This window comes from Heteronotia binoei, chromosome 12, assembly GCF_032191835.1.
Source record: "Heteronotia binoei isolate CCM8104 ecotype False Entrance Well chromosome 12, APGP_CSIRO_Hbin_v1, whole genome shotgun sequence".
NCBI lineage: Eukaryota > Metazoa > Chordata > Lepidosauria > Squamata > Gekkonidae > Heteronotia > Heteronotia binoei.
Window position 1 is genome coordinate 49724156 of NC_083234.1, and position 70893 is coordinate 49795048.

The 70893-nt window shown below is 46.4% G+C and overlaps 2 protein-coding genes across 2 annotated transcripts; both read right to left on the reverse strand.

The window, feature by feature from the left end:
• Positions 1-14740: 14740 nt before the first annotated feature.
• Positions 14741-30531, reverse strand: LOC132580176 (PH and SEC7 domain-containing protein 4-like). The gene is made up of 12 exons (XM_060250864.1): positions 30171-30531; positions 27831-27911; positions 26473-26585; positions 25152-25210; positions 24687-24776; positions 24279-24322; positions 21266-21426; positions 19542-19612; positions 18650-18795; positions 17118-17262; positions 16431-16574; positions 14741-15459 (listed from the first exon to the last, which is right to left on the reverse strand). Exons 1-12 carry the CDS (start codon positions 30524-30526, stop codon positions 15208-15210), a joined length of 1662 nt encoding a protein of 553 aa, XP_060106847.1. The 5' UTR covers positions 30527-30531; the 3' UTR covers positions 14741-15207.
• A 2141-nt stretch (positions 30532-32672) lies between these two features.
• LOC132580177 (PH and SEC7 domain-containing protein 4-like) lies at positions 32673-36411 on the reverse strand. The gene is made up of 3 exons (XM_060250865.1): positions 35309-36411; positions 33785-33845; positions 32673-33258 (listed from the first exon to the last, which is right to left on the reverse strand). Exons 1-3 carry the CDS (start codon positions 36320-36322, stop codon positions 32804-32806), a joined length of 1530 nt encoding a protein of 509 aa, XP_060106848.1. The 5' UTR covers positions 36323-36411; the 3' UTR covers positions 32673-32803.
• Positions 36412-70893: the final 34482 nt, after the last annotated feature.

Sequence of the window (70893 nt, forward strand, 5' to 3'; positions counted from 1 at the left end):
CAGCTACCATATAGGGGAGCCAGACCATCTGTATAATTACGATATGTCAGCGAGGAAGTCAAATAATTAAAAGGGTTTTGTTCCAATTCATCAGTATGTCCAACTCTCTGGCTCAGATGCAAACAGTAAAAAGTGATTGAGTAACTGATTTATAGTGCAGTCCTATGCAATGTTATTCCAACTTGTGCCCATGGAAACCAATCAGTTTAGCCTGGAATAACACTTCATTAGAGGTTCACATTTATATATGTTTGTGAGCTGTTTAAAGTTTAAACCCCTGCTTTCTGCTCCATGAGAAAGTGGCAGGGAGCAGATTGCAAGGTTTAAATGGCTCCCAGCCATTTAACCCTCTAGTTTCCTCCCCGCTCCCGCTTCAAAGCAAGGGGGGAGCAAAACCGAGACATTTAACTCTGGTTATTCATGAAAGTTCATCGTGGTTCTTCAATTCACAAACTTTGGTTCAAGAACCCAAACAGCCCAAAATCTGTGACAAACTAGTTCATCAGCCGGTTCATGCCCATCCCTGCTCTTCATTGACTCTTTAAAATTCATACCCTAAAAATCTTGTTGGCTTCTAAGATGCTACTAGACTTAGATCCTGTTCTTTGATACCGTTTAAATAACTTTCATGCAGAACAATACCATTCTTTTGCCTGTAATATAACTCTGTAAAATCAATATAGCTACTTAATGGCTGGATCCAAACTGGCAGCTGGGAGCGCATGGGAGGCATCCCAAATTGGGCCGGCTCAAAATGGAGTGGCAGAAGCCTGTTCACATGCTCCCCCACAAAACACCCATATCCCACCGAGGATGTGCTTTGACATGGTCAGATGGCTGTCCTGGGCCATCCCCATAGCTTGGTTTGGGTTTCTTCTCCCCCCCCCCCCATTCATTTATTGATCATGTGCATATGCGCCCAGGCACTTGGAATCAGTGGTGTTGTTTTTTTTAAAGCCAGAAGCGATTTTGGGGGTCTGGCAGGTTCAGATGCCTGCTGAGGCAGATGCTGTGTGGCACAAAAATTTGCTACCACTTCTGAAGTAGTGGCTTTTGAACCACAACTGGGATGCCTACAGATGGGGTGAGTACGGGAGCAGGACGGCAAGCAAATGTGTGTGTTTGGGTGTGCTTTTTGATCCACCTGGGTCCCATCCCTGTGCCGGCTTAAACTGCTGGTCTGGACCCAGCCAATCTGAGGGGAAATTTGTTACCACAGTTTTAAACTGTTTGTTTTTCATTCAGAAGCCTGAAAGAGGCATTACGGGACAAAGAAATATATGAGCTCAGTAGGTGTCAGTTTGATCAGCTCTCCAGATCCCTAGCCCATTTTCCATGTTTTAAAGTAACACAAAGCAAGGTAGTTTTTTAGCTATATGTAAAAGCCAAAGGTATTTCCTCATCTCTGGATAATTAAGACTAGCAACCATTCCAGACCAGATGAAGGGTAGCTGGTTTCAGAAAAGTGAGTTTTCAGTTTCCTTTCCTTTCAGAAAGTAATTTTTTTTTCAGAAGTTCTACTAACAAAAACATTGAACACTTTTAATTTGTGAGCTTGATTGTAAATCCTGTATTCAATAGGATTCACTCTCAAACAAGTGTAAAGGATGGCAGAGTGAAAGAAGTCTGGGTTTCTTTAAGCAAGGAAGCTTATAGGAAGCGGGGCAGGGAAATTTCAGCCCTTAAGACCACATTAAGTTCGAGTTGAGTTGTATAACTTATACAAGTAATATAACTTATCTCCTATGACCCTTCTATAACATAAGTTATAGAAGTTCCCTTGCTCTTATAAGGGAAAAGGTTGAAGGACAACCCTAAAAGAGAAGACTTTCATAGTGCTTTTGCTTTAAAAAATTTATTATGAGATGCATTCCCCTTCTAATGAAAGAAAATAGTTGCTTCCTTCTGAGTGTTAATGGGAAAGTAACACTTTTGTTGTTCAGTCACAGTCGAGTCCAGCTCTTTGAGACCTCATGGCAAAGTCACACCAGGCCCTCCTGTCTTCCACCATCCTCCAAAGTCTGCTCAAATTTGTGTTAGTTACATCAGTAATGCTCTCCAGCCATCTCATCTTTTGCCGCCCCCTTCTTCTTTTGCCTTCTGTCTTTCCTAACATCAGGATCTTCTCCAGGGAGTGCTCCCTTCTCATTTTGTGGCCAAAGTATTTGAGCTTCAGCTTCAGCATCTGACCTTCCAGGGAACAGTCAGGGTTGATTTCCCTTAGAACTGACTGATTTGATCTTCTTACAGTCCAAGGGACTCTCAAGATTCTTCTCCAGCATCACAGCTCGAAAGCACCTATTCTTCTGCAATTTACCTTCCTTATGGTCCAATTCTCACAGCCATATATTATTACTGGGAATACCATCACTTTGACTATATAGACTTTTGTTGGCAGGATGATGTCTCTACTTTTTATTATATTGCCTAGGTTCACCATAGCTGTCCTCCCAAGGAACAAACGTCTTTTAGTTTCATGGCTACAGTCACCAACTGCAGTGATCTTGGATCCCAGAAATGTGAAGTCTGTCACTACTTCCATGTCTTCCCTTTCTATTTGCCAAGGCATGATGGGGCCGGATGCCATAATCTTAGTTTTTTTGATGTTGAGTTTCAAGCCTACTTTTGCGCTCACCTCTTTCACCCTCTACAAGAGGTTATATAGTTCCTCTTCACTTTCTGCTATCAGAGTGGTATCATCTGTATATGAGGTTGTTGATGTTTTTCCCAGCAATCTTAATTCCGGTTTGTGCTTCCTCCAGGCCAGATTTCCACATGACGTACTCTGCATATAAATTAAATAAGCAGGGTGACAATAGACATCCTTGTCGAACTCCTTTTCCTATTCTAAACCAATCAGTTGTTCCATATCCCGTTCTGACAGTTGCTTCTTGACCCTTATACAGATTTCTCAGGAGACATGTGAGGTGGTCTGGTACTCTCATCTCTTTAAAGACTTGCCAGTTTAGGCCTGAATTTGAGGGGGGGAGGCTTTAAAGAGACAGACAAGTTCATTGGGGCTTTGGTAGCCATAGCAGTTCTCCATCTGAGAGAGTCTTTTGACTGGTCCATTTTTCTTCCCTTCATTGCTCCCTGGGAAAGATTGACAGGCTTGGTCAAGGGAGTCTTATGGTTTCTACTTATCAATCAGAGGGAGACATATGGAGGTATTCCTGGAAAAATGAGCTAATATACTGTTATGGATCAGGCCTACAGTTACCAGGTCTGGGTACACCTGGAGATTTTGGAGCTGGAGCCTGGGGAGGGGAAGGACCTCAGCAAGGTATTGTGCCATACAGGCTACCCTCCAAAGCAGCCATTTTCTCCAGGGGAACTGATCTTGGTTGTCTGGAGATCAATCATAATAGCATAATAGCAGATCTCCAGGTTCCACCTGGAGGTTGGTAATAGTAGGGGCCTGGAGAGAAGCCATTGCCTATGTCTATAGAAAGGCCTTCCTTGTTTGCTGAGTAAAATAGCTTGACATCCCCAGACTATCTGCTGAGGAGGCAGGCAGGAAGGGACTGAGGGACGGCCTAAACTGCTGACTCCAATGGACCAGCCTCCACTAAATTTACATTTTAAAGATGTTCAGCTGACTCTGACATAGTGACTTGCCCATGATCTCTGCAGTGGGGAAGGGGATAACAGGTGGACTCTGGATTCTGAAATGTCAACTTGGGTTCACTGGAAGATCTCCCTGTCAAGGATTTTCAGCTTCCTTTTTAGCTCAATAAATACTCTGTTTGGTTATTTTTAATAGGATGAGAGGCAGAAAGACTGAGCAGCTGCTATGGCACTTCTGGCTGTGCAGCTGAGGCTTCTAGATGCTGTGTTAGAAAGCCTTAATTCCATCTGCCTTCAGTTCAGTTTCCAAATGCTTGCCTAGAGACCCTCAGAGGTGCAACACTGCGTGGTTCTGGGAGCTCAATTTTAGGCATTTAAGGCTGAGTGTACTCCAAAGAGGAGAGCTAATTGAGATCCCAGATCTGTTAGAAAACACTTTAGCAAGTACAAGTTAGATTCTGCCCTTGATGAAGCACTCCTGTTCAAAATGCCGAGTGCGCTTAATTCCCTAATAAACCATTGGCAATATATGCATCTCCCCACAGCACACATGCTATTCTTGCTACTGCAGGAACAGCCCCCTCCTGTGATCTGCAGAATATGCTGTGAACTGCAAAGACACAAAGTTAAAGTACTTGTATGACCCCCACCCCACCATCTAAAGGACAACCTCCTAGCAAAACATAGAATTTTGTCACTAGGTTCCAACTAAAGCAATGCATATCTAAGTTGCTGCATCTTCCAAAGTGTCAACATACATATCATTTTAAGTATAGAGGAGATGACAACTTAAAAAAAAATACTCCTAGGGATCAAACATTTGAGACCTGTAAACCAGTGCCTCCCCCCATGGCATATTAAAGGCCATACAATAGCAGAAGCCAAAACCCATGCCATTAGCTAGTTTATTTTTCCGAGACCTGTAGCTGGGAGATCCCCAGGTTCTACGTGGAGGATGACATTCATAGGTCCAGGAAGGGCCATGCCACTGTCTTCAATATGCACTTTCCTGAATCTGCTTTCCAAGCACATTAGCATGCACCTGGAACAAATGGTGTACATTTTCTTGCCTTGTAAATGTCCCACCCATTATCAGTGCAGCTTCCCAGTCAGTCCCTTATGGACACCATTTTCACGGGAATTTTTTCCTGTCATGCCTCTGCAAGGTTTTTTGAGGGTTATAGCAGTGCGCCTCACGGTCTCACTGGATCGCTTCTATATGCGGCTTATGGCTACCCCAGCCCCTCTTCAGCCTCAATTCTTCCTCTTTAATTTTACCTCACGGCTATGGAACTCGAGGGGTGGGTGTAACATGGATTTCTCAATACTAGTCTCTTCGGGAGTTTTGTTTTGCTTTCAGATGGATATAAACTCAGTTTGTAGGGAGGGGACCACAGCAGCTTTGATAGCTTTCCCAATATACTGGCACCAGAGAACTTTAAAGTAAACCACAGAAATGTATTAATACGCACACCGTCTTCAACTGGGGAATGGGAAATATATACATGGGCTATATTGTATCTCAAGCAGTTAACAGTTTCTTTGTAGTTCAGCTTTATAATATCAATTCACTTAGGTCTCTCAGGTTTCACAGATCATACAGCTTTAACTCTCCAACACTATTCTGGGTTGGCCTCTTGGGTTTAATGTGCCAAGTCCCTTAAGTCGACTGGTGTCTCTTCTCCCAGCCCTTCAAACTTCTAGACCCACATCTTTCCCTCAACCACCTCTTTAGTTCTTAAGAGAAGTGTCTCTGTGTCTGTGACCTCTCAGGTCTTTTACTGTGACTCTCCCTTTAGTCACACAGCCCCTTGGCTGTCTTTATAGAGTGAACAGTGAGCTTTGTTTCTCTCGAAGACTCTCCTCAGCTCCTGTCTCAGCTCCTTCTCAGACCAACTGTTCTCTTCAGCAGTCTCCCTCAGACTCTGTCAGACACTAACTGCCCTCAGCCGTTAGCTATCAATCACCTCTGAGAGTTCCGAGCACTCTGGCCCCCACCCTCAGGTCATCTGACGCAGGCTCTATGCATCCTAGTTTCCTTGTTAACCCATTTTTACCCATCACAAGGGTAAAAAAAAAGTAATTTCCACAGCTATTTCCATTCTATATTTTAATTAAGCCAGTCGTGTTTTATTGCATGCACTTCAGGTGGAGTCACCACAGCAGCCACAATTACCACATCTGCCAGAACCAACATGGAGTCCCCTACACAGCATATGTGGAAACAATAAGTTAGGGAAAAGACAGTGTGCAGAAAACTCCCGTGTGGAATCTCAGTCATCAACACACATGCCTTTGCACTGGCAGATATAAAAGCAATAGGGAAATCCTCCCCATGTAGGAATGGCTTCAGAGTCAAAATCTGGGTCAAAGGTAGGCAAGCTGTTCAGCCTGACGGCCATATCCGAACCTTGGCTCATCTTCATTGGTGGATGCTGGCACCAGTTTGAGCTGACTGGGTGCAAGGGAGAGGATGCTGCCTTGAGATGAAGTCCACATGAGGCTTGGTGCCAGGGCTGGCAGCAGAATACCCTGAGGTGGGGCACCTGCCAAGGCCCAGGTCTTTCAGTGGGGTCCCACTGCCCACCTGTTTGCTTGCCAGCTCTCCCACCATCAGCACTGCTGACTACACACACTGAGCTGTATTGCTGGGGCAAGGGCATGTAGGTGAATGGTAGTGATTCCTCAGGAGCGATGCTTCCAGCTGTTCACACTGAACTGCCAGCACAGTCTGCAAAGGATATGCAAGCACTGGCAGGGCTGAAAGATGAGTGGGTGAGCTGGGAGCAAGGGGCAGGCTGAGGAGGGAGCCCCTGGCATGTTCTGCTCAGGACTTGCCAAAACCTGGAGCCAGGTGCTTTAAAAGGAGAAGGGATAACAAAATCTATAAGGTAATGACAGGACATGTGAGGTAGGCATTTTGAGTAGAAAAAAGAGGGCCCTCTTTGAGGTCCAAATGAGAAAGGAGGGGAAGTTGGATTCACAGTCTCTAGGCAATTAAGGGATAGCAGCAGAACAGTCAAGAGGGAAGGCATCCGTAATGATTTGACCAATCTGCCTCCCTGGTTCTGCTGACCTCCCTTATATGTGCAGTGCAGAGATATTGCATTGTCCTTTACTTCCAGCACTTGGTTCCTTTTTCCAGTGCTGATGCAGGAAATCAGCCTCCAACTCAGAGGCTTGTGAAGCTGGCAGAGACCCAGAGATGGCCCTTTCTTTCCCTTTGCTGCACTTAAAGGCTCTCAAACAAGCTTTGGAAGCATCACTCTACTAGCCACTGCCCCAATATGGGAAACTAATTGTTATGCAGCCTGAACAATGAATACATAGCTTTTGTGGGCTAAACCTGCCCTCCTGAGCCATAATTTCCCTACTTGCTTCTGCTGTTGGTCTTAGCCAAAGCACAGCCCTGTTAGAGCAGCGGTGGGCCAGGGGTCAATTGCGGCAACCCACCCCAGAGACAGTGCCCTCTGCCACTACAAGTCACCCGACAGAAAATTCTCCCCTTCCTGTGACTCCAGGAATCCACATATCTAATTAAGCAGACATGGCTCTGTTACGTGCTTCATTTTTCTATGCTGTGTGGGTGATCAAATGCTAGAGAATGTCCGGCAGATTCCAACTCATAAATAAGGAAATAAGCTGATTTAAAATTTATACTCTAAGTTAGGAAGAAAAGGCATAAAATTAGTTACACTTCAGGAGCTGCCTGTTTCTGCCTTTTTCCTCTTACTCAGACATTTTCCTGCTCCACTACCATTTTATGTTCAAAACTCTTGATCCCAAACCTCAGTCTCAGGTCAAATCTCTTTAGTAAAAGGCACTTGAAAACACCCCCATCAAAACGCTGCTTTCCAGACTCCCAAAATGAGTCCCCAAATGCAGTGTTACATAATTACAAATGAATATATGGAGATTTCCCTGTAATTAATTTTATCTGAAATTGGGGCTAGCTAATAAGAAGGCAGAAAGCAGTGATAGTTGGACTGATCCACATTACCAAAAAAGGCTTTTAATTTCAAAAGTTAAAGTAGAATAACAGCTCCGTTAGGGTCAAGTTTTCAAATTAATCAGAACTCAGATTTAGAATGGGTTTTAAAAAATTAAATGGAAGGGAGATGTTGTTGGGCAAAATGGAAAGCCCAAGTGGTAAAGTAGGTGAAGAGGTGCCCTAGGCAGAAGGGTCAATAGAAGAACAGTGGCACCTTTAAAAATGGCACATTATTCTGAAAGAAGCTCTTGTGAGACAGAAGCCACACACTCTGTTGTTTTGGCTGCAATAGAATCACAGAGTTGGAAGGGACCTCCAGGATCATCTAGTCAATGCAGGAAATTCACAACTACCTCCCCCACCCCCAGTGACCCCTGCTCCATGCCCAGAAGATGCCCTCCCCCCCAAAAAACCTCTCCAAGATCCCTGGCCAAACTGGCCTGGAGAAAATGCTTCTGGACCCCAAAGTGACAATCAGCATTTCACTGGGTGCATAAGAAAGGGCCATGAGAACTAAGTGCTAATGCAACCCTTCCTGTCCTCTCTCTTATAATCTGCTCAAGTTCACAGAATTAGCATTGCTGTCAGATGGCCATCTAGCCTCTGTTTAACAGCCTCCAAGGAAGGAGAGCCCACCACCTCCTGAGGAAGTCTGTTCTACTGAAGAACTGCTCTGTCAGGAAATTCTTCCTAATGTTTAGCCAAAAACTCTTAATTTCCACCTGTTGGTTCTGGTCTGACCTTCTGGGGCAACAGAAAACAACTCTGCTGCACCATCCTCTACATGACAGCCCTTGAAGATGGTGATCATGTCACCTCTCAGTCATGGTGTACTACAAACTCTCTGGGAAATGAGGATATGCTTCTTAGTACTTCTGTCATAAGCAAGATCTCATCATCAAGGCAGGAGGCCATTGCCCTACATTTCTGGGGTCCCCCTCCCAGATGGCTAAATTTCATATTCTGAGAAGTAGACAAAAATTGCATGGGGACAAAAAAAAGAAAAGAAAAGGTAAAAGCAACCATGAGTAATATTTTAACAGGGAAAAGGAAAGGTCCCCTGTGCAAGCACCAGTCGTTTCCGACTCTGGGGTGACGTTGCTTTCACGTTTTAACGGCAGACTTTTTACGGGATGGTTTGCCATTGCCTTCCCCAGTCATCTACGCTTTCCCCCCAGCAAGCTGGGTACTCATTTTACCAACCTCGGAAGGATGGAAGGCTGAGTCAACCAGGAGCTGGCTACCTGAACCACCCTGCGCTGGGATCAAACTCAGGTCATGAGCAGAGCTTAGGACTGCAGTATTGCAGCTTTAACACTCTGTGCCATGGGACTCTTACAGACCCAACTGCAATATCACAATATAGGAAGCAACTTTACCAGAACTCTTTACTTGTATTCTCTACTGTAGAGGGGATTGGTGTGTTCCAAACACTGCTGGAGACGGATCCAAACTACTGATGGAGTTTATAGTTTCAATGTGCAACCAACACACCTGACACAGTAACCTTTGCTACAACTCATTTTTTGGCTAAACTAATTGACAGTGCCATCCTAAGCAGTTATCCCCTTCTAAGCTTTTGGACTTCAGTGGATTTAGGTTATGTTTAGGATTGCACAGTAAGTCTTCATCTTCAAGAGCATTGCAAAGTGCAGATATGATCTTTCCATTATGCTGATCACTGTATTTTCAACTGCACTCAAATTTTTATATATTTATGTTTAACATCTACTCTGAAGAAAAGTTCTAGGGAACTTGGAAGCTACTTTGCTATTTTGTGATGTCTGAGGTTGTCATAGAAGAGGACTGACTCTACTTTTGCTTTTGGAACTCTTACAAAGAGCAGGGGTCACGGGGAAGTGAGGGGAGAGGTGAATTGTGCAGGGGGTTGGGCTAGATGGCCCCTGGAGTCCCTTCCAGCTCTACATTTCTATGTTTAAAGACACCAACCCTTGCGCCATTTGGCTTGTACCACTGCACCACATTCTGCCTCTCTTCCTCCACTGAGTAGAGCCCCACTGGTCTACAAGGAGGGAATCAAATGCGTTGCTTGGTTTCTTCCTACAAGGCGTACCCTCACCTTACATGTGAGGCTGCGGGTGGAAAGTTTTTACCTCCAGAACTTTGCCAGCATGGTGCAGTGGTTAAGAGTGGCAAACTTTGCTTTTCCACTCCTCCACCACATGAAGCCTGCTGGATGGCCTTGGGCCAGTCACAATTCTCAGGACTCTCTCAGCTCTACCTGCCTCACAAGGCGCCAGCTGTGGGGAGAGGAAGGAAAGGAGATTGTAAGTCACTTTGAGACTCCTTAAGGTAGTGGAAAGTGATTTATAAAAAACGACTCTTCTTGTACAGGCTCAGTGTCTTCTGTAGGTTTGATCTACATATACAGGATTTAGACAGTCAAATGGACTGCACTATGACTACTGGACATAAAAATTATCCAAAAATAAAAATGAATTAGAGAGGGAGCAGAAGCTCTTTTCTCCTGTTGAGCATATATTCTGTTTGCATGGGGGGTTTTTTATAATAGGAAGAAGCAATCAAAACCAGAACACCCTCCCTGCTGCAGTGGTACCCAGCCCACTTTCCTGTTTCAACATTTTTCTACCTCTCTTTCTCCGGTACTCCAACCCAGAACCATAACTAGTTACTTTTGCACCAGAGGCAAGGGAATACAATTGCACAGCCCCAATATTTTCATAGTATTTTGCTGAAAAGGAAAATCCATAAATTACAAGATTAATAACACGCTTATTTTAGTCATGATACTTCTTCTGTGCCTCAGCTCTGGGTGCCCGAGGTTATAGCTCTGCTGCCACCTGTCCAAAGCAGCTGGGCCTACTTAGTTCAGGATCTCTGGTGTGCAAACTGAAGACACTAAGCTGCTTTGCTAGGGCAGGCTGCAGCAGCAGCACAGTTGCAACCTGCACTCCTGTTGGGGCCACAGCAGGTTTGTGGGTCTCACTGGTTCCCTCTGACTCCTACAAAGATGGCCACAAGGGCTTCTGGCTGGGTACCCGAGAAAGCTTCCTCCTGCCTACAAAGAACTGTTGTTCCTGGGGCTCTGGGGGAGAAAGGACCTCTCCCTCTGTCTCCTGCTGCTCAGCTGGATATGTATGTACTAAGACTTTAATGCCCACACTTGTATCCCACTTTTGTTAGGGTTGCCAAGTCCCCTAAGCCACTGGCAGGGGATGGGGTTAGGTTGCCAGACCTGGTTGGGAAACTCCTGGAGATTTGGGGTTGCAGCTTAGGGAGGAAAGGGAACTCAGCTGGGTACTTGACACTAGAGTCCATCCTCCGAAGTCCTTGTGTTCTTTAGTCTGGAGAGGAGCTGTAAATCTGGGGGCATCCCCAGGTCCCAACTGGAGGCTGGCAGCGGCACCTCTACTTGTCGGGTGGGGATCTTTGAACTGGGGAGTGGGTGGCTAGCCCCAGCCCACCCTCTCGAGGTCTGGCTCCCTCCCCGGATCAGATGAGGGAGGGGAGCCTCGGCTGGCGTTTGCCCCAACCTCTTAGCCGCTTGCAACCACGCGACGGCAGCGTCTCCCCGAGCGGCCGATAGATGTGCCTCGTCCGGGCGCCCCTTCCAGCTCCCACTCAGGCTCCCCCCCCCCCCCCCGCGTCTTTTGGCGGTTCGGATCCCAACGATGCGAGGAGGGCGGCGGAGGCGAGGTGAATAAATAACAGGAAATAAAACTTCATGAAGCAGAAAATAAAAGGCAGATTATACAGATGTGGCAATTTGAAGGATCATTGCCTCTGTCCTCTTTTTAACTGCTGCATCTGGAGTTTCCAAGCTGCAGCCAAATAAGTGCGGCGGGGGAGGGAGGGAGGGGATGCGAGGAGGCGCCCCCTGGGCCCTCGGCAGCGGCAGCCAAGCAAGACTCCTTCGCGCCCCAAGCCGCTTCCCTGCAGTGCCTTTGCCGCCGGGGCTCCTCCCGGCACCGTCCCGGGCGCTTCTTCGCCAGACAGGGCCCGCCCCGACCGCCGAGCTCCAGCAGAGACCGGGAGGGGGGCTAGTACCTCCCTCTCCTTGCCGGCTTCTTAGGCAGAGGCGAGTGCAGAGCTCTCGGCCGCCAGGCGGCCCCGGGGCTCCCCAAGTCCCTACCGCGTGCCTTTGCGCCAATTTTAGTCCCTCCTGCAACAGCCGCGACAAGAAGGCTGCAGCACTGCTTCCGCGCGCGCATTTCTCCAACCTCTCGCGAGGCCACGCTGCCTCCCCAAGGCACGTGTGAATTCGCATCAATGCGGGCGAGGAGGTGGCGATGCTGCTGGCTGTCCTGTGTGGAGTCTGGGCGCAGGAAGCCCATTCGCCCAAGGGGAACGTGCCTAGAAGGTTGGTGATGCCTCAAACCTCATCGTGGCCTGAGAGGACATCTTTCTCAGGGGAGGCTAGAAGGGCTCTTGTACCGCCTCTCTCTGCTGTGCCCTCTTATTTCTCCTTGCAGTCTCTTTGAGAGGTGCGTGCCGATGTCCCAACAGAGGGTTGCCAGAGAGTGACAGAAATTAAGAAATATCTGTGGACTTTGGGGGCGGAGCCAAAAGACTCTAGGGGTGGAGGCAGGAGCAACTTGCAAGGGTGTGACAAGCATGACTGAGCTCGGAAGGCAGTTCTGGCAATCACGTTTAAAAGGACTGCATGCCTGCCCTCCATTTGGAGACAATGAAGGCTAGGGGCACCTTCTTCTGGGGCTCATAGAACTGGGCCCCCTGGTCCAATCTTTTTGAAACTTGGCAGGTGTTTTGAGGAAGCACCAGATGCTGTGAAAATTTGGTGCCTCTACTTCAAATAAACAGCTCCCCAGATACCTATGGATCAATTCTCCATTATACCCTAAGGGAATCGATCTCCATAGGAGATAACAGAGTGCCCAGCAGACATCCCCCGCCACTTTCTGATGACCCTGAAGTGGGGAGGGCCTCCAAGCTGGGGGATCCCCTGCCCCCAATTGGGGATTGGCAACCGTATCCCAACCTAATACTCCTGGGTGACTATAGCAGAGAATAGGGCAGATAGTGTGTACTTATACAGATGTGTGCATCTCTGTTGCTCAAGCATAACGTTCAGTCTCAAGGCATTTTGCATAAACCTGCTTTCAGATCCCCTTGAGCTGGGGTTCTGTTCCTTCCTGGTGCACCAGTGTGCCAGTTGCACATGTGCAAACAGTGGCTCCTGTCAATGAGATTTGCTCGATTCTTTTGCTTCCCCTCCAAAGTCTGAGCAGCATCCATTGTGTAGATCCTTCCAGCAGTCTCAACTGTAAGCGCCGCCCACTCCATCCAATGCACTCTTGGCGGTGCTTCCATTTATGTGCAACACCAGTGGGACACATCTATGGGGCTCCTCTGTACCTCCTCATCAATCAGAAGGGCCCTCTGTACCTCCTCATCAATCAAAGAAGCTTGTCTGGTTGGGTACACCAGAGTGAGCCTTTTCAGTGGCAGCCCCACAATTATGGAACAGTCTCCCCAGAGTGGCGTGCCTGGCCCCCTCACTTTTGATCTTTAGGAGGCAGCCAAAGATGGTTTTATTTAGGACTGCATTTGGATAGCCCCTTTTTGCTGTAGCCTCCTATCTCTCCTTCCAGGCTCGAGAGGTGTGTCAGCAAAGAGTAGAGACTCCTGGCGGTGCTTCCATTTAAGAGCAACACCAGTGGGACACATCTATGGGGCTGTTCTTCACTAGATCACAGAAAGGCCCTCTACCTCCCCATCAATCAAAGAAGCTTGTGAAGGCATCACCAAGCCTTCTAGGCATGCAGTAAGTTTACTAGCAGTCCTGAACTGCAATCTGGTGCGTTTTTATATTTTTTATACTTTATATTGTAAGCTCCCTTGACTTCCATAAAGGTGGCTAGTAAATGTTTTAAATAAATAATGCAACCACGTGCAGCTCAAAGTGTTGGGCTTAGCATGGGCTCGATGCCTTGCTTCAACCTGTGTAAAGGCTGCAGCCCAGTTTAAAGCAGATGCTGAGCCAATGAAAAGTTTCACAGGGAAATTCCAGCACCAGGGTTAAATCAGACCTTGGTTTATTTCTCAACCGGAGTGAACTGCTTGTGATAAAAGCCTCCCTGATCAAACGTTAACTGGAAATCTTAAAAGATCCAGGGGGAAAGCCCCTGACAGCAGCCAGAAAGCAGAAGGATCCTTCTCCTTCCTACCCTACCCCTCCCCCGCAACACCCCTGCGCTTCCCCATTCTCAGCCACCACCCCAGGAAGTCTTCTGCAAGTGAAGCAGAATCTGTGGGGCTTTTGCAGGGCTCAGGCCTCCTCTCCAGTTTTATCATTCCCTCGAGACTAGTTGCAGCTTTTTCTCAAGGCTTTGGCAGCACAAATGCCCAACTTTGGCAGCTGTCAAGTTTCAGACACAGAGGAAGGGAGAGAACCAGAACTCAGGAAGCACCCAGGCAAGGCTATCCTTTGCTCTAACCAGTAGCCTGCTGGTTGTCTTCTGCTGAGCCACAGCAGCTCCTCCAAAGAAGGTTCTTGGAGCACAGAGCTGGTTTGCAGAACACACCCAGACCTGACACAGGCCCCAAAGGCATAACAGTGCTTGGACTAGACCAGGATAACCGTCTCTCTCTGCCTTCGGTCCCTATTGGACTCTGCTTGGCTGCAAATAAAATACATATAAGGCCAGAGTAGGGATGCAACAGTGGGGCTGAAACCCAAGGAGAAAGGGAGATGAACTTGACTCCATCCTTAACTCTGCATCTTCTGTCGCTGTTCAGGTGCTGCTGCTCTCAGAAGCCCCAGTTCTCCATGTCCCAGGACAGCAATTTTTCTCCAAGCCAGTTTGGCAAGGAATCCTGGAGGTTTCTGCCATCTTCTGGGCACAAAGCTAGTCACTGGAGATGTATGTGTGTGGGGGGAGGTATCTGTGAATTTCCTGCATTGTGCAGGGGGTTGGACTAGATTACCCTGGAGGTCTCTTTCAACTCTATGATTCTATTATTCCTCCTTGCCTCCTGCTCCAGGTGAATCATAAGAGAAGCTAGAACCACCCCCACCCCCAGCATGTGTAGTAGAAGTGCTACCCAAGCTGACAGCCTCAGAAAAAGCCTATTCTGCCCGAGTAGTTCCAGCTCTGGAGGGCAGAGGAAACCAGGTTGTTTGGAGCCCAGCTCAGTCCCAACTGGGTTCTGTTAGCCCTCAACATCTAATCCAGACACTTGCCTGTTTTCATTTATTGCACCAAGGTCCCATCTGCCCCTACAGCAACTGAGAAACAAAGAACTGATACAACATCTGGGGTGGGGGATAAAGAATGCAGAGAGGGGCTTCTCTCTCTCCGCACAAGCGGGGGCATTTTCCCTGAGTATAGAATGCCTACAGCCCCCTGGGCCAGGAAGGGCAGATGCTTTAACCTGATCAGAGACAACCTTTACACTGTACTGGGGGAGGGGGGGGGGGAGCCTGCCACCCCACCAGTCTTTTTTGAGTCTCTGCCAGAGCCAGTTTCCTGTGGTGCAGCACCCTCTGGTGGCCAAGTACTGCAAGTGCTGATTTGCCTTGGTTTGAAAAAGCAGCGGTTACATTATGTACCATTTGACGTTTCTGCCCCAACAGGACCCCTGCCCAGGAGTCTCTGTGTGTGAGAAGCAAGTGTTCAGGCAGGGCAAAGTCTTTAGGAGGAGGGTCACAGCAAATGCTTGTTGCGCCTGGGGATGATTTTCCGCACTGTCCTGCGCTCGGAGATATTTCTCTTCACCTTGACAGTGGGTGACCCGTCTGCGTTCAGGGAAGGGCTGGAGTGTGACTTTTTCAGGCTGGGGTTCTCTTCGTCAGGCCCGCGGATCTCTTGCAGCTGTGCCTCCCACTGGTCAAGATCGTCAGTGTCACTGCTCAGCTTCACCTCCAGCAACCTCACGTAAGTCTCGTACCGTCGTTTCTGTGTGAGGCAAAAGAGGAAGCTTTAATGGAAATGGTGGTAGCCAGAATCCGTCAGACACCCAAGAGGGAAGAAAGATTTTCCCAGCACTGAGATTCATAGACTCTCGCAGCCAGCTGCTGCTTCCTTTTCCCCAGCTACATACTCCCATTCTCTCTCCTATCCTCCAAGAGCAAGGATGCAATGAATATCCACAATGATGTTTGGGGGTGCTAAAGCTGCATATTCAGAATTTGAGAAAAGCAGCAACTCCTTTGCATATTCGACCACACCCCTGTGATGTATCCAATCCTCTGGGAGCTTACAGTAGGTCCTGTACTAAGAGCCCTGTAAGTTCCTGGAGGATTGGCTACATCAGGGGGTGTGGTCTAAGATGCAAAGGAGTTCCTGCTACAAAAAAAGGCCTGGAGAGAAGAATCATAAAAACAGTCACAGTTCTCTGAGCAGGCAAGTGGTGAGCTGTGGCACAGGTGTTGAACAGAAAGTTCACAGCATGATGGATGCAAAAGAGGGCATTACCAGGGGTGCCAAAAGGGCTGGAGAGAAATTTTCAGGGGTCATGTCTAGGCAAAGTCATGTGATTTGTTTGCATATAATGTCTGGGTTGGATCTGGGTAGTGGCTTTTAGCAGCTCTGCATCAGCAACCCATTTAGCCTGGTGAGGGGAAGAATAAATCCATACACCCCACAATTAGTACCCCCAACAAGCAGTTTGGAAACTCCTACTTCGTGGCAGAGACACGTTCACCTTTGCAAAGAATTCTTTTGAACAATTTTACTTTTTAGCCAAGTAGAACTCTTCCACTGAAATAACCTGGCAGGTATTGCAGACCCTGCTGAAGGATCCCTTCAGGCTCAGGTGGTGTGGGAGGGTGATGTGGGGAGGCAACCAAGCCTCGCACTGAACAATGGCTTCCTAAGGCTCTGCTATGAGTACTAAGAAGTGCTCTCCCACCGTGGCCCTCCCGCACCTCATAGAGCAGATACTCCTTCTTGAGATGATACTCCTCCAGGTCCCGGCTACGACCGCGCTTGTCAGGGAGGTTCCGCTGATGCTCCAGGAGCTCATCCGAGACCTTGTCCATCCAGTCCTCATGCGCCAAGTGCTGATCCTCCTGCAGCAACAGAAAAGGACTGTGATGCTAAATTTTTCACTTGGGATGAGCGGGGGGACCAGCTGGGGAAGGGGGGAGATGTCACTGGAGGGGTTGGACAGCTGCTGAGCTGCATCCCAACTTCTTAGGCAACTGGACCAGCATCACAAAATGCCAAGGAAGGGCCCAGTGCTGAACTGTAGGGGCCTGCCTGGTTGGCTCTCCTGGTCTGGATTCTCTTCTTCCTCCTCTCATTTCTGGTGTGCATGTTGGGCACTTGGCAGCAGTGCCTGTGGAGAGGGCTGAAAATCTATCTTTAAGAGCCCTGAAAATCTAGTTATCACTTTTTAAAATTCCTTCCTCCAAGGGTTCTTCTCTCCTCCCCCGCAATAACACTGCAAAATAGGCTACCGTAAGATAAGATGACTGACCCAAGGTGAGTTGCGCGGCTGAATGGGGATTTAAATCTGCATCTTCCATGTTCTAGTCCATCACTCAAACCACTACACTATGCTGGCTCTCAAGAAACACATACACACACACACACAGTGCCCTTCAGCTCACCAGTGAGTTTTTGCAGGTTGCTGTTGGGAGGATGGGTCGAATAAATTTCCGTTGAGAGCCCACCGCCGCTGGGAATGGTGGGGAGGAGAACATGGCAGCTACCAGATTGATGCGGGAAATCCATGAATTCATTTCCTCTGGAGTCCTGGGGAAAGAAAAGGGTGTCCCAAACTCAGTACTGGAACCTCCATCTATACATGTATCCCTTAAGTGAGTAATGGGCTGAATTAGGCTGTTTTCCCTCTAGAAGAGCCCCAGTGGCTCTAGCATTCAGACTGCCTGGGAGCTTTGGAGGAACAGCCAGAGGTGACAGTGAACATTCTAAGGGGATTCAAGGTTACAGCTGTAGTGTGCTGTATTCCAGAACTCTGCAAGAGGCAGACAGTTTTGACCTAGCTGGCAACTCAAATTCTTACAGAAACTAGTTATGGTGTGACTTCATTTCAAACTGTAATTATCTAAAGGAGAAGATGCCAAAATATAGTTACTGGTGTCAGATACTGAGGTCAGCTTTGCATGCAACAGTGCCCTAAAGGCAGGGTTTTTTTGTAGCAGGAACTCCTTTGCATATTAGGCTATACACCCCTGAAGTAGCCAATCCTTCAAGAGCTTATAGGAGGCCCTGTACTAAGAGCTCTGTAAGCTCTTGGAGGATTGGCTACATCAGGGGTGTATGGCCTAACATGCAAAGTTCCTACAACAAAAAAAGCCCTGCCTGAAGGTCAGTAAAGTTGGGCTTCAGTACAGCAGAGGGAAGCTCAAGACCTCCCTTGGCTCTGCAAGGAGTTAATTTACTATTAGGTAAGCCAGGCCTCAGTTTTTCCATCTGTGAAAAGGAACAACAGAGAATCGCTCTGCCTGAAACCCTGGAGAACCACTGCTAGTCTGAATAAATACTGACTGTGATGGATCAACGGTCTGATTCAGTAGAAGACAATTTCATAGGACTGGGAAGTCCTCTGCATTTCAATGTGCAGTGGAGAAAAATGCACAGCGATAAAATAGTGATGACTAAACTTTTAAAGCCCTACACTCATTTTAGGCTTCTCAGTTTAGTCTCCCCCACCAAAAAATATCAACTAGATATTCCAGTTTTATTATAAGAGCCTGACTTCAAACATTCAGCTCTCTCCAACAGCCATCAATAACCTGGGACTGAAGAATGACGAGATAAAAACTTGTATCAGTTCTGTGGCAGTGGAAAGACAAAGTTTGATTTAAAAATGTTTGCTCTACACTTGCAAAACAGGCTATGGGGGTGGGGTGGGGAAATAATAACAGTATTTACCATTGTACTATGCAAAATTAGGGGGTTTTTTCCCCTCCTGCCCTACTGGATGGACAGAAAACCACCTGCAGGACTGAGGAGGAGGCATGGAACTGGGAAAGAGCTGCCACCTTTTGACCTGGAGGCATACTTATTTCCACTCTCTCCCAGAGGAGGTGGAAGGTGACCTCTGCAAGGAGGGAGAAGGGTAATTTGCTGAGCCCCTAGCAATGCCTAACCTGCCCCAAGGCCTAGGGATACGCACGGTGCTTGGAAGAGGAAGACGTGCCAGTCAGCAGTCTGGAGCCGAAAGACGTTGGGCCGCTTGGTGTATTTGCTGGCTCTCTCTGCCAGGGCGTGATGCACCCCAATGGGATCTTCTGAGCTCAGAGTATCAAGCCTGTTCTCATCCTGTAGGGAAAACAGAAGCCCGCTGAAGGGAACAGATCCAGTGCTCAGATGTCAGGTTCAGCATCTTCTGCACGAGGGCACATTTTGTGCACAGGATGTTCCAGGTGCAGGGTCCCAGATTTCCCATTAGCAAGGTTTGGAAAGACCCAAGTCCCTGCCAGTTGAAGTAGATAGCACTAGGCTGGTGCATGGTTTCCATATGTATGAGGAAATTTCCAGGGTTAATATACATTGAACCCATAAGATGCTCTGAGAACCTCTCAGTAAATATGTGTCAATAGGATTCTGGGTAAGCACTGAAAACCAGCACAGGGGGTCCTACTCACTTAGCCTGGGAGACTAGTTCCTAGCCAAAACATTTCTGGAAGATGTGATATGCCCAGTATTTCCTATGGAAGAAAAGGAGAACACTGCCTAGTGACTCCTACCCAGTAACAGTACAGGAAACGAGTGCAGCAGCAAGCTCAGGCACTGCTCAAATCTCATGAACATCAGGGCTGAGGCAGACCAATGTGATGGGAACCTGGCCACAGTCAATGTGGAGGACATCTCTGTGCCACGTATCTGAGATGTGCCACACTTCTTCCTGGTAAGCCTCATCTAAGAATCCCAAGTGACTTCTCACCAGATCTCTGGGACAGGTACATTGTCGTTCTGGCCCACAAGCGGCCCTGAGAGGTGGAGAATCATAAGGACTCTGAGTCTACAAGTCCTTTGCATCCAATGTCTGTTAGGGTATCTCTTACCTTGAAGAAGTAGAGCACCATTCCCTTCAGCACAGTATGGAACGTCTTCCAGCCTCTCTTCCCCCATGGTGCTGCAAAGAGCGGGGTGGGGGGTGTCAGATCAGGTCCCTGCATCTTTTAAGATTTAGCCCTTCCTGTTTTCCTGGGGCCAAACTGCACATAACATTGAGAATATACAAATGGATCCCCAAACTGTAACTGAATCGCAAAAAGCAGCAAACCAGAGAGTGGGGGATGGGGAAAACATATGACTTGGAGCCCTTGGCACTAAGGAAGCAGGGGGGCAGAGAGTGTACTCTTTGCACAATCAGAAATACATCCCTCATGTTGCTTTTGGTTCCAGCTAAGGTTTTTTTTTAAATTGTCCCTTTTCCTTACTGTGTCTTCAGCATTTGGGGAGGCAATTTTTGACAGTGTGTGGAGGAAGATTTAACACCCCCCAAATCCATTCTCCTGCACTGTAGTCCTTTCCCTTTTTTGCAGCTAGCTCACACACTAAAGAATCTGTCACGGATTCCTACCATCACATAGAGCCCTTTGAGCTGAGAAGCTTTATGGAGAGGTAACAAAAAGAGGAAGTGAAGACAAAATATCTTGTTTCAAGAGACTAGTTTGCCTAGTAGTCACTTGTCTATTCAGAAACACTGGTTCTCAGGCCTAGAAAAAACCATGCAAGCTTCTCCCTCTGAGAACTGAAGTCAAGATGACAGTAATTTCAAACGGTGAGATTAGGAGACGGGGCTGATACAAGTGCTGGTCAGATCATTAGGCCTGGAGATTTCAAAGGCTGAAAAATATGGAAGGGAGTTTGTCTGACATGCTCCACTTCATGCAAGGACCCATAGGTGGGCAAAAGTGTTTGCCTGATTAGGCCCTATACAAGTGCAGAGTATTGGGTCTGATTGGGTGACCTGGGTGATTGGGTCACCTTGGTAGCAACTTCCCTGATTGGTCAAGTTACATCATTAGTATACATCTGATAGGTCAGCTAGAATACCAGTGTGGGTCACTGGGCATTAAAAAAAATATTTCATTCTAGTTTTGCCCTTTGTCTGGATTCATCTAACTTTGGAACATCTCTTGATCATGGAGCCCATTTTGAACTTTGGAACTCTGTTGGACTCAGTCTTGCCACATAACATCTAGATTTAGAACCAATGCTTGTAGATGTGCGTGGGTAAGAAATTTAGCTTTATTATTTTATCCTCACTGTTCACGGCTCATATTATATATTCCTGCATGTTCTTTTAATAAACTATTTTAATTATATTTTGTGGTGTTTTGGGCTTTTGGGGCTTCAATCTGAATCCAGTAGTTTAGCCCATATTGGCTACCACTACCAGAATAACTATTTCCTGTAAACCAACTTGCAAGTGTCCTACTTTGGAGGGCTGACTTTTTGACAATAGACCCTGGAGGGCTAGAAACTCAGTCCCTTGGTCTCTTGGCTGGTGGGTGAGTTAAGGGGGTTGTGTGAGGCTTCACACCTCAGTACTTCTTGGTTTTGCCTTGGGCCAACCCTTCTCCCTAAAGGAAGGTTTTATAAGGATATCTTGCTCTGAGCGACAGGGGTCAGGGAACCACAGTCAAGCATACACCCCCCTCCCATGCAATCTTGCCTGCTGTCCTGGCATGCAAGGCCATGGCTTTTCATGCACCTGGATTTAGGTAGGCCAGGGAAGGGGGCTGATGTTGCTAGCTCACAGTGATGGCCCAGCACCCACCTTTTTTGCCATCAGCTTCAGCATGCACCTTGCGAGTGAGGAAACCCTGATGGTACACTTTAGCTCCAGGATCATGGGACAGAGTCAGGAAAGGATTGCTTTTCTTCCGGAAGGATCCAGTGGGTGGGAGCATCAGAGTGGTGGAGATCTCTTCCTCATCCCTACAAAGAAGACATATATTTTTAAAGAAACAGGAATAAATACAAGTTTTACAATAAACTTCAACATTAAAGCTACTTTCCTGAACAATGTCCCAGCTGTGTTCCCCAGTTGTAACAATGGTGTCCCCAACTCTTGGAAGAATCTCTGAGCTGACACCCATGATCATGAGAAAGAGGTTTTAGATAACGTTAGCTGTGTGTATGTCTGCATGCTGCACAATCTGAAAAAAGACTTTCTGCACTTACTGTGCCCTCTTAAGGCACGGTTACACCCTTCTAAGTGCATGGATGCCAAAGAGCTCTACTTAGGAAGCCACTAGTAGAAGATCAGGGAGGACTCTAGTCCAGCCACATCACAAGCTGTCCCTATGGGATGTTTGCGAGAGACATTCCTTGCATAGCTCTAAGGCAAAGGGCCATCCTGTCACATGGGCTAGTGTGCAAAGTGAAGGGATCCTGTTTTGGTTCTCCAAGAAGGAGAAAGTGGCAGCAACAGAGGCTGAAACCTCTGCAGGTGGACAAGCAAGTGGGTACTATAATGGAGGACCTCTGTGTTTTAGAGAGAAAACAATCCAAGCCCTATTTGAGTTTTCAGATGAACTGTAAATTCTGTTAAATGGAAATAAGCAAAGCGTATACACTTCTCAGATGAGGGGAGAATCACCACGTCACATTTGGCCTGTGTCACAAAGTTGCACAGACATACTTGTCCACACAAAATCAGTTGAAAAGCAAGAACAGTCACCATACAGTACCTTTCATTATTTACCTGGTTTATGCTAATAAAAGGATTCTGGATTCTGTCCTCTGTCACAACCAGGAGGTCAATAGAGAGTTTCTACTGGTCTGACGCTCATTAATTCGCCTTTGCACTGTACACCCTTCCTTTGAGCACTGCACTAAAAAGGGGTTGTGTGCAAAGCATACTATGTTCCTTGGGTAACGGGTGATTGGTCAAAATTTGAATGAGTGCCTTACTTTCTCACTGGGCCAAAAAGAAATCCCCTGCTTCTGAGGAACTCCTGGAAATATGGGGCAGGAAGAAAAGCAAGCTGCTGTCACTCTTTTGTCAAGCCCTATGCCTGCTTTGGGAAATAAGCACCATCTCCAAGAAGGGGAGAAGACATCTAATGTCTTGTAAGTGTTAGAGATAGTAAGAATCTGTACTCCCTCCCCCCCATAGTTTCACCTCTGAAATTTCCCATTTCTGTGTGCAAAACAAAACCTTTTAACAACTTGACCTCTAGCTTTCCAATAGACTTTCTGAGTTATTTCCCTCACATGCTAACTGCTTCAGCACACTGAACCAGACCACAATCATGCACATGTCAACATTTGAGACTAATGTTACGATTCTAACAACACTTTCTTGAGAGAAAGCACCACTGCATAGGCCTCTGTATGTTTCTGAATGAAACTCAGGATGGCTCCTTAAATGACAGAAGTAAGAAACTGTGCAGAAGCTAGAAAAGGATACAGATGAACAAGTAGGCAGAAGCAGATAAAATGCTTCAAGACAGTCTGCAACTGACTGTTGCTTGTAGGCCTGCCAGCTACTCAACAAGAACCTCTCCAGCACCCACTTCCTTCCTTCCCAGCATTATTTCCAGACACCTTCCCTGCTTCCAGCACTCAATTTGCCTTGCAAATTTTGTCTCAATGTTACATGAGGATTTAAAGGTAAAGGTAGTCCCCTGTATAAGCACTGGATCGTTACCAACCCATAGGGTGATGTCACATCAGGACATTTTCTTGGCAGACTTTTGATGGGGTGGTTTGCCATTGCTTTCCCCAGTCATCTACACTTTCTGGATGTACACTTTACCACTCAGCGCCAAGGGGCACCTGTGCTTGACAGCCACTAGAAGGTCTAACTAAAGACCACACAAGAAACTACTGCTTGTAAGGGAATCACATCTAACAGTCTGTTGGGCCACAACTGGAGAGCCAGTTTGGTGTAGTAGTTAAGTGTGCGGACTCTTATCTGGGAGAACCGGGTTTGATTCCCCACTCCTCCACTTGCAGCTGCTGGAATGGCCTTGGGTCAGCCATAGCTCTGGCAGAGGTTGTCCTTGAAAGGGCAGCTGCTGTGAGAGCCCTCTCCAGCCCCACCCACCTCACAGGGAGTCTGTTGTGGGGGAGGAAGGTAAAGGAGATTGTGAGCCGCTCTGAGACTCTTCAGAGTGGAGGGCGGGATATAAATCCAATATCTTCATCTACCTCACAGGGAGTCTGTTGTGGGAGAGGAAGGTAAAGGAGATTGTGAGCCGCTCTGAGACTCTTCAGAGTGGAGGGCGGGATATAAATCCAATATCTTCTTCTTCTTCTTTCCCCCCAGCAAGCTGGGTACTCATTTTGCCAACCTCAGAAGGATGGAAGGCTGAGTCAACCTTGAGCCAGCTACCTGAACCCAGCTTCCACGGGATCAAACTCAGGTCATGAGCAGAGCTTGAACTGCAGTACTGCAGCTTTACCACTCAGCGCCAAGGGGCACCTGTGCTTGACAACCACTAGAGGGTCTAATTAAAGACCACACAAGAAACTACTGCTTGTAAGGGAATCACATCTAACAGTCTGTTGGGCCACAAAGCTCCAAGAAGGCAATAACATTCCCTCTCACTCATCCATCTCTTTGTCACTATGCCCCCAAAAAATGTCCAGACAGTGTTGAACTTCAGAAGCCAGAGTTTTGTGAAGCTGGATGGTTTCCAGGCAGAATCAAGCCCTTCTCCCTACCCCCTTTTCTTTGTTTACAGATTGGGGTCTTGGTCTCCCTCCCTGCCCCCTGCTGCCCTCCTCTGACCTAGATCCTCTCCTGCCGGCCTCCTTAGGCCGCGCACAGAATTACTTACACAGCCCATTCCAGTTTTTCATTGCGGATGGAATAATACAGTGCCTGGAGAGAAAAAGTCAGGATGTTAGATTTCCACCTGCATGCCCAAAACTTGCTTCCTTCGAGAGCTACGAGCAGTTAGTGTGACAGCTCCTGGAATTTCAGTGCCTGTCCCAGTGAAGTACAGGTTTTTGCCCCCCCCCACTCCCAAATCCCCTCCCTCTTGTCAACTTTGGCTTTTCCTTTACAAAGAAAAAGTTCCAGCCATGGTTTCAGCAAAGTATTTGACTAACTTTGCGTAGTGAGACCTCAGAGTTTCAGACAGGCTTTGGACCTTTTTCTGAGACTTTGGGTCCCTGTCCTCCAGGGCCAGGGCACTGCTTCCCCCACCCCCCACCCAATCTTATAGTGCCTGTAGTGCCTCTACCTTTAATTGTTCTTTGCGGAAGTTGCTGCCATTGTTCATGCCCTCAAGATTAGCCAGAAAAGCTTGACAGGTCATGCTCCGGCCAATGTTCTGCCATCACAAGCCAGAAACAGCAGAGGGACGTCCAGGTATGAAAGAGAAAGAGGCACGTTAGACTGAAGAGCATGTATATCATGCTGCCCACACAAGGCACCCTCTTGCCCTCCCTTGCAGGAAGAAATGACATGGAAGACCCGCAGGCGTGAAAATCATCAGCCGGCAGTGCTCCGATATGTGTTGCTCTTCTTTGTCCCACACAGTACAGTCCCTTCTCCACGATATGGCCATCTTCTAAAACCCAAACCTCCCAAGAAGCCACCCTCAGGGTGGTAAAGCCTTTCCCACACAGCAGGTGGTCATGGATAGATTCCAGATAAAATATCCCCAGCTAAACACACGCCCTTCCCCCTTTTCCCCTGACCTTACCTGCCCATGCAAGTCAGTATTGAGGAGCATGATGGCACAGGTGAGGGTGTGCACAGCATCTGTGGGAAAGCGGCAGGTGCTCAGACACAGGTGTAGGAGACAACCCTCTCCCCATGCTCCTCCTCCAGTGGCAAAAGCAGCTTCTGTATGCATCCCATCCTAGATGATCCCATCCCAGATCCTAGAGGTAGAGCAGGAGGCCATGGACCTAACCCTGTTGCAGTGTTTCAAACCAACCAACCTGCTGCAATTTAAGTTTTCTGCCCCATCCTTTTTCACTATTCACTGTAATCAGTATGGGGTGCTGTAATCAGTATGGGGTGCATTATCCTATCAACCCAAATGACAAGACAGGACAAGCAAGATAACGAGACCCCTTTGAGAAAGCCTCCTGTTCTCTAGGACTGTGTGCATTTTGTCCTGCCCTAAAATCTGCAACCAGCAGGATCAACCGGACTACAAATAACATAAATAAATAAAGATAGATAAACTCCAAAAGTCTTGCCATACACATTGGCAGCACTTCCTTGCCACAACAGCCTCCTGCCTTTCACTGTAAACTGTTTATGTATATATCTCCACTGTTATTGCTGTTGTATTGCATCTGTTGTTATACCGTTTTGCTTTACTTTGTATGTTCATTAACGTTTAGTTTACTTTGCTTTCCCTTGAGACTTTTGTAGACTTGTAACGCCAATAGCTAATTACAATAAATGAACTGAACTTTCACTGTAAACTGTTACTTTTCCCTTCAAATTCTTATTGTGAAGCTTTCTTTCCTTCCCACCACCATGGGTGACCCAAAGTAAAGTTCACCAGAGAATGGAAAACGAGTGAGATATGTGTTTGCTTGCAACTCCCGTGAGGAAAGAGCGAGGCTGAAAGACTGAGCATCTTTGGAATACAGGTCGGGGAGGCAGGCAAATTGCACAAAACTTCTGCATGTGACTTTTTGCAAATGGCAAGCAGTAAGAAATGCCAGAACAGTCCACCGTGCTGCACGGCACTCGCAAGAGCACAGTGCAATGCAGAGGAAGTCAGGAGGAACTACAAAAATGTGCTTGCGTCGCTCCCAAATGCTTATGCATCTAAAGGTGTGCAGTGAGCTTCAGGGCAAGACGGAGGTTTGTGCCAAGGTTCTGAGCTTGGCAGATACATCTCAGCAATGAGACATAACCTGGAGCCAGATTTAGCCCTCCCAAACAAGAACTGCAACCATACCACCCAGGCCACAGCAGCATGCAGTGTATAAATTCCCCCTTGGGCATGGTGGATCTAGTCCAGGGAGAAGGTCACTTTTCTGGGTCCGCAGGTGCCTTACCAGGTGTGAGGAAGGCCTCAGGGTTGCAAGAGTGATAGCGCTGGGAGAAGTGCCTGAGGATCCTCTCCCGTTCCTGGGTCTCTCCTGTGAGCACAAAAGCCTTCAGGAACGACCTGTCAACAGGAAAAGATAAAGAAAGCCCAAGAGTGAGTTGTGGAATAGACACAGATGTGAGATGCGTTGTGGGGGGGAGAAGATCTATTTTCCCCATGGGGCTTGTTTACGGGAGCAGTTAATTATCTTGAAATAATAATCCCTCAATCTGCTTCCATCTCTGATTGCTTTACCTGACTAGGAAGACAATCCAAGGCAAACCAAAACCCTGATCAACGTGCCAGCTCCCTTCCTCACAATTCTCTGTACCTAGGGTTTCTAAGTCCAATTCAAGAAATATCTGGAAACTTTGGGGGTGGAGCTAGAAGACTTTGGGGGTGGAGCCAGGAGAACTGGAAGTGGAGCCAAGAGCAAGGTTGTGACAAGCATAATTGAACTTCAAATGGAGTTCTGGCAATCACATTTAAAGGGACCACACACCTTTTAAACGCCTTCCCTTCATTAGAATTAATGAAGGATGGGGCACCTTCGTTTGGGGCTCCTAGAATTGGACCCTCTGGTCCAATCTTTTTGAAAGTTGGAGGGTGTTTTGAAGAGAGGCACCAGATGCTATGCTGAAAATGTGGTGCCTCTGTATCAAAAAACAGCACCCCGGAGCCCCAGATACCCACAGATCAATTCTCCATTATACCCTATGGCCCCCCCACCAATAATTTGAAGGATTTCCCTGTCACATTAGGAGAAGTGGGGTGGAGCACCAGATCAAATAATACCAGAGAAACAGACACTTCTGTATCTGCAAACCCAGGGCCGACCCTAGACTGTCAGGCACTCTAGGCAACGCTAACTTGTGGCGAACCCCCTCTGCACTGATAACATCACTGAGTCACATGGTGGTGCCCAATTCGTAGCCCCCATAAGGCAGGCACCCTAGGCGATCACCTAGTTTGCCTAGTGGCAGGTCCAGCCCTCTGCAAACCCCACATAAGGCACTACTGGTTCTTGACTATGAGCACAACCCTAGTGGGAATTCAATTTTGGCGGCAGTAACTGCTGGCCTCCTCCTCCTCATGCTGGTCTTCATTTCTTGTGATGTCTCAACATAGATCCCAGCAGGCTAGGAGCTGGGATTCTTCTTTGCTTTTCCTTGTCTTACACTCAAATCCAGCCATTACTTACCCCTCTCTCCTCTCCAGCCAGAAGAAAGACCTCAGCTTCCCCACCACTATTACTTCTACTCTCTCATGTCACACAACAGTTTCACTGTTAAAGCATAAACACAACCCCGTGGGAAGGAGGGTTACCTCAGAGCTTGATCCAGAGTCAGGCCAGTGAACTGAAAGAATGAGAGGTAAGCCTCAGCTACCATCTGGCTGAATTCGTTGCTGCGGACAAACATATGGAAAGAACGAGGAGATTCAGGGAAGGTATGTTCCAGCTATAGATTTTGTCAGCTCTGCAGTTTCAGCCCCCTGGGGTAGTAGGCACACTCCCAACTACTTGGGACTTTTAGAATCCAGCTTCTTTAGGCCTACCACTTCCTAAAACAGCAACAACAACAAAAAATGCCTCCCTCCAAGTAGACTCCCCTCACTCTGCAGTGGAGAATCTAGCTAGAGAGCACTAAATGACACAGGGGGAGGTTACCTTCTGTCTCCAAAGGACAAAAAGGTCACTCTTCAATTACAGGCTCTAACCCACTATTTGTTTGCTTATTTACCATCATTTTATATATCCTTCCCATCAAAAAGCCTCCTGAGGCAGTGTGCAGATTAAAATCAAATGTTAAGCCATAAAAGCCCATAAAGTCCCACCTGCAGTTTTCAAAAGATGAAGCAGCAAATAGCTGAGAAAATCAGCAGCAGCAGCTCTAAAACTGCACTACTGAATGCCTCTGGAAAGAGGCAAAGGAGGGGAAGGGGGCCTCCAGGGAAGCAGATTCCACAGCAGAGGTCTTGCCTTCACCTGAGAAGGGACTCCGATCAGTGCAGAATTTAAAGAGTGGAGTCATCTCCAGCTCTGGAAATTCCTGGAGATTTAGGGGTGGTGCCTGGAGAAGGCAGAGCTTGAGAGGGGAGAGAACTTAGCAAGGATGCGATTCACAGAGTTCGCCATCCAAAGCTGTCATTTCCTCCAGGGGAACTAAACTTTACAGTTTGGAGGTGATTTGTAATTCTGGGAGAACATGAGACCCTACCTTGAGACTGGTAACTCAAGAGGCCACATGCTCCCACAGAGCCTCTGAGACCATGTGCTTCCACAGAGCCTCTGGACCTAATCTGTGAAGGTGAAATCCAGAACCCTGAACTGTGGTTTGAAACTCCTAGGCACACAGCACAGTACTAGTGCTCTGCAGTTTCCAGACAGCCTTCAAAGAGAACATTACAGCAATCTAGCCTGTGTCACCATGACATGAATGAAAATGCCAGTATCTTTAGGTTCTTGTTGCAGGCAAAATGCTAGAAGCTGCCCATGCAAATAGCAGTTATTTAAAATTCCTGCAGCAGTGCTGAACCCAGGAGCATCCCCAAGCTATAAACTGAATCCTTCAAGATGTGCACAATCCCATCAAAAATAAGCACTGGACAAAAGTGGACCAGGATGCACTGAAAGTCTCTGAGAGGTCCATAAGCAGCAACAAAGTCATCCTGCACCAATTTCATTCTTTCCTGGCTTAGGTCATCCACCAAGGTGATTTGGGTTCCAAAATGCTATCTGAACCCTAAAACAGATTGTCTGCTTCCTCCAGGTGTAGCTGGGCCAGCCAAAAATGGCAAACTGCATCCTGGTCCACTTTTGTCCAGTGCTTATTTTTGATGGGATTGTGCACATCTTGAAGGATTCAGTTTATAGCTTGGAGATGCTCCTGGGTTCAGCACTGCTGCAGGAATTTTAAATAACTGCTATTTGCATGGGCAGCTTCTAGCATTTTGTTTGCAACAAGAACCTAAAGATACTGGCATTTTCATTCATGTCATGGTGACACAGGCTAGATTGCTGTAATGTTCTCTTTGAAGGCTGTCTGGAAACTGCAGAGCACTAGTACTGTGCTGTGTGCCTAGGAGTTTCAAACCACAGAGAGCCAGTCTGGTGTAGTGTTCAAGTGTGTGGACTCTTATCTGGGAGAACCGTGTTTGATTCGCCACTCCTCCACTTGCACCTGCTGGAATGGCCTTGGGTTAGCCATAGCTGTCACAAGAGCTGTCCTTGAAAGGGTCTTCCTTGGTGGTCTCCCATTCAAGTACTAACCAGGGCTCACTCTGTTTAGCTTTGGAAACCTGACAAGATCAGGCTAGCCTCGGCCATCCAGGTCAAGCCAGGCCCCACAACTGATTTCTTCTTCCAGCCAGGATTTAACTTCTGCCTCCTCCAGGGCAGGTGGTACATGTCGTACCATCAAAGATTTGCAAAGATGTACAATAAAATGGTTAGCCAGAGCATTACAGATGGCAACTAGCCACAAACAACAAACACAAAATGAAGGACAGGGATCAAGAGGGCACGGAGCAGCCTGGAGTTTTTGCAACACCCTGCCTGTGAGAAGAGATGGGAAAGAGTAAGTGCACATTAAATTCTCCCAGGCGATCCAGTCATGCATTTGAGCAAGCAGACCTTTAAGGACCACGGACATTTTAAGACCTTACTTCTTCCGAAGAAAGGAAGCCACCTGTGTCCTCTTGAACCCATCCAAGTGGTAGAGCCGTGCTGCCAGCCGCTGTGCTGCAGCCCGGTCTCCAGAAGTACCGTTTGCGAGGACAAAACCATTGGGTTCTGCAGGTTCTTTGGCAGGTGGCATCTCCTCTGTTTTGCTGGGTTCCCCAGTGAGATCTCCAGTGCAACTGCGGAGAAAGAGACAGACAGAAGTCAGCAGCAGTGCTGGGACAGGGATGGTCTGTAACCACTTCGGTGGGCTGCAGTTACAAGAACATGAGACCACCATATCTGGGGCTGCCATCATTCCTAGAGGAACTTCCGCACCCATGCTGTTGACAGCCATCATGTAGTCCACTGAGCAACAGTGATCCTAAGCATTAATCCTGAACTACTTGGCAATCTCAATGCAAATCATCAAATCCCCCCCTTCAAGCGAAGCTGGCTAGGAATACATATATATGTGTGTGCGCACACACATATTGTGCACAGCCTTTCCTCTCTAAACACAGGTTCCTGGCAGACTGCAGAGAGGGGTTAGCCCACAAAAATGGATTCTGATCCCTAGAAACCACAAGGAAAGGCACTGGCAGAAAAGTATTAGCTGAAAGAGGAAGGCAGAAGCAAACCAGCAGAAGAAAACAGAGGAGGTGACACAGAACTGTAAGAAAACAGCAGCCACCTAGTTAAAGAAAGCCTTTCACCTCAAGGGGGTCAGAGATGACCTGGCAAGACAGGAGAACATCACAGCAATCTGTTGAAGGAGTGACTGCTGAAAGCTTGCTCCTGGATCTCCTTATGTCAGTGTTGTTGCCCTGCCTCCCTAATGAAAGAGCATTCCTGTGGTTGCTAGTTTTACCCTTTCTGCCAGCACCACATTTCCCCTGAAGGCTCTCCTGCCGCTACTGTTGCTGGACCAGCATGGCTCCTTTCTGTGTTGTTTCCTCAGGGGTGCAGCATTTAAGATATGCACTCACTCACCAGCCCACAGGGGTTGCGTCCTCTGGCTTTATGCTGCCACCAAGAGTTATCCTTGGTCATTTCACAGGGCTCTTCCCTCTTGAGGACTGTTCTGTTCAGCAGCTCTCCCATTCCATGGGAGCAAAGAAAGGCAATCTCCGGGCCATGCACCACACCGCTGACCCTTGGGTACAGGGCCGGCCCTGTGCGCCCAGGCAAAGTTGCCCCATTGTGCCCCCTCCGCGGCGCCGAGCCCCACCAGCCCTCCCCCCTCTGCCTGCTCGCCTACACCACGCCCCTCCCCCCTACTTTACAGAGATGCCTCGTTGCATCATGCTCTCTCTTAAGAGAATGCTTTACGGAAATGCCTGGGTCAAAGCAGCCTGGGTACGGGGAGGTTGTGCTCCAGTCCCTGCCACACCCCCCCCTCCCCCAGCGCACTCAGAGGCGAACGCCAACCTCCCCTTACCTGGGCAGTTTTGATACGGGCATTTCCATAAAGCGATCTGGGCATCTCCGTAAAGCATTCTCTTAAGAGAGCATAGGATGCGACGAGGCTTCTCCCCTGAGGGGGGAGTGAAGCCTCATCACGTCCTGCACTCACTTAAGAGAATGCTTTATGGAGATACCCGCATCAAAGCAGGTAAGGAGAGGCTGGCATCGCTCCTCTCAGAGTGCCATGGTGGAAGCAGTGAATTAGCCATTTGTATGGCATATCGGTAGGGGGGAGCCCAATTTGGTGCCCCCCCTCCTGGTGCTCTAGTTTGTCTAGTGGGCGGGCCGGCCCTGCTTGGGTAGTTGTTGCAACTGGTATGGCGGGGGCTGGTCAGGTGCAGGGCCAGGCAGATGGCTAGAAGCAAAGCTTACGTTCTGAATAAAAATTGGTTGGTCTTAAAGGTGCACTTGACTCCTGCTTTGTTCTAGAAGCAAGACTGGTGCAAGGTTTTCAGCCGCCCTGTGCAAGTCTGGGAGGCAGCAACAGACACAAGCCATGCCCAGATTTCCATTTTTTAAATTTAATTTTTAAATGAATTTTGTCCCCATTGAAACAAGTCTCTAAATGAACTCCCCTATTAACTCCATGGAGGCAGAATACAATGAAACCATCTCAAGCTTTCAGATTTGGAGTACACATGGTAAAGTTAAGGAAGAAACTCCCAAAAGACATTAGCAGTGTGATGCTCACAAGCCTGCTGGGGCCGCAGACTTGAAACACAATGATCTTACAGCCCTTGTTCATAATCTCAGCAGCTGCTGGAGGGCAAAGCTGGCTAGGAATACATATATACATGCAAACACACACACATACACATATTGTGCACAGCCTTTCCTCTGTAAACACAGTTCCCTGGCAGGCTGTAGAGAGAGGGGTTAGCCCACAAAAATGGATTCTCATCCCTAGAAACCACAAGGGCAGGCACTAGCAGAGATGTATTAGCAGAAAGAGGAAGGCGGAAGCAAACCAGCCAGAAGCAAAACAGAGGGGGGTGACACAAAACTGTAAGAAAACAGCAGCCGCCTAGTTAAAGAAAGCCTTCCACCAAATGGCTGCTCTGCTGCATCTGTTTTCCTTGGCCCAAGCCCCGCCTCTAACCACGACTAGAGGATATTGTGGCCGGTGAACTGAAAGTGGCTGAGGGAGCCAACAGACCGAGACTGAGAAACATTACCATGGGGTCGCCATAGTCTTCTCTTCCTCCTCCTCCTCCTCCTCCTCTTCCAAGATCTCATCACCAAGCACAGTGGGCACTTCCACCATCTCAAGGGCCTCCGCTGAGTTTTCTAGCTTCCAGTCCACACCTCCAAATGAAACCAAGTGAAAATCTCTTGTAGTGACTTCCTCCTGCAGACAGGAAGTTCGTTCAGGCTCCTCCACCCATGCGGAAGAAGACTCTGGGCAGCTACAGGAAGGTGCTTGTGGCTTGAACTTCTCCTGCTGCAGAGTCAGCTCTGCATCATGGTCTGAGAAGACCTGGGTGGCGGAAGGAGTCCTGATCATCTCTGCAGGAAATGGGGGTTGGTGGCTCTCATTGGGTTCTTGCAGCAAAACTGACAGAAGGGAGGTGTTGGAGGCGGAAAACAGCAAGCCTTCATCTGATGAATCCATGGCATGGTTTGCACCTGGAAGATGGTTAATCAGTTATACAGCAGCCTTTTACTCCACAAACCCCTCACCAGTTTTGCATGGTTCTGTGTAGCTTCATCCTCCAAGACAACCCAGACGATTAGGTCGGATGGCCCAGGCACATTTGGTGTCTGCAACAGCATGAATGCCACCTGACCAAACTTGTTCCATGGGAGCCTTGAGTGGAAGCTTAGTGATGCACAGGTTAAGCCAAATGGGCCTCCATGGTGCCCAAAATGTCTGTGCTGGCAAACAAAGCCCTTTGCTGATTGTTTAAACTCATCTGAACTGTTCAGTGTAAAGTCATATGCATTTCACACTTCTGGGAGCCATTCTCCAATTCTCTATCCTGAATATGAAGGCAGATTGTTCTTTTCATTGTTGTGTTGTTGTTTTTACTTCTAATAAGAAGCCTAGAATGTAGCAATAAATTTTGAAAACTGGTTGCACAATTCTTACTGTTTACATCCTGTGTTACCACCTGATTCAATTGCAAAAAAGACTGATGCTGAGAGGACTTACCTGGAGCTGAAACACTTCCAGGGTGGGCACTGGACCACTGGTCTTCAAAGCATACTTGGTCCTGAAGACACAGAAGAAGATGGAAACAGGTCATACTTGGGAAGGCAACTCTGGCCCCACTGGCCCACTCTGCCTCTGTGCATTAAGATTTCTCTACACTGCTGCAAGGGCTTGCCAGAATGTGCAGAAGGCTTGCCCCTGCCTATGGCAATGGATGCACAGGAACAGTTGGAAAAGGAGGGAACCAAAACAGGGGGTGTTTCAAGAGGCGCGTCTGGCGGCTGATACACTACACATTGCTTATGTGACATAACCCTTGAAGTCTATTCCTACACAGGTTCAGTGAAGAAATGCATTTTTTCCTGAGAGGTTTGAAAGGAGCAAAGCCTCCACTTTGCGTTTTAACGGGGGGGGGGGTTCCCCCTCTGGGTAGAGAGCAAGCTGGGAAGGGGCAAACCAGTGCCATTGCTTTCCAGACATATCTCAACCCATCTTCATAAAAATGTTAATGGAACTAATCAGAAAGATAATGGGTGGGTCCAGCTCTTTCCCTTTCCCAAGCAGGGAACAGAGATTTGGAAGACTGAAATGCTAGAAGGACACCAGGAAGGAAACGTTGAGAATTTTAAAGAAAAGCTTCTTTGATTTGGTCTGACCGGGTCAGTGGGTGGAGAAAGATAAGATAAAAACTCTTTGCAACAGGAAGACCTCTTTTCCTTGGGTGCCACATCCATGAGCACACACATACCTCCCCACTGGCAAGACAACCATGTGCTCACCTCAACAGCTGGAGTAAGTGTCAAGAAAACTCTATAGTTTCTGTAACATCCTAACCAAAAGGAGCTTGTCCTGTTTTAACAACATTTGATAGGGCAGACATTATAGAGAGGGACAGAAAATTTGCATTTTACCAATTTATTTCGGATTCCTTCCTCAGTCTGGTGCTGTGCTAAATGTATGCTTGTAAACATTTTCTTTTAAATAAATATTTTACAGCTTTTGATGCTGGGAGCAGTTCTCTGTACCACACAGACCTCCGCCATCTCGAACATGCTATTTTAAAAGAGGCAGTCAGCAAGTGGCTATTCCTCCAGGGACACACAAGGCAGTAAATTGGTGACCAGACATCGGCCAGCAAGAGACACAGAGGCAAGGCCTCAGAACTTGGAAGGGAAGCTTGCCCTTCCTAATGGGTAACTCTGGCAAATGGCTAGGCGACGTTGGCAGGCTACCCGCAAGTGGAAGAAAAGCCTCTCTAGGTGTTGAGAAATACCCAGGAGAGCAGGGCAAAAATGAGATCTACAGGCCAGAGCAAGCACATTCTGACATAGGTTCATTCAACAGTACTACCCCAGTGAGACAGAGATCAGCCTCGTGTACTGGTATTAAAGCCAGGCTTACCTAAAGCCAACACCCACCAGCTTTAAGGAGGCTGCACTGAAGAAGGAACACCGTGGAAAAGCAACACAGGAAGTGAGGCTATGCTGGACTCCACCACATATGCCTCACAGACAAAGGTCTTACCTCTGTGTTCGCTGTTACAGGGCAATCACTTTCAGTATCTCCTTCTGTGATCACCAAAGGGGAAAAGGAGCGGTAGTGAGGCATATAGGTTGGGATAACGCCTGAGGTCAGTTCAGGTGAAGGAGGTGAATCCAGGGTCTCAGGACTTGTTGCAACACTTGTTTGGTAAAAGAATACATCATCCTGTTTTTGAGATACTAGTCCACTGTCCAATATTCCCTCCTCATCTTGTACACAAGCCCTTCCTTCTGGATGGCTCCACAAGGTTTGTCCTTCAAAACTGGTGGTTCTTGTTGGGTGAGGACTCTCCTGAAAGAGTGGATTGTTATAAAACAAGTATTCCACCTCCTCATCCTCATCTTCCTCCTCAGAGGAACCTTCTTCTTCCTCCAGCCTCTCTGATAAGTCCTCTGATTCTTCACTATCACTGTCCAGAAACAAAGGCTCATGGGATTCCATCACAACCTGAGGTACAGTTGCTGCTGGCATCTTCTCAGGGCTTAGACAGGGGATCGTCTCTGTTTCCTTCTGCTTGTCAATCTCCCCTTGAAGATCCATGACACACATCTGGGCTTGAAGAATACTGGCCCAGAACAGTGCCTGGGTGGAATCATTACTGCTTTTGCCCTGATTTTTCAAGTTTTCCAGGTGACAATCTTCTCTCTGGGGCAGCTCCAGTTTCTCAGAGCAAAGGTCCATGCTCTGTGAATCTGGCAGAGGCCCTGCAACATGACTTGAAGCTAATGCTGAAAAGGATTTCTCAGCAGGTGTTTCAGGATTGCTGCTAGCTCCCTCCAAGCTCTCTTGCAAGAAATCTAAGTTCTCAAGACATAAGGGGGAAGTGGGAGGCACCATTTCACTTTGGAGAGTTTCAGAATATGGAGGCAGATCCTGGCCTTCCCTCAAGCTACCTTCAATTTCACAGCACAGTTCTCCTCTTTCATAATTCACCAGAAAATCCGTAAGGTCTGAACTGTGGGGTGGTCCGGACTGCTCCATTCTGGCATTCACCATGGAAACTTCCAGGAATGGTTCACTTAGACTAAACCAAAGATGAGCCCCGAGGATTCAGTAATGCCAGTTCCATGACTCTCCTGCTTACCCTGGAAAAGAGAAAGCAAATAAAGGCATGTAGGTTAACGTTTAATTAAATGAAAGGCAGAAAGCCATGGCATTTGGACTTTCTGAAAAGCCCAACCACCTCGAAAGAAGTGCTTGCTTTTGCATATAAGGGATTCAGATAATCACAGGAACAGACACGGCAGAGATAGTCCAGACCCTTGGATATCTTCTGTAACTTGTATTGGCAAATGTATAGTCAAATAGAATGACTGAACAAAACGTGAAGAAAGGAAAAACAGGGGAAAGTAAGTGCTAAAGGGCCAGAATATAGATTTTTCTGCCCAGATCCAGAGCTGTTCAGAGCCTGATGGTTATTTCATAACTCTCCAATGAGAATTCGGTAAAACAGCTTGCAAACAACAGACAGAAGGGCTGTTGCAGCTGCTTATAGCCCATTTCTCCAACCAATGATTTCTTAGCCAAAAGGAACTGTGAAGCTGGAATCTCAAACTCCAACTTAAGCGGAGGTAGGCTGGAGACTTGAGAATCAGCCTTCATCACATCTTGGACATGCTTTCCATTTGTATGACAATACTGCTGCTCCTCCCTTCTTTCAAGCTGTATCACAAGAGGAGAGAAAAAGTGTGATTACGAAGTACCCTGACCATATAGGTGCAAACAGTGGTCTCATTCAAAATATTTTATTATTTCCATATATTCGCAAAGTGCAGTCATAAGCAGTTACACCCTTCTAAGTCTACTGATGTCAACAAGCTTAGAAGGGTGTCGTTCTTTTTAGGACTGGTTAACAAATTTCGCCTCTGTACACAGCAGGCAGGAGAACACCTCTTTACTCTTATCACAAGAGCAGGGGTGGATCTGGTCCAGGAAATTTCTGCAGGGGCAAGGAAACCAAAGGTCAGACGATCAGAATATCAGACACAAATTCAAGCACAGAAAGGAGAATGAAACTGTGTGCACCAAGGCCCTGTTTGGGTTCTTGAAAGAGTTAACTATTTGTGAAACAGGATTTCAAAATCCAGTTTGCTTCAGACCTCTGTGTAAAGAGCACAGCATAGATAGCAGCTGGGTAGCTGCCAGCCAAGTACAAGACAAATACTTGTTTGCAATATTCCTTTGATGGGAACGCCATATGTGAAAGTATTTGCAGTACCACAGCAAAGTTTAGCTGACTCGCATCATTCTTTTGCAGGTTTCCCAAGATCAATTACGCATGTTCAAAAAAAAATGAGAGGACACTGAGGTAATTTCCTTGCAATGTCAACATTATACAAGCAGTCATATTAGATCAGACCAACGGTTCATCTGCTCCTGCATCCTGATTCACACACTGTACACAGAACTGCAAAAGCTGCTCCTCCAAAGATCTATCAAGGTCATTACAATACTGGCCATCTCCACACAGGTTATCTGTCCCAGGGTTCAATGCTGCAGCACTGTGGTAAATTCAGGCACCCTCTGGGGTTTCCCCGGTTTTCCTCTGATCTTTCTCAAATCCACTTTGCTGAGTTTTGGGAAAGCTGGCAGTAAAGTCTGGGTGGTTGCTGTCTGGGCAGGGAAGTTCAGATTTTCCTGCCCACGTGGCAGCCATTTTCCCTGACCCTGTTTCTACAGTAGTGATTCCTTCTACTTGCTGCTGGTAGGCTCCCTCCCCCCGCCAAAAAAAGCCAGCAGTTGAATATTGTTACAGTGCCAGAATGTTATGCTTCAGAGCAATGTCCAGCCACCTGGACCTATAATGTTATATTGATAGGTATAATTGGTTTTCCATTTTTAAAAAGTCTCTAGCTCTTTCCATTGCAGAGCTATAAAGGGAAAGGCATATCTCCTCAAGGAAAAGGATTGGGACATTTTTTTAAAAAAAATGAAAGACGGGGATTCAGAGATCTAGAATATTGTTATAACATTATATCCAAATGATGATATTCAATATCTGATTTTTAAAAAAAAAACCCTGAAAAGCCCCAGTAGTTGGAGAAGGATAAATGGCATTTCTGGAGGAATGAGATATTGCATTGAAACCTGCCATGTAGCAACCCCCATTGCTGCTGTGCAGTATCCACAGTCACACCAACAACAACAAAACCACCTAAGCCTGCCACATGTGAAAACCATGCAACTCTTTTATTTTATTACTCCAAGATCTCTGTCCTGGACAGTCACTTCCAGTTCACACTCATTAGCACACCCAGTTCACATCCATCAGTCAATGTTCATCATTTTTTGTTTACATGAACTTCATGTCATGTGCTGTGTTGCTGCCTGCTTACTCAGTATTTAGACCCTTTCGAAGTTCTTCATGATCTCCCTAGGGCCTCACCAACATTAAGATTTTGGGTGTCATCTGCAGATTTTGCCACTTTGTACTCAATCTCATTTACGAACAAATTAAATAGCATCAGTCCCAATACCAGAGTCCCTGAAGAACTGCACTGAGTACTTCCCTTCACTGCAAGAACTATCTGTCCACGAGAACTGTCAAGAACTGCGGCTGTCCACGAGAACTCGTGGACATTCAATGAAATTGCTGAGCAGTAGGGTTAGAACTGATAAAAGGAAGCACTTCTTCACCTAAAGGGTGATTAACACATGGAATTCACTGCCACAGGAGGTGGCGGCGGCTACAAGCATAGACAGCTTCAAGAGGGGATTGGATAAACATATGAAGCAGAGGTCCATCAGTGGCTATTAGACACAGCGTATTGTTGGAACTGTCTGTCTGGGGCTCTGTATTCTGGATGCTTGGGGGGCACAGTAGGAGGGCTTCTAGTGTCCTGGCCCCACTGGTGGACTTCCTGGTGGCACTTGGGTTGTTGTTGGAGGTTTTTGGCCACTGTGTGACACAGAGTGTTGGAATGGATGGGCCATTGGCCTGATCCAGCATGATTTCTCTTATGTTCTTATTTACATGTGCTCTCTGCTGCCTATCATTTTAAATATATATATTATTTGTATGTGTATACATACACACACACACACACACACAAACCATTTGGATATTTTCTACATATTTATTCATTGCCTTCAGTTCACATATGATTTTTGGCAACACCATAAGGTTTTCAAGGCAAAAGACATTCAGAGATGGTCTACCATTGCCTGCCTCTACATGGTGACCCTGGTGGTATCTCATCCAAACTTTTATCAGAGCCCGCTTACCTTCCAAGGAGATACAGCTAGCCTGGGCTCTCTTGGTCACGGCTCTGTCATTTAACCAGGTTCTAATCCATCAGAGAGCCTTTCCTCTTATTCAGTGACTGCTAACTTTCAGAGAGTTTTACAAAAGATTTTGGAAGTCCAAATATATATTTACCAGCTTACCCTTCTCAACATGTTTGTTAACCTCCCAAAGAACTTCAAAAGTTGGTCAAACTGCCCGTCTCTTTAAAGAAGCCAGGCTGATTCTTCCTTGGGAATGGCTTGTTTTTCAATGCACTTGATAATTCTCTATTTAATAACAATTTCCACCAAGTGTTCAGAGCACACATTAGATTTATTGGCCTCTAATTTCCTGGATTTTCTCTGGACCCATTTTTAAAACATGGTTTTACATCTACTATCTTCCAAATCATTTGGAAGGGTGGCAAATTTTAGAAATGTCACATTATGTTTAGTAAGAGACCAACCATTTTGCATCTGAGTTCCTTAAGAAACCTCAGGTAAATGGCACCCAAATCCAGTGATTGGTTTTCAGTTTTTCTATCAACCCCCAAACCCAATCTTACATTATCTCTATCGACTTAGTTCTTCCAACAATCTTCGTAAAAACCATGGCTCTGAGGTGGGCAACTGCCCCTCATTCTCCACAATGAAAACCAACATGAATTATTCCTTCAGCTTATCTGCAGTCTCTTCTTCTTTTAGCTGTTCTTTCACCCTTTTGTCAATCAAGAGCCCCACCTCTTCTTTGGCTGATTTCCTTCTTCTGATTTAAAGAAATTGTTCATCTTACTGGTTTTAGCATTATGCTCCTCATATTCTCTTTTTTACCAGTCTTAACATTCAGTTGCTTTAGTTTTGCTAGAGTCTGTGTTCCTTTTTGTCCACTACATTCAAGCACAACTTTTGATAGAAAACCTCCCTGCTATTTATAGCTTTGTTCAGTTTACTCATTAACCACACTAACATCCTCTTAGACAGCAGCTGTCCTAATCTGAGAGATATACAGTATATTCTACCTGTCCTTCCATTACTGTGGGTTAACATATATTCCAAGCACCCTAAAGGGATGTGACCCTTCCCCCCAACCACTTCCAGTTTTCTTTTTGACGAATCCCATTTTAGCATTTTTTTTATTCTGAAATCTGAGTTCTGCTGGACTTTTCAGGCAAATGTTCATGCACATAAAAGCTGATTCCTGTGACTGTGGTTTCAAACAACACTACTGTCTTACACCAGGCCTTGAGCACCACTCAGGACCACATCAAGAGTTGCCTCCTCTCTAGTCCCATCCATGCCCAAATTCTCCAAGGCCCAACCACTGTTGGTACCCAGCAATTCTGTCTGTGTGCCATTAAACTGAACAATCCAGTCAATATAACAATAGTTGAAGTCACCCATAATCACTCAGCTTTCTCCCCTAGGTGTCTTCCTTATTTCCTTTTCTATTTTAAATTCACTTTCACAGTTTGGGTCAGCTGTGTTAATAGTTTCTCCTCAATATTCAGTTACCTTTCCATCTTGATAGTCCCACCCACCAAATATATGCTCGTGGGCTACCGGACCATAGATGTTTTAGTTAAGCTAGGAAGGATCCTGCTCACCTTTGGCAAACACAACCGAAGGAGGGGGGCAGACTCACAAATTACATTGGATACCTTACTGGAAAAAAGGCTGACTGAATATGTTGGCCTCAACATGAGCCAGTGCTAAGCGATGCCCCTTGTTAACACATTCCAAAAGCTTGCTATTTGTTATTTGATTGACGTACATGTTTAACTCATCCCTTCCCAAGGGTTTATGTTAAATTTCTAACATCGTAACATTCAGACTTCTTTTAAAGGGGAAGGGGGGAGAGATGGGTTTTTGATATTTTATTTTATATTGTAAGCTGCTGTAAACCATGAGGTAAGGATATCAATGCTTAAATAAATAAATTCCTCCCCCAGCCGATGCCCAGTGGTCTTAAAGCCCTAAGACACCAGAGCATGAAATTGAAAGATATCAGAGCTGAAATGCTTCTCTGAAAAGCCAGAACCAGAGGATAAGAGGAACCCTCCCCTCAAGGCCTGGAGAGAGGAAAAACCAATCAGCCCTGTAGCTCTAGACAGAAGCTGCTGCAGTAAAATAGGGGTCCTCTTGCAAATGCCTCATGCCCTTATCTCGTGAAGCAGTCTGAAGAAATGCCTTATTTCTGGCTTAGCACATAAGCACACCATAAGAAGAAACCTGGTCTTCACTGGTCCTTTCCTTCTCACTTTCCCCCACAATGGCTATCTTGGGCAAGTTAATAACTATCTTAAGCAAAGTGAACACAAGCAAGCTGACTAATTTCGAGTTAGACCACTGGTCAGTCTGACTCAGGACTATCTGCTCCACCTGGCAGAGGCTCACAAGCAGAGAAAATACTCCTACCCAGTGTTTTTAAAGTGGAGATGCCAGGGATTAAACCTGAAATTGTCTCTATGAGAAGATGTTCCAACACCAAACTAGAGACCATCTATTAAACTGTTCCTGCATCTATGGGAGGGAACCTGGAGATGGTAGAAAACATTCTAACCAAAGCTGTTTCCATATGCAGACAATTCCTCACTGTATACCAACTGTTGCTGCATATGTTGTCATTCACAACAGCAAAGAAGCATCCACACTACGTTACCATGGTATTCCCTTGTGCCCACCCAGTCCCCCCACTGCAGTGGGGTTTTTTGCTTTTAAAAGTCAGCAATAGCTATGACACAAAAAGTCTGCCAGTGGCAGGGGCCAGGGGATAGATATGGAGGGGAAATGGCACTGGATGTGAGTGAGGAGATTCAGAAATCCACATCTTCTTGTCTATACATGGGCAAACCACATCTTCTTGTCTATACATGGGAAACATTAGGGCAAACCACCAAAGGGGACATTAGAAGGTTTAGGGGACAATGTCATGTGGAGGCTCCAAAAACACACATAAACCATCGTAGTTTGAGAGCCAGGGCAGAGCTCTGCATTGAAGCGGCTCTAGATGATCCACTGGATCTCTTTTAGAGCCATAATTCAGGACTCTAATGGGAACACTGGCACAAGAAAAGAACTTTAGTGGAACAAAAGATTGTGTTAGGATGCTGGTGAAAGAAAGATTTGATCTAGACATAGATGGCACTGAATGTCTCAATTTGCAACATGTTAGGATGCAGTAAATCACAGGGAGATTTGTCTGGCAGCAGCAGCTCCATTATCATGATGGACCACTGCTTCCTTTATAACCCCCCTCGGCAGCTGAGGTCATAATCTCACAGTCTACTGGTGGTAAAGGGGCAATGGGTAACATGCTTGGTGTCTGCCAGGACAAAGGCTTTTTCAAATCATAGCCCCATTCTAGTGGAATGCCCTCTCAAATGAGGCCCAGGCTCTGCAGGTCCTCCCTAAATTCTGCAGGACCTGTAAGGCTGAACTTTTCCATCAGGCCTTCCTCATTAGGTTTATTTTGGAGGGCTTAATTAATGCTAGATCCACCGCTCTCAGATGGGATTTTTTAAAAATTTTATACTTTGCATTTTTATACTGTTTTAACTATATTTATTACATCTGCTCTATACTGTTGTGAACCGCTGAGTTTTACGTTGTGGGGGAGGGGCAGTATATAAACTGAAATAATAAATTATCAGCTGGACTTTGGAAATCCAGTGCAATCTTCTGTCCAGACTAATCCCTGGTTTCCATTGATGATTATCAGAGAGGGGCCCTTTTGGTGATGGCAGCCTTACTTGAATGGTGGTTTTCTTTGCTTTAGTGATGATACTCTGCCCAGGAAACCTCATTTACCAAACAGACACTTACTTATAAACTGCCTTTAAATTATTAAAACTGGAACTTTGAAACATCCAAATTTTAAGAATGCATAATGGATTTTTACCAAAGTAATGAAGGATGAGAGCCCAGCAATACTGTCAACTTTTTTGCAAAAAGTTAAAAAGCCAGCAAAAGAGGGAAAGGAATATAGCATCTGGACCAACCCCCAAATGGTTGTAAACATAAAAGACTATCCTTCAAAGCAAAATTTTCACACTCCTTTAACTCAGCCATTACCCATTACATTTTTGGCTCAATTATACTTTTCATGAGGTGATCTTCTGTACTAAGTTTCATTGTGACAGGACAAATCAGCTTGCTTTCATAGAATGTTTGGATATAAGAATTCCTGAACATCCCGTCTGTCTTAACTGTTTAGTCTAGTTCTAGGTAGGTAGCCATGTGGTCTGAAGCAAAAGAACAAAGTCTGAGTCCAGTGGCACCTTTAATACCAACCAAATTAAATTCTGCATATAAACTTTCATTCGCATGCACACTTCTTCAAATAGGAAAAAATACAGCATGAGATAGAAGTGTGCACATGCACTAAAGCTTATGCCAAGAATTAAACTCTGTTGGTCTTAAAGGTACCACTGGACTCAAACTTTGTAGGTCTGTCATAACAGTGTGTAAGTTAAGTGGCTGGGATGTGTGCCAATCACCGACTCAGAAAATTCAGGCCACCCACAGAGAAGGTCAGAGTTTCTACTACTTGGGAGATACCACCAGTAGGAATGCAAGTCTCAGTTTGTAGATTAGCTAAAAATAAATCAAATGTGGCCAGATGAAATCAGAAAATACTCCAGGAGCCATCAAATAAAAATCAAAAGAGGGAAAAGCAGGAAGCAATTCTAAACAGGCCTACTCTGAATTATGTCCCGTTTTCTTCAGCGGGGCTTAGCCCCTCGTTTTTTAGGGTTGCACTACCCTGCGAGAGGGACTTCTGAAGGGGGAGGTACGGAGGGGTTGGTCCTCTTTCCAAATGCTTCACCCATTGTAACTCCCCAGCTTGACATCGGCGCTGGCTTGAGTTGCCACTGGAGTGAAATGAAACTTCCATGTTCAGGCGCAGTAGACTTCAGAATGCCAGCGAGAAGGGAGGCAAGCAGCGGGAGGTGGCGGCGGCGGGGAAAGGGCTCGTAGCCGACCGGGAGGCGCCTGGGCGGCCGCCGTCTCCCTTCAGCCCAGCACCTCCGGGGTCTGACGCATCGAGGCAACTCTTTCGTTCTGTGCGGGTCACTTGGAAATGCCCCGCGGGCACTCGGCGTCCTGCCCCGCCGCCTGGCGGACGGCAGCAACCGACAGCAAGGCGCCAAGTGAAGAGTCTGGGGCTGTCGTCCTCGAAGGGGGCAACGCAGCTCAGGCCACAGCCGCCAGGCGAGCACCGCCGCCGGCCTGTCCCTCCCTCTCCGAGCAGGAGCGACAGTCCCGCGCGCACGTTCACACGGGCTCCTGACCCGCCAGGAGAGGCCCGGTCCGGTACTTACCCGCCCGCCCTGGTCCCAGCGGCGGCGCCGCCTGGCCCGGCTTCTCCTGCAGGCAGTGGAGATTTCCCTTCCCCGCCAGTCCCCGACGCCACACATGCCCCCCGCCCAGAAGGAGGGGGAGCCCCATAGTCCAGGCTCTGCGGATCGAAGGCCGCCTTTGGCCCGCGCCGCGTCCAGCCAAGAGCTGTACGCAACCGCTGGCGGCTGTGGCCCGCCCGGCCCGCGGCGGAGCTCTCAGCGTTTGAATCACAACTTTTTTTTTTTAACTCCCGATTAATCCGCAGCTCAGGCCGCTGCTCTCTGCTTGTGTACCTGAAAGGGCAGGCCATACTGGTGTGTCTTTCCAGATCGCTGCAGTAAAGAACTTCGCTTATTTGTGTGGCACTGCGGGCAGATGGCCTTCCAAAAATCAGCGCATGCTGGGATAGACCATTTCTCCTGGATTTAAGTGTTATACAAAATCCAACAAGCTAGGGAATCAACTGCATGTGCACTGTGGAAAGTGTGGCTGCTCTGGGCTGTGGCCAGTTCTTGGACATCCAGGGTGCAGCAACACAGTACATCCACATAGCCTCATTTGAATCGCTGTGTAAAACAGGGTTGCCAATTCCAGATCGAGAAATTCCTGCAGATTTGGGGTGGAACCTGCAGAGGTTCATGGAGGATATTATGGCACTGGGTCCATCCTCCAAACCAGCCATTTTCTCCAGATGAACTGATCTCTGTGATCTGGGGATCTGTTTGGGAATCCTGACCCCACCTGAAAGTTGGCAACCCCGCTTTGCAATGCTGGTTTTAGGGCTGAAAACTCCACCATACAATTCAAATGTGGGAGTTCTCATGTAGCCCTTTACAAATAGAAGACACCCCGTGCAGCAGCATCTTGTGAATTTCTTGACTGCGTATAGATAATGCTAGAATTATTTTTTTTACTATATTAAAGCCTGAAAAAGGCAGCATTCATCTAGGACAACCAAAAGTCTCAGGGCATCTTAAAGAATAACAAATTCATTGGGATAGAAGATGTTGAAGGTTGTGCATCGGTTCTGCCAAGGAAGTCTGGTCACAAAAGCTTCTGGCTGGATAAGTGCATTAGTGTTTAAAGTACTACAAGATGCATTTTCACCAGTGGTGATAAAAACACAACTTCTGCCTAGTTAAAAGCCACTCCTAGTAAACCTCATGCCACCTGCAATAGAAGCCAAAGACAAGGCACTCCTTCATCTCTACCTTTATCTGTGCCAGCAAGGCAAAAAAATTCAGGATGACCTCCTCCCACTCCAAAGACCACAAGTCTTCTCTACAGAACCTAAATCAAGCCATTCATTACTCTAAGAACCAGCTTCTCACTTTCCCTCCTCACACAACATAGTTTTCCATTCCCCCCAACCACAGTTCCAGTTACGATGCCACTGGGGGAATGTTAAGGATCAATCTGGAAAACAAGGAACCTTAATTTGCAAACACAACATTTGAGGACAAAATTATTTCACCTGTTTGCATGATGAGGAGGACTTTACTTCAAATGCATGGTACCCAGCAGCATCAAACTTGATGGATATCAGGATGTTTTAACAGACGTTGTGACTGATTCCAAAAGTGGGGCGGAGCCCTGCAGATCAGCAGCAGGCACTGTGGCACATAATTCATGATACAACTGCCGTTGGCCCTATTCACATTAGATGACAATGCTTTAAATCCAAATGTTCTTAGTGCTCAAGTGGACTTTGATCCCGGTTTCTGCTCTGCAGACCTCCACTGTAGCATTTTCTATAACCTTGGATGGTCTCTGTCACCACAGCCCACAGCTCTGTCACCGCACACCATTCTTGATGCTTCACAGCAGGAAGGGCCAGTTGGTGCAGAGCGGAACACTATTGTCATTTGTTGCTCTTAAGATTGGATCCAGGCAGAACAAATCTGCCATTAAGCTCAGCCTGACTTCTGATAACTATCCTTAGACCAGCTAAATTTCCCTGTTGTTCATTCTCCACCCTTTCTCAGCTTCTTCCCCAAGTCTGGGAAGTTTCACCACATGCTTACCCAACACCTCCCCAGTGATCGGGTCTTTATCCGTTTCTTGAGTCAATGAGATGGGGCAAGCAAGCTATTTCCTGTTTGTCTACAAGGTTAAGCCCTCCTTTTGCCATGCCAGGAGGAAATGGAACTGCAGGTGCAGAATACTCCTGGGGCTGAGAAGACTTTAGGTTCCAGCTTGCACAGGCACCACAAAATGCAAAACTCTTGAGCTCAACAATAAAGTGTTCTCATATACCAGTAACTACACTGGAGGGGAAAGGAAGAGAGGAGCCGCTGGGTGCCTAGAGGGGGGAGGCAAACTGTTGATTCATAGCTACCACTCTGCCTCACCCTGCAGTGTGCCTTCCTTGGAAAGAATGCTTCTGGGTTTGTCATAGATCAACAAGCTTAAAAGGGGGGGGGGGGAATGCAGGCATGAGCTGTCCCAAGGAAACAAATGTAGATGGGTAGCTTCATGTTGGGGTGAAACACTCTCTTTGCCCAAATGTCTGCATCACACACACCAGACTGGGAAAAGGTGTGAAGTAGGTTAGAGCTTTTCAGATGGTCCCATGAACAGTCTGTCAAGACTGGGGGCTCATGCGAGGTGGGGCAGTAAAAATCAACAGTGGAGAAGGGGTGGAGAAGCGGGGCTGCTAGAAAGGCATCACCATCAGGCAAAACCATTGCTAACCAGTGGGGTAAACTGGGAAGAAGCAAATGCCCTGCATCGTCAGAGTGTGACATACGAGAAAAGCAGTGAAATGGAGAAGGGCTTGTAAACCATGATGCAAGAGGGATGATGTAGCAAGAATGGAGGGGTGACTCCTCCAGCCCTTGACCAAGAAGGTAAGGGAATTAATTGCACAGCATCCAGGCAAGGTTTGGTTTGTGCAAGGCTAAAGACAAAAATGCATACAAGTAAAATGGAACACAGGCACAAGAAGTAGCCACTATACCATATTCTGCTGCTTTGTTCAATGGTTGTGGCTTTGTGCAGAATTGCCATCAAAGTTTTGTAGATGTTCCAGAGCAGAGAGATGTTCCACAAAGTCACTGTAGCCTTCAGGTGGCACCTTCAGATAGTGGCAGTCCTGCTGAAACAATGTCCTTTCCCAAATAAAGGGCCCCAGAGCCCAAGTGGAATTTTTGCATTTATACAGGATTCTCTTTAAAGACAGACCTGCTGTGTCACCATAATACTTCTAGGTGGAAGAGGACTGCAATTAAAACACTGTGGTGTGGCTTGGGGCAGAGTAGACAGGACTTAATGCTTCATTTCATCACTGGGTTTACACCTTCTCAAGTGCTGAGTCAGGTCACCATTTGTCAGCATCCAAAAATGCCCCTCCAGTGATTTAATGCATGTACCAGGGAACTGCAGATCTCCATAACATTAGCAGAAAGGCATGGATTTTTCTGCTGATTTTTGTCAGACCTCAACAGCTTGATGCTGATTTTTACTGTGTCATTTTCTTAGACATAGGCCTCAGTGTCAGCAGGAACACTGAGCCATAGGGAGATGCCATTCTGGCTTGGTGACAGTCTTGGTGACCAGACAGCAGCAGCAGCAGCAGCAGCAGCAGAAGATGATGATATTGGATTTATATCCCGCCCTCCACTCCGAAGAGTCTCAGAGTGGCTCACAATCCCCTTTACCTTCCTCCCCCACAACAGACACCCTGTGAGGTGGGTGGGGCTGGAGAGGGCTCTCACAGCAGCTGCCCTTTCAAGGACAACCTCTGCCAGAGCTATGGCTGACCCAAGGCCATTTCAGCAGGTGCAAGTGGAGGAGCAGGGAATCAAACCCGGTTCTCCCAGATAAGAGTCCGCACACTTAACCACTACACCAAACTGGCTGAGACAGGCAGACCACCACCACCACCACCCAGTCCCTATTGCATGACTGTCAAGAAGCAGCTGCACTTTCTTCCACAAAATCTTGCCACTTTGGAATGTAATCAAAGTCCACAAACATAGAAAACAAGGAAAGAGGGAGGTGGAGTGGGGGCCTTTAGAACCAAACCACAGCTGTGTTCTCAGCTGCCTCTCTGTAATCTACTGAGTCTTTACTCACCTCTGGTTTTGTCAGCCAAGCACCTCCTGCCTAGGGTTTGCACAGTCCAGATTGGTTGGGTTCCCTTCTACAAATTCACAGTGCTAGGTTTGGAACAGAAGGAGGAGTGAGAGTCCCATCGATTCATTTTTCATTCAGCTACAAGATCTTCCAGACTTGCCAAGAGACTAGATCTCCAGGTAGAACAAAGCAATCTGGGACTTCAGTCATGGCAGTCCTTGGTCATTACATCTTGCTGCTTATTCATGGCCCTGATTGTCTCTCTTGTGGCACCTGGAGGGAGAAAAATCTCCGCGGAAAAAGTATCGCAAGCTTGAAGGAGGATGTCAGCTATTCCTCTTGCTGCCTGAATTAGGCAAAATGCTGAGCCCATGAAGAAATGTCTCAGTGTCCACATAACAGTGCTGCTGCAGTCTTAACAGGAAGCCACAGCTGTGAGTGAACAGCAGACACCACATGATCCATGGCAACTCTCTGTCCCGGCCCTCTTCCTGCCTGCGAGAAACCAACCACGGGGAGAGACACTGAGCTGCCAGTGTGCCTCTGCCAGCTGGTGAGTTCCTGCGGGTGGCACAGGCAGAGGAGAAAGTGGGGGGGCCGCTGTGCCAGCACTAACTCTTCCTTATCGCTTCAGAGGCTTAACAGGAGGCTTGCAGCTTAGCAGCTGTGACGCTGAACAAAGGGTCTCTCACTGCCCTGAAGCCAGCAATGGGGGTGGGGGGATTTGGGCCAGAGCCCCTCCCTTTTAAGGAGTCCCAAGTCCGGTTGACACAAGCAGGCGCTTTTCTTTCCTTAGGAGCAGGGTCAGGAGCAGACATGGTTTGCTGTGCAGTAAGAGAAAGAGAGACATAATGAGAAATAGCGGGACCTTTAGGGAAACAGCTGAGTTTGAAGTTATGCTAACCCAGTCACTAATCTACTTACTGTTAGAAGGGAATTAACAAAGTACAAAAGTCTTATACCCCCCGCCCCACAATGAGAAAAGACCTACAGTATGAAATCAGATCATTAGTGTGGGAATTTTTTCATTAACAATAGTGTAGTTAAGTCATTAGACTCTGGACTTAACAGTCTTATGGGGCCCTTCATTTAGATGGCACTGTAATGTATAAAATAATAATAATAATAATAATAATAATAATAATAATAATAATAATAATAATAATAATAATAATAATAATAATAATAATAACTGTAATGTATGCTTCAGATACAAAGCTCCCTGCTATGGCTTGGTGCACGGGGTTGCCAGCTCCAGCGTGAGAAATTCCTGGAGGTTTGGGGGCAGTGCCTGGGGAGGGCAGAGTTTGTGGGAGATAGGAAGATCACTGGGGATGTGATGCCTCCAAATGGGTGGCCCCAGAGGCAGCCAGTGCCTCTTGCCAGATCTACAACCTGGAGCAGTGGCTGCTGTGCAAGGCAAGCAGCAGTTCCAGGTGCACAACTATTGCTGTGGCTGCTGCAGGCAGTTGTCGCTTGGCCAGGCCAGGGCTTTCTGCCTAGTCTTCACAGCAGAGCTTACAGCACTGTGGAAAGCAGCAGCTCCAGGCACGTGCTGCAGCCAGCTATGGTCCTGGGTGCCACACCTGTATCTAGGTGGTGGGTGGCCAGGCCCTGTTCACCTGGCCTGTCATCTCCTTCCCCACCCCCTGAAGGAGGAAGGAAGAGAAGGCTCCCACCAGCTCCTCACACACCTGGCTCAACTTCATGGGGGCCTGGACTACACCAGACTGGCTCTCCAGAGTCAGAGATTGCTTGATGGGGGTGCTGATAGGATTTGGGAGAGGTGAGGCTATATTTGAATATTGCATTTGGAATGGTTCTGGTTGCTTGACCTTCAAATGATATTGTAGTGTTGGAAAAGGAGCACAAAAAGGCAACCCAAGATGATCAAGGGGTTGAAGTGCTTTCCATTTAAGGAAAGCCTAAGAAGACTAGGCCTTTTCAGTTCAGAGAAGACAAGTAAGGAGGGGCATGATAGAGGTTTATAAAATGATCTATACCCGTAGAGAAAGTTGTTGATTTCTTTCTTTAGATATTTGTACCCTACTTTTTCTCCTCAATGGGGACTCAAAGCAGCTAACAACTTGGTTTCTCCCCTCTTCCATTTTTATCCTCCCAACAATCCTGTGAGGTAGGTTTAGCAGATAAAGTGACTGGCTCAAGGACACCCAGCTGACTTCTGTGGTGGAGTGGGGATTTTAACCCAGATCTTGCAGATCCTAGTCATGGGGACCGTCTCTCCCCATATGAACCCCAGAGAGCACTGAGGTCAGCAGGGAAGAACCAGCTGACTATCCCCGGGCCAAAGGAGGCAAGACTCCAAAATACTCGCACAAGGGCCTTCTCTATTGCGACACCACACCTTTGGAACCAGCTCCTGGAAGAAGTGCGGGCCCTGCGGAGCCTTGAACAGTTCCACAGGGCCTGCAAGACCATCCTTTTTAAGATGGCCTTTGCCGATTGAATGATCGAAGGACTTGCTTAAAGTGATTTGCCATCATATTCGCTGATAGAATAGCACCAGAAATGTTGATTTTAACTTATAATTAGAATGTTTTTAAGATTAATGTTTTAATATCCATTGTATAATTTATTGTATGAAATGCTGTTAGCCGCCCTGAGCCTGCTTTGGCGAGGAGGGCAGGATATAAATAAAATATTGTTGTTATTATTATTATTATTATGGAGGATAAGACATGACATTATGCTGGCTTGTGCTGTATAACTTTTTCTCCCTCTCCCATAATGCCAGAATGTGCAATTACGCAACAAAGGTGGTGGGCAATAGATTCTGGATGGATGAAAGCAAGCACTTCTTCCCTCAATGAGTACTTAACTTGTAGAATACACTGGATGTGAAAATGACATCAAATTTGGATTATATCTATGCATCAAATTTTACCTGCTTTATTATTTGTTTATTTATTTGGATTATTTCCATGCCATTTCTTTCTTTGCCTCAAGGCAGCTTACAAAGTAAAACATAACAAAAATGTAGTTTCAGGTGGGTGGCTCATGTTGGTCTGCACCAGGCTTTTTTTTTTTCCTTAAAGAAAAAGCCCAGTAGGGACACATTTGCATATTAGACTATACCCCCTGATTCCAAGCCAGCTGGAACTGTGTTCCGGTGCATTCTTGCTCAAAAAAAGCCCTGGGTTTGCAGTAGAAGAGTGAGCTTCAAGTTCAATAGCTCCTAAAGACCAACAAGATTTCCAGGATATAAGCTTTCAATAGTCAAAGCTCCCTCCATCAGATATGAAATTAATAACAATCAAAATAAATTAATAAAGCAGAATTTCAAAGAAGATTAGTTGAATTCATAGAGAATAAGTCCATTAATGGTTATTAGCCAAAATGAGCAATGGAACTTCTAGAAGCAAAAACCCTCTGAGGCCAACAATAGGGCAGGCTTTGGCTTGTAGGACTTTCAGGTTATGTTTGACCATTGTGTGGGAACAAAACTAGCCAGACCATTGGTCTTATCCCACCCAGCTGTTCTTAGTTGCCAATATTTAGAAACAGAAACACAGAGCTGGGAGGGACCCTAAGGAGCCCAACTCCCTACACAATATAGGAAATTCAAAGCTACCCTCCATTCCGCCAGTGACCCTTGCTCTATGCCTAAAGGAAAGCCCAAAACCTCCAGGATCCCTGCACCAATTGGCCTGGAGGAGAATTCCTTCCTGACCCCAAAGTGGTGACTGACATTATCCTGAGCATTTAAGAAAGGGCCTTAAGAGCCTCCAAGCACTGGCTCATCCCTTCCTGCCCTTTCTCACGATCTGCCTAAATACACAGTGAGTCACAGAACCAGCATTGCTATCAGATGATCATTTAGCTTCTTCTTCAAAACCTCCAAAGAAGGAGGATTCCTTGCTTCAAAAAACCTAATTGCTAAATTAAGCTTAATTTACTTAATTTTCTGGCATTTATTACTATTTATGGTGATGTTTGCTTTGAAACCACGTAACTTTAAAATGCACAACATAATTTTTTCAAAAATTGAATTTGGAATTTTTGGACTTGTTGACTACATGTAAACTGCCAAAACAATAACCTTAAGGCACATTTTGGGTGGGCATAAACAGACTGCAAACATGAGCACCCTGCTCTTCAAGCCAAACCTTATTATTACACCATTGTGCATTACAGTTGCAGTAATTTGGACAGATTATAGGTGTTTCCAAATTCAAGTCCAAGGAGACAATTCTTTGCATTTTTTTTAATTTTCAGGCATTAAAATGATATAAGACCAAATAGCAAATAAACACTTATCTCTCCACCTGCTGTTACAGCCATATAATTTCACTGAAAAAATACATTTTCAAAGAAGGAGCTTCAGTAATTCAGTCTGGACATGGGAAGTGGAATATGTAAGAGTGCATGGAGAAATGGTTATTTCACCCCACTGTGATGGTGGAAAGTGCAGTCAAGTCACAACTGACTTATGGCAATCCCACAGGGTTTTCAAGGCAAAAAATGTGCAGAGGTAGTTTGCTATTGCCTGCCTCTACATCATGACCCTGATATTCCTTGGGGGTCTCCCGTCCAGGTCAGGGCACACGCTGCTTAGCTTCTGAGATCTGATGAAATCAGACTAGCGTGAGCCATCCAGATCAGGGCTTCACCTCTGACCTCCCCGCCGCCCCATTTCTTCAGCTGTATTTTTGACTCTCTTCCAATTAATAACTGCCCCACTATGAAATGCAACCTTAGTGACACAGGCTTGTATCCATCATCTTTACCAGCAAACCTCAAACTGCAGGGGGGGAGGAGTTGTTCCTGAAAGGTGTTGTTTCAAAAAGTAGTGAGTTATTATAGTTAATATGTTGTTTTCTGGTTCATACAGCTTTATTGCTGTTGCTGCTGTTTCACCTCCATACCATTCACTGGCCTAATTTCTTAGATGGCCAAGCAACATTCCAAAGAGACAGGCTTTCCTGAGCTAAGGAAGGATGGATAGAAGAGTTCCTCTGGGTTATTCCATCCCATTTTTCATTTGAAGATCCAGAACAATCCTTCTAGAAAGAAGTGGTGATGCTATCACACAGCATCACAGCCCTGGTCTTAAGGGAGGTCACAGGGAAGAAGGTTGAAATATTTTTTCTAGTCACTATAATAATTAGCATTTTCTGTTCATTTGAAAATCCCACTTAGAGTGCAGGGAGGAAAGGGAAGCTATGATATCTTCACTATATGCATCTTCTTTAGAAGGGCATTTCTTTAGGGACAGCTTGAGACCCAGGTTCAGATCCTCACTCTGCTGTGGAAACTTGTTGGATGATGCCTCTCTGGTCTAACTTCATAAGGTTGTTGGTGTGGGAATAAAATGGAAGGGGAGACCAATGTTATAAACCCCACTAGGGAGTCAAGTTACCAGCCTGTGGCTGACAACTGACAAGAACCTGGGGGAGATGAAGACTGGCATGAATAATAAGGAAAAGGGAAAATCCCTTGTGCAAGCACCAATCATTTCCGACTCTGGGGTGACGTCGCTTTCACGTTTTCACAGCAGACTTTTTACAGAGTAGTTTGCCATTGCCTTCCCCAGTCTTTTACACGAATAATAACAAGACACTAAAAATCATTTCTGGTTGGAAACCTGAAAGTGATGTCACCACATCATGGAACACTCTAGGAATTTCCTAGATTCCTATGGTTTCCCAGTTCCTAGAACACATTCAGGTTATTCTTTTTACTGGAAATGATGTCATAGCATTGCACTACAGTAGGGTTGCCAGACAACCAGTAGGAAGATAGAGAGTGGCTGTGATATCACATTTGCTATTACATCACTTCCAGAGGGAACCCAGAATTGACAAAATGTAACTCTTAGGAATTATTGGAAACTGCTCTCTATCACTTCCAGTTATCCCCAAAAGTGACATAATGTTGCACGCACTGCCTCTCCCCCCTCCACCGCTGCTTGGAGTGGGAGTACACAGATCAGTTCCCTTGCAAGAAATGGCTGTTTTGGAGGGTGGACTGTATGGCATTATACACGGACAAGGTGCCTCCACATCCAAACCCCACCCTTCTCAGGTTCCACACACCAGTCTCCAGGAATTTCCAAACCTGGAGTTGGCAGCTCTAGGAAGCTCTCCCGTGTTTCCTTCTCTTGCAAGTAGACCAGGCCCCCTACCTCAAGCAGATTCTCCCTCCTTACCCATCTTATTGCTGGGCTCAGCTGGAGGGAAGGATGGGTCCAGGCTCTCTTCACAGCACTTCAGCCACTTCATAGGACGTCGCCACGTTGGGTGCAGGCAAGGCCTCCACAGAGTTAGACTCACAGTGCAACAAGAGAACTGCCGGCAGCTCTGGAGACTGAACTGGAAGGAAACTTGAAGGCTGGGCCTGGGCAAAGGAGGAGCCCGTCAGGTTGCAGGACAGGTTTGGCAGCCAAATAACTTGCTGGCCAGGCAAAAACGAAAGCATTCTGCCAGTCACATTCTCATCTGCAACAGCCTGTGCTGGGAGACTCCATCCATGCTTACAATCCCGAAGCAGGAGTTTGGATGGGACGAAGTGCCAGCAAAAGACTGGGGGGGAGGTGGGGGAGGGGCTGAGATCCCTGGGAAAGAAGAAGAATTTCTGGAAAGCCTGCACAGCCACAAAAGCGGACTGTCCGCTTCTGATGGGAACACAATTGGCAACACTGAGAAATTCTTGGAGATTTGGGGACTTCAGTGAGCTATAATGGCACAGAGTTCACCCTCCAAAGCTGCTATTTCCTCCAGGGGAACTGATCTCTTTAGTTTGGAGATCAGTTGTAATTCTGGGAGATCTTTAGGCCTCACCTGGAGTTTGGCAACCCTAGGTTAGATAGTAGGGTTGCCAGCTCTGAGTTGGGAAATACCTGGAGATTTTGGGGATGGAGCCTGACAAGGGCAAGGTTTATGAAGGGGAGGGCCTCAGCAGAATATAATGCCATACAGTCCACCCTCCAAAGCAGGCTTTCTCCAGGGGAACTGATCTTGGTTTTCTGGAGATCAATTATAATTGAGAGAGATCTTCAAGTGCCACCTGGAGGTTGGCAACCCTACTTGCCAGGTTCTCCCCCCAACCACCAGCAGGTGATTGGGGGTAAGGTTGCCATAATCCAGGTTGGGAAACTTCTGGAGATTTGGGGATGCAGCCTGGGTAGGATTCACATCACACAACCTTTATTGGTATTACCAGGGTAGGACTGAAACTTCACTACAAGGTCAAGTGGAAAGCATGTTACAGGTGCTCAGAAAGCATTGAGGAATGTATGTTTGTATTATTATGCCACTGCTGGCTGACTATCGCTTTGCCATGTTAATAGTCCAAGGTGATCCGTTTGCTGCTGATAGCATGAAAGGAAGGATGCCTGTGCTCAGGAAAGAAGAGAGGGCTGCAAAATCCAGCCTTCTGGTCAGCCCAGATGCAACCGTTGCAGGCCTGGAAGATGTCGCTTTTGCAGGGTCAGGCTCCAGAACACTTGCGAAGTTTACAACTGTCTCTGATAGCAGATGTGCATAAGGAAAATGAACCCACAGTCTCAGTGACCTTGGGCAATTGTATCTGGAATGCCCTCCCTTTGGATATTTGCCTGGAGTAGAAATTGTTGTCTTCCTGATGCTGTATCAAACTGGCATTTTTTTATGTTCAGCAGAGACCAGGCTTTCAGGAAACAGTTCCTCTAGGCTTTTTCGCAAGTGGTTCCCTTCCCCTGGTCTTCTGTTTTCAAATGGTTTCTGCAGAACTGCCGGTGTTGTATTTTGTGCCATATTTACCTCTACCTTTCTGCTGTTTTAAAGTTCCTGTTTCAATGTTTTTACTAACACCCAGCAGAAAGTACAGTAACCACAATGACTGATAATCTCATAATCAGATTACTGGGGCATTTGGTTAATATAGAGTTTTGCCCAGTCATAGAAGCGTGATACTGAGTGCAGTAAATAAATCTCCCAAGAAGTATATTGTAAAGAGGATAAACTTACATTTATTCAAGTACCGTAGATCCAGTTCACATTCAGTTTGCAGTCAAAGAAGAGAAAGAAGCCTAATCTAAAGAGTACTTTCCCTATCACAAATGGCCAGCTTGTCCAGCACTGTGTGTGGGGGAGTATGAGGGCACTGTATGAAGAAGAAGAAGAAGAAGACCCTGAGACAGGTGGAGAGACCTGTAGAGACATGGTCTCTATGGAAGGCTATGTAAAGAAAGAAGGAGAAGTTAGAGGGCAGTTCCCAAGTTAAGACAAAAAGAAGCATCCCATTCAAGTAGATAAGATCTATACACACTTTGAGTGATATAGCATCTCCCAACGTCCAGGCATGCTGAGTTACTCACTCCAAGATGACCTTGTTCAACCTACTAAGACCTAGTTCACGAAAAAGGACTGCCAACCCTTGAAAGACACAAATTTGCAAGGCTAGGCTCCACCGCCCTAAGATGGGACCTGACCATCATATACTTGCTATAAAGGCATGGGGGCCCCTGACCTGAATAGCCCAGGCAATGTCATAAGATCTTGGAGGCTAAGCAGGGTCAACTCTGGCAAGTACTTGGATGGGAGACCTCCAAGGAACGCAAAGCATTCAAAAGGGAGGTGGGGGCAGGCTTTATTCAGCCACCTCTCTGAATATCCTCCAGGCCCCCAGTAGAAGTCAGTCAGAGATCACCATGACTTCCAAGTGCACACGCACACATAAAAATACCCCCAAAAAAGCCATGGGGAAAGGAAGAAGGAAAGCCCATGAGGAAGGTTTTAAAAGCCCACCTTCCTTGTTCTCTCTCATGACTTGGAACCAATTATATTACTTGAGATAAAATGGGGGAGGGGGGCTGCTCTTGAACCAATCTGCATCTTCCCACTCAAAGCAATAAAAAAATACATTTTAAAACTTTCTTTCTCTTACTCCATTATAAGAAAGGAAAACCCTTTCTGTCACACAGACAGAAAGAGGGCAATCTGGTTATACTTGTGGAAAATTGACATGCAAGCAACCGTATCAATATTTGCAGGGGAAAGAAGGTGGCAGACACTTTTGGGGGCAGAATGACCTGTACTGGTGCAGATTGCAGCTGGACTATTCTGTTTTCCTGTTTTTTTAAAAAGTGTGCATGTGAACATGTGTGTGTGTGTGTGTGCACCTGGAAATCATGGTGACCTCTGGTGACGGACCCCTCTGTGGATCTAGAGGATATTCAAGGAGCAGCTGAATAAAGCCTGCCCCTGCCTTCCAACTGCTGGCATTCCAAGGAGGCCTCCCATCCAAGTACTTGCCAGTCGACCTTTCTTAGTAGTTTCCAAGATCTGACAAGATCAGGCTTGCCTGGGCTATCCAAGTCAGGAAGCAGCTGGATGATTCTGGATGTTCACATGTTGAAATGCTCTGATCGACTGATCGATCAAGATAGAAATATATGAACTCCTGGCAAATAGAAAACCAGTAAAGTGAGCAAAAAGTGGAGGCAGAAGCATTTTGCTTGCTGTGTTTGTTTTCAGTTTGCAGGGAACATTTAAACTGGAATCAGTCCAATTTGTTGCCCTGCAGGTGTGGACAAGGCCAAAGAGACCTCATAAAACTACATCTCATCTAATGAAATGGAAGGTTACCAGCTCTCCTCTTTTTATGTCCTCTTTAAAAAAAACTAAACTGATGTGAATATCCTCTTTTTAGAGTGGAAGGTTAGGAATATTCTTAGTTAATAATAGGAATATTTAAAATGAGATTTGTCAAAGTGATCACTTGTGTGAAATAATTGGGAAACACACCCTCTTTGTTGCTTTTCAGAATCCGGTAAGCTTATGGGTACTATGCTCATTTTTTTCTGTAGAGGGAGATGAAAGGCAGAAAAATAGCTCTGAAAGAACAGCAGGTGGAGATGGAGAGCACAACCTGTATAACAAGCAAATCTCTCCTCCAGAGTTATGAGAATGAATTTCCTCCCACAATGGCCATGGCAGCAGCCTTGAACCAACAGCAGAAGCTTGATAACCATGCAGTTCTAATGAGCAAAAATCAGGGTGGTCCCCACTGAAGGCAGTCCCCCCAGACTCATACAGCAGAGCAATTTCTCCTGGGCATCATTAAAGCACGAGGAAGCATGAAGGAGACTATGGCTATTGAACGCTCACCATTCTGGAATGTTTGGAGCAAGTCAAGCCTGTTCTCCTCTCATTGTACTGGCATCTCACCAGCAACCATTCCCTCTGAACTCTGGTCTGGGAGGTACCATTTCTAAGTATGAGCCGCAGGGCTAGGAAAAGGGGACCTTTGCTAGTGCTGCCAGTCACGGAGGTTTTCATAGCTGCTCATGGATCAGTGAGCTAAAGACAGCCCCTTCAATCCAAAGACAACCCCTTCAATCCAAGAGGCCACCCCTTCAAAGGAGACTCACTGCTTGGGGAGAGAGGCTGCAAGACAATGGGAAGGGTGTGCATGAGTGACCCCCTAAAGAGACTATTCCAACTCATCCACTCAGTAATGCCATATAAACATAATCTGTCTCAATATAGTTATAAAGAGATTGTTTTAGGATTGCCAGGTCCAATTCAAGAAATATTTGGGGATTTTGGGAGTGGAGCCAGAAGCAAGGTTGTGACAAGCATCATTGAACTCCAAAGGGAGTTCTGGCCATCACATTTAAAGGGACTGCACACCTTTTAAAAGCCTTCCCTCCACTGGAAATAATGGATAGGGGCACCTTCTTTGGGGGCTCATAGAATTGGACCCCCTGGACCAATCCTGTTGAAACTTGGAGGGTCTTTTGGGGAGAGGCATTAGATGATATGCTGCAAATTTGGTGCCTCTACCTCAAAATAACAGCCCACCTAGAGCCCCAGATACATGCGGATCAATTCTCCATTATACCCTATGGGAACCAGTCTCCATAGGGAATAACGGAGTGCCCAGCAGACATTTCCCTCCCCCTCCCTCTTTCTGATGACCCTGAAGCAGGGGGAGGGCCTCCAACCCGGGGGATCCCCTGCCCCTACCTGGGGATTGGTAACCCTAGATCAGTGCCCGAGCAAATTCTCTGACCTGGAAACCCCACAGCCAAAGGGGGACATTACAGAAACTGTCCATGAAATTATCAGACAATTAATTAGCTCTTCCTAATGTTTAACATGAGTCTAGTTTGCTGACAGCTTCTATTTGCAATCCTCTGGAGGACAGCTACTTCCTCTGCATTGCTGATGCATATATCTAGACGTCTGTATGGAGTTAAACAAATGTTGGGTGGAGAGGGGGGATCCAGAAAGAGCAGCGCTGATTCTGGGACCAAAGGGTTTAATTCTCTGTACCTATATACAGATATCATAGAACATCAAGTCACGTTCTCAGGGTGCAGCAGGCAGGAGTCCAAAGCCAGTCCAAGGTCAAAGTCCAGGAAGTCAAACAGGAGCCAAGTCACCAATGCAGAATCACAAACTGGAATCAGAAGTCAATGTCCAAAAGGTCAGGGTGCCAAGGAAATCAAGAAGATCAGAATCAGGAAGGAGCGCGGATGCAAGCCAGAGAATAGACTTGTTGCTTCCACAAGGTTATCAGGTCCTGGGTGGGAGCTATATGGAAGTCTCAATCAGCCTGCTCCCTGGCTGGCAGTGACTCTACGAGAACTCAGGGCTGAGAGATCTGAAGCATCGGCGTGCCTCATATCTTTGCTCTGAAAGTTCTTTCCGGAGCCTGCTTCAAACTCTTGAGATGGGAGGAGGAGAGCTTGGAGGAGATTGATCGTCAACAGCTGACACTGGTGCCTGGAGAGTGATTGATGGGCCAGCTGCTGTTTGTTCAGCTGAGGAACTGGTTGACAACTCTTTCAGGTCTGTTAACCCTTCCAACTCCTCGTCAGGGCTCATGATAATATCCCGCCCCCCGCAGGACACCCCCCCCCCCACAGATGGGCAAGGCCGGTCAGGGTAGCCGTGTGGAACTGCTGCACAAGGTCAGGGGCGTGTAGGTTGTCCGTGGGTTCCCATGAATGGGGGGTTGATTTAAACTTAAAAGGACAGTGAACCTTTCAAGGGCTCTGTGTCTGCGTGCTGGGGTCTGGGGAAAACGGGAGCTGTTGCATTGTGCAAAACCTGTTTGCTTGTGTTTGCAGTCGTTCTCTGCTTTAGGAAGCTGGAAGGGTTTTTTTCCTGGGAAGTGCTAAAATCCTGAAGGAACCTGTGTGTAACTGTGTGTTTTAAAATGGATCTGAAGCATTCTATGGCTGGCTGAAGGAGCAAAGGGTATCTCTCTCTCACACACACACACACACTCACACACACTCTCTCTCTCAGAACACACCATGTCTTAGAATGTCTGTGCCCCTCTGAGGGGCAAGCAGGAAGAGAGGACTTCTGTTGCTCTAAGCCCCTGCAAACATTTGCTCTGTCTGTGAGGCAGGAATTTGTGATTTCTACTTTCTCCTTTTTAAATATTGCTGCAATAAACACTTTTCGCCACATTGTACAAATGCACAGTTCTTTCCAAAATACAGTTCTTTCAAAAGCACAAGTTTAAAACCTGTATAATAATCCTTTTCATTTCCATTGTACAAAAGCACAGACCACAAAAATACAGTTTGCACAAAACAATTTTTTAACTTAAGAAAAAAAACCACTGTAGCCATATTGCCGCCTCCTTGTACACAGCACCCCCTCGCCAGGCCCCAGGGGGATGGCTTCACCCCCGACAGTCCCTGGGGTGGGGGGGAGCCAGGAAGGCAGGACTTATCTCCTCATCAAATCTTGATTTGACAAAAGCCATGTCCCTAATACTACTGGTCTTTCTCTTGGGTTGCTGGTTATGGTAAGGCGGCCCTAGGAAGTTGACAGCATGCAGTCCCCCAAGCTCACCTCCAGTTGCAGTTTGGGCTCTTCCTCTTTTCCACACGAGATTCCCTGTCTGCCCCCTTTGATCCCCAGGATCAGAGGGATCTTCTGGTGATCCAGGGACCTGTTGGGAAGCACACTGAGGATCTCTGCAGAAAGAAACAGAAAAGGACGGGAAATCTTTATACTATTAGATTCCGCTCTAGAGGCTAATCCGTATAGTAGGGTTGCCAGCTCCAGATTAGAAAATACCTGAAGATTTGAGAGCACAAGGAGGGCAGGGTTCAATGGGTTATAATGTCATAGAGTCCACCTTCCAAAGAGGCCATTTTCCCCATGTGAACCGGTCTCTGTTACCTGGACATCAGTTGGAATCCCAAGAGACCTCCAGCTACAATCTGGATACTGGCAACTTTACGAGATATTTTTTATAGCAGAAGTGCTCAGCCATTCAGGTGTCTTCCCTCTAGGAAGTGCTCCCCTAGTGGGAAATCATATTTTCCCTGCAATAAACTACATTTTTTTTGTTAATTGGAAAATGCAACCAACTCTCTCCTTTAGCAGTTTTATGGGAATGAGAAATGTTGTGTGGGCTGGAGTTGCTCAAATGTCACATGTGCCTATTGAATGGTATCCACAACATTTCCTGCCCCACCAAATATTATAGTTTTGTGTACTTTTTAAAAGTTCAATTGACCTTAATTGACTTGTTTACTCTTTAGACTCTAGAGGCTAAGTAATCTTTGTAGTGGCCGGTCCAGAATAGGAGTGCTCATCTAGGCCATCAGAGGGAGAGAAACTGTAAATTCCAGCCAATCTACCCTCCCTCCAAGGCAAGATGGCCTGCTCTCCCCCCTCTGGCTTCATTTATTGAAATGTCTATTTTACCTAAGTGGCCCTATGGCGCAGAGTGGTAAAGCAGCAGTACTGCAGTACTGTGATCTGAACTCTCTGCTCATGACCTGAGTTCTTTCCCAGCGAAAGCTGATTCGGGTAGCCGGTTCAAGGTTGACTCAGCCTTCCATCTTTCCAAGGTCGGTAAAATGAGTACCCAGCTTGCTGGGGGGAAAGTGTAGATGACTGGGGAAGGCAATGGCAAACCACCCCGTAAAAAGTCTGCCGTGAAAATGTTGTGAAAGCAACGTCACCCCAGAGTCGGAAATGACTGGTGCTTGCACAGGGGACCTTTCCTTTCCTTCCTATTTCACCTCCAGGGTTGCCAATAGGCACCACCTCTGCCTATTTGTAGCTACTGGGGGGGGGGGTGACTGGAGTGCCCAGTGTCTCAGCTTCTCAATGGTATTAGAAGCCTAACCTATTCATACCCACGACATTACATTGTTTCAAGAGTGGGAGTAATAAGAAATTGCTGATTGCGGATGGGGAATCCTGTGTCATCTGACCTGTATGCCTGGATTTTAAATCAGTGGTCAGTAGGGTTGCCAGGTCTGTGTTGGAAAACACCTGGAGGGTTTGAGGGTGAAGTCAGGAGATGGCAGGGTTTGGAGAGGGGCAGGGCTTCAATGGGGCATAATGCCATAGAGTCCACCCTTCAAAGCAGTCATTTTCTCCAGGGAAGCTGATCTTTGGCAGATAGAGATCAGTTGTAAAAGTAGGAGACCTTCAGGCCCACCTGGATGCTGGCAACACTAGTAGTCAGTCACATTCATTGAGAACAGAACATTTGTAGCAGTTTAGCTGCTGTGAATGCATATGGCTTTGCCTGATTAGTTATTCTTGAGACTCCAGAGATCAGATTTGTCTCTTCAGCAGATGAAACTGAAGCAGGTTATCTCTGTTTTGAAAGGCATAAACAACCATATTGACTTATGTGAAACTGCTGCAGTTCTTTCCAGCTCAGAATCCATGCACAGGAACAGTCATGAGGAACTGGAGTCTGGGATCAGGAGGACAATAGGATGAAATTGCCTGCTACACTACATTTGTGGAAGGGGAGCAATTTTGACTCCTTGTCCTTTCTTCAGTCCAACTCAACTCCAACTAAAATGGCTCTTCCTGCCCAAGCTGCAGCAATGGAGAGGCATGTGAGGAAATAGAGTTGTAGGATACTGCCCAGTATTTCTGAAGCCTAAATAGAGACCCTGTGCAGAGACTATACCTGAATGTAATGTGAAAGTTAAATGAAGTCCAAAAAGGAGGCATTCAGAAGGTAACTGATTGTGATTTTTTTTTTTAAGTATGATGTTTAAATTGGAGATGCTGGATCTCATGTTTTAGCTCTGAGACTGATCATTCCTTCTTTAAGCTAAGATCCTGGAAAGGTTAACTCAGGTTTTATCAATTAGAACTAATGGTTAAGGGGTGATTTCCTGATAAGTGGAGAAACTGGATTTGAATGGTTCACCCATCAGAATTTGTAGAAGATGCTCCAACGAGCTAAAAGGGATGGAGGACAGATTGTCTGAAAAACAACCACTAGCAGTTTTGGGAGGGACAGAGGGGGACAATGAAAGTGGAGAGCTGGTCAAAAGTGAAGTATCTCTGGAAATCTGATGTGATAATAACTCAGCTGCCTTGTTACTCTTGGCTTCCACCTGTTCTACTTGTATATTTGTGAATATTTCAGAACACAATACATCTCCAGCAATCTTTCATCCAAAGGAAATAAAATCTGGCTGTGCTTTCCTGCTGAAACTTCACACTGATTGCTCTGGGAAGTAGGAAGGACTTTTAATAGGAGACCTTGTGTACCAAAGACATTAGGGCCAGCAGAACAGCAGAAGAGTCCCTGGCAACCCAGCGGAGAAATATTAAGGTAACCAACCTTCTTGAGCAGAGCTGTCGCCTTGCACGGGGACTGCTACCAGTTTCTGGTCCTGTAGATAAAGGCCCTTATGGTCAATATCTTGGCGGCTATAACTACGTGGTTCTATACCTATAGGGAAAAGTTCTGGGCTCGTTGTAGTAAGTGTATCAAGGAGTAGTGGTGGCAGCATTGGTAGTGGCAGAAAATGAGTTGGTGAAATTGGCTCTGGAATAACATAGGATACATAATCTCTCATTTGCAGGGAGCTTCAATTGAGATCTAGTTTGACCTTAGCCAAAAACAGGCTTCAGCAGATGTCTGGTCAATCTGGAAAATCTCCAGAGAAGTAGAAGTAAGTAACCCATGTTTGTCCATAGTAAAATCCAAAAGCATCTGTAGAAGAATGGTTCTACTGATGCATATCTCTTTTTTGCATCTAGTATAGACAAGTTCAGAGGTGGCCATGGCCAAACTTTCTTAATGTAAGAGCCTCAGAGAATAAACATCAGATGTTTAAGAGCCACAAGACATGAACGTCAGATGTGAAAGAGCCGCATGTGGCTCCCAAGCCACAATTTGGCTACTCCTAGTCTAATTTAATGAAGTCTATATCTGATCTCCTTTGCTCCTTCTTTAAAAATATCACAGTCAGCTTCTACACGGGAACATAAAACTGCAACCTCTCCTTGGAAATACAGCAAGAGGAAGAATAGAATCTACCCAAACCAACCCTGTGCTGCCACCACCTCTACCTGTCCCCTTTCCCTCTGTAGCACAGAGGAGAATGAGGTCATGGCACACCTGCCATGGCATAGCCCTTTCCTTTTGCTTTCCTGGTCTCAGCAGAGCAATGTTGTAAAGGTATATCAACGTTCAGCTGGAAAAAGAAAAAACTCGTGAAAGGCCCAATAAGGGGAGGGGATGCAGAGCTTAGCTCACCCCATCCCTGTATTGGTTGCAGTGCAGGGGGGGTTTTGTAGCAGGAACTCCTTTGCATATTAGGCCACAGATCCCTGATGTAGCCAATCCTCCTGGAGCTTACAGTAAGCCCTGTACTAGGAGCTAGGGTTGCCAAGTCCTCTGCTCCAGTTTTCCCTCCCAAATTTCTAAAGCATCCAGGAAAACCCTAGAATTGTCCCAGAAACGCCTAGAGCCAGTGTGATGACATCACTTCCGGGTGACATCATCGCACCGGTGATGTTGGGGGAGGTTCCCCCCACTGGCACAATGTGGGCCGGCAAGTTGGGAACCTCCCAGGCGGGGGAACCGCCGCCTGGACCGGGGGCTTGGCAGCCCTACTAAGAGCCCTGTTAGCTCTTGGAGGATTGGCTACATCAGGGGGGCATGGCCTAATATGCAAAGAAGTTCCTGCTTCAAAGAAAGCCCTGGGCCTGCAGGTGAAACACCCATGTGGTTGCTCTGCCTGCAGCCATCCTGCCGTTTCACCACTGATTCAGATCAAGAGAGGCTTTCTTGTGACCCAGCCCCGTATATACAACAGTACTCTACCCTAACTGTTTTGTCTCCAGCCCTCAATGGTTAGACTTGGGCTGCACAACTGAAACAGTTAGGTGGGCCATAAGGGATCGTGACTGGAGTTCCATGAGAGCATCTGGTTCCAGTATGGCCTACATTAATTATGGTGTGTGTGTGGAGAACACTACCTCCTAGCTTTTCCCTGGGATGAGAGATGACAATCTGACCCACCACCAACCTGAGGAAATTTTTCCCTTGCATCCCAGTACCTTGGGATGCAATTCCTGGGGTGCTGCAGACAAATGTCTTGTGCTTTCAAGTGCCTTAGGATAAATTTCTTCATTGCACTAAAAGCAGTTGCAAATGGAAGTGCTTGGAATAAAATTGGGAAATGTCTGGGGGTGTCAGAATGCCAGATCTCAATTGGGAAACAGTGTTCTACTCTCCACCCCATCCCCACTTCTTATTCCAACCTAGTTGGAGGTGGCTAGAAAGAGGGTTTAATGGGCAGGGGGTTAATGTCTCAGTGCTGCATAACACACCTCTACTAAGCTACATGAATCTTGTGGGCCATATATAGTGCCCCTCAAGACTGGGTGATCATTCCTTTTTCTCCTTCTGATTCCATTTTAAGTATTCATCTTACTTCTATTTTCCTTGAATGTACATCAGAGGAAAGAGGGCCAATACTTTACCAAAGAGCTCATTAAACCAATCCACCATATCTTGGTCCACCACAGTTCCTTTGGTAGGTGGCACCTTTGGTTTTTCTCTTGAATCCCTTGTAAGTAGGTATCGCTTGATCTGTGACATGTAGACAGTGTTCTGTGTCTGTGGAAAGAGATTGGTATCTCTGTATGGATGTGCTTTCTGTCCTCCAGCCAGCTGGACCCATTTAGATTCCCAATGGATAATAATCCCCTTCAGGGCTTTCTTTCTGGATAAAGAGGTGCTGGAACTCTCGAGAGACAAATGAAAGAGGAACATACAGGTGCCCCTCATGAACTTTTAAACATATTTTGAGAATTTTATTTCCACATAATGGTTCCAGAACGCCATTCTGCTGCTTTCCCCCAGGAAAAAAACCCTGATCACCGTCCCTTTTACAGATGTTAGCTATAGCCAGTGTCACACTAGAATCAACTGTGTAATACCTTTTATTAGGACAAACACAAATAACATAAAGCAATGTTCAAGCCCCTGATTTTTCCAGAACTCTACGTCAGGCTGGATATTTTTTTGTATGGGGAGCGGAGAAAATAGATTTTTAGGTCATGATCTTAAGACCTCCTTGTAAACATTGTGTGTGGAATGTTGAGCAAGTATGATGAAGAGTCAGAATGGTAATTGGAAGAAAAGGCAAAAAAACTGTTTTAAGACGATGACCTGAGAGATATCGTCCCCACACACACTTTTAGCATCCAGTCTAATTAAGAGTTTTGGAGAACAGAAGCTGCACACTGGTTTATGTTATTTTAGTTGATCCTAATAAAAAGTGCGATGTGGCTTCTGTTTATGGGTTTTGTTTTGAACCAGTGTGGCCACCTGCAATACCAGTTTAGGAGGTCTCTGCGATTATGCAAACAGAAAATCAAATCCAACTTTATAAACTATTGGTGTCACTTCATCTTGTGGTTAAAAAAAAAAAGCTGATGATTCATGCATTTTACAGTCCCACCCCTAACTAGAAAGGGTTCAGGATGACAACCAAGTCCTATGCTGATGTGTCCCCGAGTTGCAATGGTGTATATTGACAATACACTGGCGTATCCAGAAATAAACCAACGGCAAGTTGCACCAGTGCCAAATCAGCATAAGAGCAACACCAGCACAGAACAGGGCAGCATCAGAGATATGCTGTGGGTGAAGTTGGACTCAATCTGCTTCCTAATCTTCCCCAGCCCTTAACACCAAGTACCAGCATACGGTCACATCAGCAAAAATCCTTGTGTAGATCATAGAAGTTCATTCTAGCAAAACCCAAAGTGTTCCTGCACCTCTCTCCCTGCCCACAAGTCCAAGCACAGCTTAGGATGGTGACTAAGTAGCAGTCTCAGTTCTCCAGAGCACACAGTCTCTCCCTCAGCCCCATATAAACCCTAAAAGAGACACACAGCAGGCACTAGGGTACTTCTCTGACCTATGCTGTGCACTCTTAGAGCACAGAGCCTCTCATTTGTGGTCAGAAATGCACTCTAGGTCACTTAACAGGAAATAAAGAGCACTTGGAACCACAGAGGGAGCAGTGGAGCAGGAAAACAAACATTGTGGCTGCATTTACCTAGCACTGTTCTGCTCAGAACCCTTACAGGTATTCCATCCTAGGACACAAACACCAAAGGGAAGGCCCTGCTCCTCCGACAGGGATGCAGGGACAATGCACTCCTCACAGGTAAGCAGGGAAGTCCTAGAGACACTCAGAATGCCATCATTGCTGCCAGATCAATTCAAATTATGAATTTTTAAATATATCAACTGGTTTTTAAATAATGTTTAAAGTTCTTACTGTTAAATCTAATGTTTTATTTATTATTGTATATTGTACGAAATGTTGTTAGCCGCCCTGAGCCTGCCTAGGCGGGGAGGGCGGGATACAAATAAAATTTTACTTACTTACTTTTACTCCAGGACAGTGATCTTTTTCATAGAATCATAGAGTTGGAAGGGACCTCCAGGGTCATCTACTCCAACCCCCTGCACAATGTAGGAAACTCACAAATACATCCCCCTAAATTCACAGGATCTTCATTGCTGTCAGATGGCCATCTAGCCTCTGTTTAAAAACCTCCAAAGCAAGGAGAGCTCACCACTTCCTGAGGAAGCCTGTTCCACTGAAGAACTGCTCTAACGGTCAGGAAGTTCTTCCTAACGTTGAGCCGGAAACTCTTTTGATTTAATTTCAACCCATTGGTTCTGGTCCTACCTTCTGGGGCAATAGAAAACAATTCGACGCCATCCTCTATATGACAGTCCTTCAAGTACTTGAAGATGGTGATCTTTCTTGTTGATTGAGTTGTGTACCACTGACACATTGGCAGAATGCAGGGCAACTGAGGGGCCCATCTCTTGCATTATTTTAGATTGTCACACCACCAATGACAACCAGTTCTGCTAGAATGCATAGCAGTTTTTGTGGTTCAATTGCATGCCATCACATTCACACCATGCAGAAATGTGTAGGTCACATAACTGCAAAGTTATTTTTAATACAAGCAACTTTTGTAGTGAAAGCATTGGTGGCAAGTCTTGAAGTCTTTCTGCTTGTACACCAAAGAAATCAGAATTCATCAATGGTTTTCTGGTGTATATTTGGTTGCTGTACTTGGACATGATTGCCCTCTTAGAGTCTAAATATAAAATTTGGGCATCTTTGCCAGAGTAATGAAGGAATATCTCTGTGTTAGCCTTTGTGCACCCACATTCTAACACATCCATGAAGCAATTCTTGCAGGTCTATTCATTTCCTACTCAGGTTTATTCAGTGGAGCTTACTATCAGGAAACTGTTCCTAGGATAGCACTGCCAATCTCCTTACACACTGTATAGAGGAACATACATAGCAGTGTCCTGCATTGGGTCAACTCACCTCAACAATTCAACAAATCCTCCTTCTATGGAGTTAAAGCAATAATGGGATTTAAGCATAGAATTCACACCAAAAACACAGAATATTTAAGGATATGTCAAGGTATGTTGAAATCAGAGAAAACTGTCTGAAGATGATTTACAAAGTAGTACATTATCTAAGTAAACATGATAGCATTGCCATGCTGCACATGAGCATTCTACCATATCTAGTTTGGCACTAAGAAGGGGAGGAAGCAGTAAAGAACCTGCTAGCTGGCTAGCAGTTGGCTGAATTTGTTCTGCTGTGTTCACAGGACTGGAGCACAGCCAGAAGCACACAGCAAAGGACTCTTGTCTTTCAGCTCTTAGCTTGAGTCTCAGAGCCTAGAGTTGGAAAGAAGTTTGGACTGGGGTGGAGAGGAGAGGAAGACCTGCTATGCATTCAGAAGCCTTTCCCCCACTACTCCTGTTCGTTTCTATTGCATTTTTTAAAACTGCAAGCTGCATTGAGTCCCCAGTGGGAAGAAAAGCCCCTTTGAATCCATTATTTGTATTGCCTCCAGTGATCTTGACACCCATAATAGCTGCTAGTAGTTAAGTGTGTGCAATGCTGGGAGTGAAGGAGGGGAGTACTGCCTTATACTGAGTCAGATTATTGGTCTGTCAAGGTCAGTCTCTGTTGACTGGCAGCCACTCTCCAGGGTATCAGGTGGCGGTCTTGCACATAACCTGTTACTGGGGCAGGCTGAGAAGCTAAAACAGCCCATCAGTTCCCAGACAAGAATAAAAACAACAGACCTTGGCTTGGTTTATGGGCATCTTGAAATTCAGAGATTGTCCACAATCTGCCTGTTGAGACAGAAACAGTTGTTATAGACCCTGGGGGGAAAGTCTTCAAACATTCTATAAAACACTCTGGGTGATGCATGAATGGATTGCTGTCATAGTTTTGACTGATAAATAACATCTGCCAGAGGGTATCTGGACAGGGCTTGGGGATTGCAGTGCAGAGGGAAAGGAAGGGGATGTGAGACTTTTCCAATGGATACTAATTACTAATGGATCTATTATGATTCCCTAATGCAGTCGGGAGGGGAGGGGTTTGAGATCTAATTGGTGACATTACTGGAGGTATTGTGGAGGCCTGGAAGACTAGGCTCCTTGGAGCAATAGGCAGACTTCCTGCTCAGTGTTCTCTCTTTCCTTCTAGCAGGAATCTGGCTCTGTGGTTTACTGTGTAGCTGGGAGAAGCAAAGAGACACTGGAGGTCTTGAACAAAGTTGACAGAAAACTGGAGCCAAATCTGACACAGCACACATGGT

Bases quoted from the DNA above. Each gene is read 5' to 3' on its own strand.
- LOC132580176 (XM_060250864.1), bottom strand. From the start codon at position 30,526: ATGATGGCTGTCAACAGCATGGGTGCGGAAGTTCCTCTAGGAATGATG. The intron at 27,912-30,170 runs GTAAGGTCTTAA...GTTTGTCCGCAG, and splicing joins GCTTCCTTTCTTCGGAAGAA to CAACGAATTCAGCCAGATGG. The intron at 24,323-24,686 runs GTAGAGGCACTA...TTTTCTCTCCAG, and splicing joins TCCGCAAAGAACAATTAAAG to GCACTGTATTATTCCATCCG.
- LOC132580177 (XM_060250865.1), bottom strand. From the start codon at position 36,322: ATGGTGAATGCCAGAATGGAGCAGTCCGGACCACCCCACAGTTCAGAC. The intron at 33,846-35,308 runs GTAAGACCTTTG...CTGTGTCTTCAG, and splicing joins CTGTAACAGCGAACACAGAG to GACCAAGTATGCTTTGAAGA. The intron at 33,259-33,784 runs GTAAGTCCTCTC...ACCATCTTCCAG, and splicing joins TGGAAGTGTTTCAGCTCCAG to GTGCAAACCATGCCATGGAT.